Source organism: Neopelma chrysocephalum, unplaced genomic scaffold (genome assembly GCF_003984885.1).
Source record: "Neopelma chrysocephalum unplaced genomic scaffold, ASM398488v2 Primary Assembly neopelma1_23, whole genome shotgun sequence".
Taxonomy (NCBI): domain Eukaryota; kingdom Metazoa; phylum Chordata; class Aves; order Passeriformes; family Pipridae; genus Neopelma; species Neopelma chrysocephalum.
In genome coordinates this window covers 8,158,861-8,230,949 of record NW_020897691.1, presented here as the reverse complement: position 1 = coordinate 8,230,949, position 72,089 = coordinate 8,158,861, and the positions used below count along the sequence as shown (strand labels likewise).

The 72,089-nt window shown below is 38.8% G+C and overlaps 1 protein-coding gene across 3 annotated transcripts; it reads right to left on the bottom strand.

Moving 5' to 3' along the window:
• Positions 1–34,106: 34,106 nt before the first annotated feature.
• THBS2 (thrombospondin 2) lies at positions 34,107–68,138 on the bottom strand. Of its 3 annotated transcripts, none has more exons than XM_027686116.1 (22): positions 68,058–68,138; positions 66,568–66,642; positions 65,128–65,684; positions 63,559–63,643; positions 58,360–58,553; positions 57,412–57,552; positions 57,069–57,165; positions 55,694–55,864; positions 54,715–54,891; positions 53,209–53,382; positions 52,638–52,765; positions 52,380–52,532; positions 51,102–51,320; positions 48,414–48,521; positions 46,450–46,609; positions 44,928–45,046; positions 44,086–44,320; positions 41,258–41,485; positions 40,582–40,853; positions 39,625–39,722; positions 37,302–37,441; positions 34,107–36,593 (listed from the first exon to the last, which is right to left on the bottom strand). In XM_027686116.1, the coding sequence occupies exons 2-22, from the start codon at positions 66,635–66,637 to the stop codon at positions 36,586–36,588; spliced, it is 3,534 nt and encodes a 1,177-aa protein (XP_027541917.1). In that variant the 5' UTR covers positions 66,638–66,642; positions 68,058–68,138; the 3' UTR covers positions 34,107–36,585. The 3 variants fall into 3 exon arrangements, with proteins under 3 accessions (XP_027541917.1, XP_027541909.1, XP_027541924.1); XM_027686108.1 differs by lacking the exon at positions 68,058–68,138 and adding an exon at positions 67,813–67,994; XM_027686123.1 differs by lacking the exon at positions 68,058–68,138 and adding an exon at positions 67,449–67,499.
• Between the last annotated feature and the right edge of the window lie 3,951 nt (positions 68,139–72,089).

Genomic DNA, 72,089 nt, shown 5'->3' with positions numbered 1-72,089 from the left:
GACTGGACCACTGGACTTTCTTGTCACCAAACTGGCATATTTCACAAAATCTTTTGTTGATTTATCTTATCTATCTTCTTATCCTCTTAAAAAGGATGTCATAGAATAGCAACAAAAATGCCCTTTGCTGTTTGTGATGTCATGTAACCAAGTATACCTGAGCAGTGTGTTTACAGTCACCACAAAACTATAACATTATAAAATTGGCTTTCCCCAGAATGTAGTACATCTTTGAAAACAGCCAGACCTCCAAACCTAGACATGGATTAGGTGCATGTTGTGAGTCCAGAAAAAAAATTGACCATGCACTGTCTATATACATGTGTATATAAGGTGTTTGTAATTACTTTTGCATTTATATGTATATTATACACAAAAATACATAAGCCTGAAAGAGATGAAACCTAACAAAAACACTAGGGGTCCCTCTTGGCAGTGAAGCATTCAACAGTGTTGAAAAGAACAGAGCCAAATTCTGAGACAAATTTAGCTTTTACTGGAAATGCCTTCTCCTGAGAAGGGGAAAAGAATGGAAAAAAAAAGGAAAAGATAATTTATGGCTTGCTGTTCAAAACCTTCCTGGATCATCTTCACTTTTGCACTTTTTGTCACCTTCCAGCTCTGAAATAGAGTCTGGCCTGAGCAGTATTAGGGCTCATCTATCCTGTCCTGAACTTCCCTGCTGAAATTGAAGGCATCAGCACAAAAGAACCCAAATACGGCTTGAACCTGATCTCGCAGGGGGGTGGGGATCTGCCAAGACTGAACTCAGCCCTCAAGCTTCAATAGCTCTGTAAGAATGTGGTTGAGAAAGGGAAAGGAGATTCATTTCTAATGAATGCAATTTGAAATATATATTTCAAGACTTAAATGAATAGGTTTTTAGTTACAGTGTTGTGCAGAGAAGAGTAGAATTGGAACAACTGCTTACCCAGACACAAAACAGTCTCTCATTCTCTCACACTCTCTGGGTCCCTTAGGATGCAGTTGGACAGATGGATGAAAAAAAAGCCTAAGAAGACAGACAGAGAAAAGTTCTTATGTAACATAAATGTAATTAAATCCTCTAGTAATGAGGACAAGAGCTTGTAATTGCATGTATTCTGGGCATGCTATTTACACCAATTACAGGGTTACTACTTTAAAAATATTTATCAGGGGCATCTTTCCAGTTGTATTCTTCCAGGGATTAGTATTTACAACATTTCTACATAAAACGATCTGGGAGAAAAATTGTAAAGTCTTTCAATTTATTTTAAATTCATTGAATTTCATTAAGTTTGCAGCAGATAGTTTTCAATGAAAGCATTTGGTAGTAGATACTGTTGTGACTTTTTTTTCTAGTACTCTTACTATTACATTGTGTCTGTTGTATCTTGTATTTCCCATTAATATTTGTGACAAAGGAAAAAACAAACAGCTCAGAAATACAATACCGGATAGTTTTTATGGTCTTTACTTGTACCTATGCAGTGTGAAATACACAGAAGGCTATAAAAAGTTTCAAAGACAGCATTTCCAAGAACCATAGAACCATTTTCATAGAACCATGGAATCATAGAATGGGTTGGGTCAGAGGGGACCTGAAAGATCATCTAGTTCCAACCCCTCTGCCATGGGCAGGGACATCTTCCACCACACCAAGATGCTCGAAGCCCCATCCATCATGGCCTGGAACACTTCCAGGACTGTGGCAGCCACAACTTCTCTGGGCAACTTGTTCCAGTGCCTCACCAACCTCACAGTAAAGAATTTCTTCCTAATATCTAAAATAAACCTGCTCTTTTTCAGTTTAAAGCTATTCCCCCTTGTCCTATCACTTGAAGTAAGTTAGGTGCTTGTCATTTCCCACTGGATTTCAATGAGAACTGGAGACCTGGTTCCTTTCAATATTTGAGGAAATCTCATCTAAGAGATGAGTTATGAGTTCCGTTCCTGTTACACTGTATTTAATTAGGCTTCCTAATAAGCACAAAGTTAGGGAAGTACCCTATATTTTGCTGGAAGTTCATGGAGAACAACAAGCCTGTGGCCTGAGGCAGCCACTGAGTTGGTGTGTGGGTTGTAGCCTAACAGAAATGGATGCAATCTGCCTCACTCAGGCAAGAAGCAGCACTTGGGCACAACTGCTCTGACAGCAAAGGCTGACAGCAGTGTCAGGGCCTGGCAGGGGGAACAGTTGTCCTAGTGTCTGCATCAGGAGACTGAGCCTTGATCAACATGCTACACTGGAGCCCACTCTTTGTCTTGCCTAAGCAGTCTTTTCAGTTTTCTCCTATGCAGAACAGAGCAGAACCTAGCAGGATGGGACATAACTTTGTCTGGGAGTTTTTGAGGCTGCAGTCATGATCATGAGATATCATTTATCAAATGGGTCAACATCCGGAGTTATCACTTAGGCCTTGAGAAAACTTTAGCATTAAAAAGATTTATGCCAGAGAACATATGATTTGATTTACAATACATTGTTATATCTGATAAAAAGAAGTGCAGAAAAGTTGCCAAGAAAAGAGCAACAAGGAGCAAAAACAATGCAAGAAAACTGTTTTCATTTAGTTCACCTTTAAGAAATTGGCTAAATATCTAGAAATAATTCCTACATGTATTTATCCCAAGCATGTAAAATGTTCCTTTCTGATCACTACAGAGCCTTTGCAGGATTTGCCCAGGTTTTCTTAGAGTGTTTTCTCCTACAGGAAATGTCAAGGTTTCAAGTACTTTCAAACAGTTTCAAATTCCAAATTATTAACTAGAGAATGAACAAATTTCAAATCTTATTTGTGCAAGGTTAACTCAGACAAAAAATACAGTAAAATACAGTGAGATTTATAAAACAAGAGCTTTATGGGATATCACAGAGCAAAAATATCAGAATATTTTGGGAAAAAAAGGTTAAAAACCCTTTTCGATTTAGCTCAAGAGGACTTCCTAGAAAGATACAATTTATGAAGTAGAAAGTAGGTTGCATCTTCATCTAATGAAAAAATATAGCTGTTCTGTATATGTTCTGGACAAACATAACTGAATGGAGAAGCAATTCTCTCTTAGGACAAAAACGACACCCTGGTTTCAGCAGAGGACTTCCCAGCCAAGAACAGCTGAACTGAGTCTGCCTGTGCAAACCATGACTACTAGTAGTAGCAATTAGTGACTACTACAGATCATGTCAACTGCTAGCAGTGATGTTATTCAAAGTTTTTTTATAATCCCTACATGTGATATGGTCCCATGTTCTCTCAGCAGTAAGAAGAGGTTTTGTAAGCAGCCACACTGAAAAGTAAAGCTCTATTGCAATGGATCACTTTCCTTTCTTTTTGTTTCTAGTCCATTTTCTACAGTTTTATTTCACTTTATTGCACAAAATATGTCCTTCTAAAATAAAAGCATATAGAATGAGACATTTTACTCATTTGCTGTAAGTGGCATGACTACAGCTTACAAGGACAAGTGAAAGTTTGACTCTTAAATGTGTCATGACAACAAAAAAATAAGGCACTGGCATAGATGTAATCTATCTGACATATTCAAAATTTTCTGTTAAATGGGAAATGGTTTTCCACATTTGCACATCACACAGTGTATGAGACTTAAATTTATGGTTGTTGCTTTCCTAGGAAAGCATTATTTTATAGAGTTAGAACTAAGTAAAAATGTGAATCATGTCTACTAATTGACGTTCATTTTAAGATAATTTGCTAGAATTACTGATTATCAAAACCTTACATTAGAATTAGAGATCACAAGATCTCATATCATAAAATAGGAAAGTACAGTAGTCCAGTCCTGGTTTATCTCATTGTAAAGAGCCAATGAAGTTCAGATCTGGGTCTGAAATGCCATGATTATTAGGTTTCCAAATCTAGGTATCAATTTGAGTTTTTCTGTTTTTCAACATTATAACTTATCATCAGGAACTTTTCTATTATATTTTCTAAGGGATCAGAAGCCATAACTTCTCATTAACCTGGAATATGGGGATGAGGTGAAAATTCATTTCACTAAATAACTGACTAACCTGTGTTAAGATGCAGGTAATAGTAATATCAGAGCATCAGAAAAGTATCTAAGAAGCTATTGCAATATGAGTGTAAAGAGACACATGAAACACATGAATGTAACTGTCTGAAAAATGGACAGCAATGAGACAAAGGAATAAGATCAGGTTAAAATGCTTCAGAACTCCACAGAGGACAAACTTTATGGTGAATGTTATGTTTTTTGAACCACAGAGCCAACTATGAATTTTGGAAAATTGAACAGATGATGAAATTGTGCACAAAATGACACCAGTGCAAAAAAGTTGACATTTATCTAATCAATTCGCCAAATTAATAAGTGAACATGTTTTGTTTTTCTTATCACATGTTATTTAAATGATAATGATATCCTACCTGCACAATAATCAAAAAAGGAATAATGAAAGCAATTTGATTCTGTAGAATTATATTTGCTTCTAAAAATAACATTAATAAAAGTCTCCTCCCATTTTTTTGCTTCCTCCCCTCAGTTGTGATTGAACTTTTTCTCCAGGGGTTAACTGGTTCATTCTTACATGCAACAGATTTCAACTGAGCACATGGTAGCCTAAAGTATATTGTCCTTGGCAATGCCGGGGACCATGACAATATGTACAGACTTGTTGAAACTGAAATTCCCTTTAATCATATCATCTGCTCTTGTATAATCACTCTGGCCATTCTTCCACTTCCTAAATTATGTTATTACTAGGCAGTAAATGGAGAAGAGGGGCCTAACTCAGCTTCTGTACAAAGAGGTATCTGTTCAAACATGTCTACCCTTCTGTCCTTTGTTCACTTTAATGTAAGCCTGTAAATCCACTATGTAGTCAGGACTAAAAGAATTTTCTCCTATCTATTTATCAGCTGTCACTGCTTTGACACTGATACCATCTCAAAGCACTGGGAAAGGAGTAATTTATGGAGGAACTGAGTGTGCTTGCCTAGAAGTGGCTTAGCATTGGCAGGATAGAGGAGTAATAAGTACTACAGTACTTACAGTACTACAGTAAGTTCTCCTATCATTAGGAAGAGTAAACATGTTCTTCTGGAGCAGTGGAATGTATTCATAGTACAATTACAGTTACAAACATTTAGTATAATTTTGGAAATTATTTCCCCATTTACTTCTCTCTGTGTTGCTTTTTCAAAGTAGGAATTTCAATCACTGTAAGATCACCCATTTAAATCTGAAACACACCTTTACATTTTGTTTTGACTGCATCATACAATTCACCACAGACAACATTTCTCTCAGTTTAATCTTGTGTTTGATCTGTCTGGGATGGAGTTAATTTTCTTCATAACAGCATGGTAGTGTGTTCTAAATTTGTGACTAAAACAGCAATGATGACACAGCAGCATTTTGACTATTGCTGAGCAGTTCTTGCACAACATCATGGTTTTGTCTTTTTCTAACTCAGCACCTCAATGGGTAGGTTTGGGATGCACAAGAAGTTGAGAGGTGATGCAAGCAGGACAGATGACCCTAACTGACAAAAGGCATATTCCATGCCATATAACATCATGTTCAGCAATTGCTCAGTAATAAAACAAAATGGGGAGATTCTGGGATGATAGGCCATGCTTAGACACTATCTGGGCATCAATCTACTTGAAGGAGGTAATGAATGATTTGCATTTGCATTACTTGTTTTGTTTTCTTTCTTCTTCCTATTTCCTTTGCTTACTTAACTATCTACCTCTATCTCAACCTATTAGTTTTCTTAGTTTTGTTCTTCCTATAATTTCTCTGGTCCCACTGGAGAAGGAGAGAGGGAGTAGGTGGTTGAATGGTGCTTAGCTGCCTACTAGAGTTAATCTATAGCAGATCCTTAAAACATTCACCCCATCTGACTTCAGCTACCAACAGTTATGGTTCAGATAGCAAAGCTAACTGAAGCATTTCTTCTCAGCTCCCTCTGTAATCCATTGAGAGGTACAGGTAAGGACCGAATTTCCTTAGCTCAGACAGCAATTCCAAGGGCTGACTTGCTTTCTTTGTCAGTGCCTTTCCACCCACTGACTGAAGAAGGAACTTAGAAAGTACCTCAGGAGCTGACAGTAGTGAAGCCAGAGGACAAGCCTAGAGTTGGCATGGGCAAACTATTAGGTATCTGCTTCACTACACAGGCAGGTTTTGGATCCCTAGCTTTAGATTGCCCACACAGAAATATGCACACAGTAATACATATGTGCCTTAATACATGATCTGTGTTTCTTGGAGGAAAGGCTGAGGCCACAACTCCAGGGAGAACTGTCCTACCCTTCTTACCAAAATCAGCAGATTAAAAATCAAATGTTTGAAAATGTTTGAAAACAAAGCCCTCCTCTAACCAGCATATTTTCTCAACATTAATCCTTCAGCTTTGCTCTTCAGTCCAAGCACTTTCCATAACTTCCTTCATAGCCACACCTTTTGCAGAAGCTCTCCTGGGGTTATGGGTGGGCTCCCTGATGCACACTGGCATCCAGCAGCCCCAAGTAACCCTATGGGCTCTGGCAGTGCTACAGGGTTACTGCCTGCTGGAATGCTCTGGCAGCTTGGATTTTAGATATCCTCCCTCAGCTCTGTATTTGTTGTCAGAAAAGGGGCAATTGCCTCATTTGCCCAGTTAGTTATTCCTGAACCTCTGTCGCCAACATAGTCTTCTATGCTAGTCCAAGGCCATGTCATTTTAGGAAAGTATAATATGCTGTACGCAGTAAGATGTGAGTAAATAAATGAAACAGCCCATCTATGAGAATCAGACCGGCTGGGCATTTTTTCTGAGCATGAGTAATAAATTTGATGTGTACATGAGGCATTTAACTTCTGCTGCATGTGCAGCCCACATGAGAAGGGCAGGTTCAAGGGGTTCAGTCAATGCTTCCCAGAACTTGTGCAGTTGCACACGGCTGAGCTGACTGCATATGGTAATCCACTGCAGCATGCAGGAACAGCACTTCCAACCAAGGCACGCAGCAGTCTGGAATCCTGGGACATATGACTGAGAGAATGCCTAGGATCTGCAGATGAAAAGTCTAATAAAACCATCTGCCCTGCAAAGGCCACCAGTCAGCCTAGGCACATCCTATTTTTCCACTCAAAAAGAGATTCAAGGTGAGAAATAAATATGCCCAGGAAATCCCGGACACCTGGTAGGCATTCCCACATTGGCTTCTGTGGTATCACAGCTCTCTTGCTAGCATTACCTGTCAGCCTGCTGAAATCTTAGAGAGGTTTGTCTACACAAGGCTCAAACATGGTATTGACTGCAGTGTGCAGACAGTAATTTTATTAATGTTATGACTGGAACAATAGAAAGAGGTGTGTTGCCAAGCACTCTTCTGAGTTGCAAGGAAAAGCAATGGAAGCGTGAGGCAAAATATTATTTTTGGATATTGGAGAGTGCATAGTATGGAATATTTTGGAATTCATTTGTATTTGGTCAGTGGCTTGTTTGTTTGGGACAGATAACATTTGGATTTTGTTTTGTGTTTTTTCTTCTTACTACATTTTTTGGCTTTTAGACATGGAACAGTATGAGTGGAAAATTAGGAGGAAAAAATTATTTCCATACTCTGAGAGCTCTTCTTTCCCGCTTACATCTCTTTCTTTCCTCTTCAGGTTTTGCGACACATCTGTGTTAAAAACTCAGTGCTGAGCATGGAAGAAAATACAATCTCCTCAGACTGCACAAGAATGTCTCTTAGATATCACTACTGACTGTTTGGATTGAAAATGCATGAATAAGAAGAAAATAGGGGATATGCTGAACTTAAAAAAAAAAAAGGAAAAAAATCCTCACACAAAAATGACTGATGAGTAGGAAAAAAAAATTTAAAAAATTATTTGCCCTGGAGGTTCCTGCTGTGCCTTTCATGCTCATCAGTAACATTTCAGAGTGATAATCTCAAAACTATCCCTATGAGGGGTGCAAATGGAGCAGTGAGTGAGTACTATGAATTAGTAGTGATAGCTGCTTATCAGTTACTAAACTTTGAACTCAGGTCCTAAAATCAATCATCGTGGTGCACATGCAACAGAATCATCTTCCCTGCAAAAAAAAAACCAGGTTGTAAGTATGATCAGCTAATATTCTCAGAACATGTCATACTCTTTTAGATCACTTTTCTGTTTCAAATTCCCGGGAAAGTGACACCATGAACCGCTCTCTGCTTTGTTCATATACATTACATAGTTGGGCCTTTCAGATATTTTTCTTATCAGAGATCGTGCTGGTAAAATATGTGTATTAAGGTAAAATTCCTCCCCTCAGAATTACCATATCTGGTACGGTAAAGAATTTTTTTTTCTTACAACATAGATTGTGACCATATGCAGTGCAGCTCTTTTCCTCTTTTAACTGTTCCTGCTTTGTTTTCTGTCCCTCAGACAGTTCCCATACTGGAGAGCTCCTGGAAATAATTTTGGAGTCAGAAATTCTTTCAGTGTAAAAAATTTGAAACTTCCTCCGGCTGTGGGATATAAGCCAGCAGACAGGAGATTTGGACTTGCTTGCCAAGTCCTGCACAGTGCATGGCAGAAGAAAGGTCCATAATATCATCAAAGTTTGATGTGGAGGTTTTTCACTTTAAAAACAAGGTAGCAATGTGTGTTTAACACTAGAACAGAAAGAGAAATAAAAGTGTGATCTGGTTATTCAGGGCAGTTATGTATGTAGCTTTTTCACACTGATTTCCATGAAGAGGAAACAGTATCAGATGTGGCACATGGCCCACTTACTCCTCTGTCTGGCATGTCTCTTCCCTTTATTCACTCCACAGCCCGGACCTGGACCACACATAAGGGCTTATCAGATTGATGGTACCACATGAGCATCCCAAGTCCCCATTCCAGACAGAAAGGAGAACTGTTCCCAGAATGGCTCCTCCCAGAACAACCTCAGGGGGACATGGTCTGCCCTGGAGATGGGAAAATATGCCAATGGAGTCATAGGGTGTTAACACTTCTGTTTGCAAGATTGGAAAAAAGTATGAGTGAAATTTGAGCTCTAGGAAAAGTCAAGAAGAGGTTGATATTAGTTTCAGCGATGACAGGATTTAACTCTGTGTCCTTATTGTCAAATTTAAACGTTTTTTAGGTAAATGCTGTAAAAACATTATAAACATAATTCAAATCAAAATAACTTTGATTTCCCTAATAAAACTTCCATTAGCAGCCAACCATGAACTGGTAAATTGACACCAGGCTATTATTTTTTATCTGGAAATCTTAGCTGAGGTTGCTATTAGTTCAGAAGTCTCTTCATGTCCTGTCGCTTTACTCATTCTAGGTTTCCCTAAGACATGTATTTTAAATGCATTTAAAATTAATTTAAAATGTAAATACAAAACTGGACAAAGACAAGGCCAAGGGTAGTGGTATCCAAGCTCAAAAATGTATAAGGAGAAGAGTATTTATGATTAAGAGGTGCAAAAATACATGTGTAAAAGGAAATAAAATCTTTAGGTGTTGGACTGGAGTAGTAATTTATCCTTTGGCAGTTCCATCATGGACTTTTGACCATGGACCTCAAATGGGTCTGGTATCAGGGCTCTGGTAAAGCAAATGAGGACCAAACCTCAGTGGCTGGCTTGATAGGACAGGCAACTGGACCTTTTCCTTTCTTTAACGAGACCTGCTCCAGCCATACTGCACTACAGCTCGTTCTTGCTACTGCTGTGCCATGTCCCGTGCCATCTACCAGATGCCATGAGAACAAGCAGCAGAAGCAAACATAAACATTTATTCCTTGCCTCATAACAAATTCATGGTGTTTAGCTAGGGTTAAAATGCTTAGGTATATGCTTGTCATCTGTTTGTTGCTGTGGCTTTGTTTTATGCTAAATAATATTTTTATCTACCTTGAAGTTCAGAAATGGATTTAAGGGAGGGAAGGAGACTAATCTAATGTGCCTCATGAGGGACAAATTTCTCATTTCCTCAAGGAAGGAGAAAACGCAGTGAATTTTTTAAAAATGTCTTTCATTATAGAAGCCAACTACTAAGGAAAGGGTGTGCTGGGCCTCAGGAGCATGAGTGAATTGTAGTATTTAACATTTAGCCCTTACCTAAGCACTTTGCTAATACATGCTATTCAGTGCAGTGCTTTCTGAAGTGAGGTAGAGGCTAACCTAGCCATTCAGCATCCAAAGACACAGTATCAGAAAGTTTGGGTCAACAGCTGTCTAGCATCTGCTACGTCTACTTAAAGGCATCTACTGCTCCTTGCTGGTGCTCAGGTGTTATGGTCAACCGTGTTTAGTCTATACAATCGAGAAGGCTTTATTCTGCTGCCCCTACACAGGCTGCTTCATTGGAGATGTGCTGGGTGTCCAAGAGATCCACACGGGGCAGGCAAATACGTACAGGACCTGCAGGAGATCAGTGCCTTGCTAGTTAGATGGGTTCCTTGGGGCATTGAATGGCCATGTGCAAGCAGCTGTATGGATGTTGATGAAATCTGGAAAGGTATTTAGCTAACTGTTGCCAAGTATCTGCCATGGGGTCAGGTTAATTATTCCATATGGGTTCCACTGATTTTATTGACTGGACTGCCAATGAGTGCTCAGATTTTAGTTCAGGTACAAAAGCCTGAATAATGCTGGAGCTGAATCCCACCCTCACTGAGCATAGTCTGGAATGGTTTATTCAGATCTTTCTTGATCTTAACCCTGCTTTATTGCAATGGAGACATGGATTCTCCTTCCTACTTAGAAAACAGAGGCAAGATCTCAGTTTTTCAGTTCTCTATGCTTTTGATCACTGAGGTATTAAGTATCTAAGAATTTGTTTTTATCTTAGAATGTCTAGAAGCAGAGTTAGCCTTAATTCCAATTGCCATGTTTGACCTCTTTAATTTGGGAAAATTCAGATCTCTAAATAGCCACAACTTCTTTGAGCATATGTCCACACATGGGTTTCAGCCTCCATATCAGCATGCCACAGGCTGGATTCCTCTGGCCAGGATGTGCCCAGGCTGTGTGTGCAAGCTCAGCACTTCCTGGCCAAGAGAATGCCGACTGCCATGACCAAACCTCTGCTCCCTTCCCTCTTGCTGTCTGAGCTGTATCCTGACATCTCCTCGTATGTAATTAACTGTCTCAGCTACAGTGTTATCCAGCTGCAGGATTTTTACCCAATGACTCATTAACCCCCCTGCCAAAAAAGGTTTGGTTTTTTCCGTCTTTGTTTTGTTTTGCTTTGCTTTGTTTTGTTTCTGTGTAACAGACAGCCAAACATGCTAGCCTTTTTTTACAGATTCCCGTATTCTGGGCAACTGTACCAGATTCAAATCTTTCTCAAAGAAATTCTCAAGACAAAGAAGCATCAATTATACACATTTTTATCTCGTGACTAGGCAAGACCACCTTCCCAGATTTTGGTGTTCCTGGTCCATGACTATGGTCCACATTCTTCCAAAGTGTGCTTTCCTCCGCTGTGGATCACACACCTAGTTTAGACAGTTTTACACTCCCTTGCCACAGGCCATTTCTGCACCATTGTTTAAAAATCTCCCTAATGTAGACATTGATAATGCAAACAGTTGGGAATCAAATGCATAGCTTAACAGAGAAGCATCAAGATAGATAATTCGATTGGCAGAGGTGTGCAGCAGTCTCATCTTACTTAGATTTCAGGCTCTGTTTGCCTTGGATGAACTAACTGTTCCTAAATCCCCCAAAGTGACATGTATACATGAACAAAGCACTCTAAGGTACACTTTATTCTAGTTCTTTGAGAGGTGCTGATAAACACAGGTGAGCAGGCAGACAGGTAGTGACCTGAAACTTGTGATGAAATCACATTTGAATGAGGGACCTATGGCCATCATCTCCTTCATAGCATCCTTCACACAGAACAGAATCCACAGATAAAATTTGTTCAAACGCTCTGACTTCAAACTTGTGTGATACATAGTTACCGAAAGTAGAATATATTTCAGGGCAATATGTGGGTAAATATTAAACTTACTATACAAACACTTGGTATAAACACCATTTTCCAAAGAACTTTTTTTTTTAATTGAATATTTCACTAGAGAAGATACATATTCACATGTGGGTTTTTGCCAGCTACTTGCAAGATAAAACTACACGATACAAGTAACATTTAAAATCACCAGTGGCTTTAGTCATTGTCAGTGACTTGAATACATATTGCAATCCAAGACAAATAGGAAGCACAGAGAAAAAGTTATAGTGGACATGACAGAATTTTTGCAGTGCTGAAAGAACAGAATTTGTATCACAAATAGCATTTTTTTAACCTACAAAACCAAACAATTTAAAAAACCACATGATGTGTCCTTGAATGCCTCTTTTATAGAAATTGGAAACAGCAAAAGAAACTACACAGCAAAGTGTGGTGCAACTCTGAATATGGAAAATGCTGTTGTGTATCAGAAGGGGGGTACTTTCAAATATAGACTTCCTTAGTTCTTTCACATGGTTGAAAATCATGAAATTATTTTCATGAAATCTTTCTCTGTTGGATGAAATGAAGTTTTTAGCTCTGATCATTTCACATACATCAGGACAGAACATTTTTTAATATAGTTGAGATTGGAGTGTTTTTAATTGTTTTAAGGGCTGATGCAGATATTATGAAACAACAGATATATTTTCACTTTACAAGATTAAGCATAATCTATTCCTTAAAGTCAGGATTTTTTTCTCCTACAAGACAAAATATGACATAACAGACCAGGGAACACACAGAAACAATTTTGCCCTGGATGATTTAACACAGCACATAAATGAGTTTCTGGGCACTGTAACACACTTTCTTTCTACGCCGATTTGGCTGAGAAAATATTTTAATTTTTCTTCTCAATTCATATTTTACTCTGAAGTTCAGTTATGCAAAATTGACACTGTTCTACTCAAGATACCTGCTCTTTCCCTCTAACAGTTTCTGAACTTCTAAATTTAGTGATTATAAAAAACATTTTCTCTTCTCTATTCCAGGTCACACTGTATAATCTCTTCAGTATGATTTTACATAAATTGTGATTCCAGAACCTTTATTGCTAACTCTGGAACCAGAAAGAGCTCAGATAGACTTTTCAATTTTGTGATGAATTTTTCAAGATTCTTAGCCAGTTAAGACACAATCTTTTAGTCATAATCTGAGTAGATTTTATATGGAACTCCTGAAAGACAATATATACATCCACACTAAAGACACACTCAGAAAGAATATTCAAACCATTCTAAAGTTCTGCTGACATAAAATTCTTAAGCTTTCCAAAAGGACACCACTGGTCTTTCATCTTTAATATCCAGGCAGAACTTTTGTTAGAACTTAAGTTACAGGTTTTTTTGTGAAATGAATATAAAATAGGCTGAATCATGCAATGCACTTATACTTCTCTTAGTCAAAATGACACTTGTCATGTTAGGAGGCTGCAGAGTAGCTGGTACTATTCATACAATTATTTCTGTGATCTTAGCACTAGTGCAGAGAGACAGACAGAAGATGGTAAAATGTTCCTCTTTGGAATATTGGTAGTGTCTGTACAAACCTGGTCATTCAGATTATACTTTAGTATACCTAAATATTTCCAAAATTGCTAGTAAATCTCTATTAAGACCTCCCCAGGCTTGTCTTCCAACCAGTTCTAATGTTAAAGTCCAAGCTATTTTAAAAATGCCTCTATATTGTCAGTGGAATCTGATTTTTTTTTTTATTCCTTAGGGGGCCTCATTTACATGGCTTCCTTGCTACAAAATTGGTAATTCTTGATCTTAAGTGCAGAAGTGCAAAAATAGTTCTTACCGAGGAGATAATACTCTGTTGATAGATCTGTGGCAACTGAAGAAAGCAATACACTGTCCACTGTAAAGCCACTCACACAGCTTCTGATGCTTCATCCTTTCTTTAGAACAACACCAACAAACAAAAGCCAGGTGACTTGTTTTTTTTCTTGAGCGGGTCATTCACTTCTTAATCTTCCTACGGTGAACTCCGTCCTGTTGGAATGGGTTATACATCAGGTTTACATGCTGCATAGTCCTGCTTAAGTCCCACTTGTGTTTAGGAACATAAGTGACTCAGTTTTTGTACATGCCTTGTGCAGCCCACCAGAAGTAAGCAGTGGTTAGAGATCATAGATAGTGATCTCTGTCCTAATACAGGCAAAAATTCACAGAATATGTACTGAGGGGGTTTTTCCTCTCCTGAAATTCGTGGCTCCTCCTTATGTCTGACCCAAGTACATGACATTATTTCAGGCTTCAGTGAAACTCCTTCTCCTTCCTCCTCCTTCCTCATTCCACCTTGCTTACAAATTGTCCTCACTCCATATTAATGCAGTTGGGCAGGCACTGCTGGTAAAATTCATTTGGCTAATACCAACCTTGAAAGCTGAAAGCTGGAAACCTACTTTAAAATTAATAGAATTGAAATTTTCTCACAGCTGATCTGATTTGATCATGTAACTTAGCAGCACAGACTGTATAACCAAGATACAATGCACCCCTAGCGAATTTCTACTTGGTTACCCATTTTGCAAATCAACTACAGTGTGATCCAGTAAAGATATCAATTAGCTTATTTTGACAATTTTTTAAAAAGTTAAAATGACCGAATGTTTTCAGCAGCTTGACCTAAGCATAAACAGAAATTTTTCTGGCAAACTTTAAGGAGTGCACAAAAATATATCTTAGGGGTAAGATTCAATGGAAAACCAGAGCATAAATATATGCACTAGAGAAAGAAAAGAGTCCAGAAAAAAACTGCAATTGTCGAATACTTACCAGTTGAGCCCTGCTCCAAGAGTCAAGACCAAATGCTTTTGGAACAATAGGCTAGGGCTAAAACCCATTTTGTCATTGCTACTCTTTTGCTTGTAGTTGTTTGAGGTCCTTTTTTAAAATCTCCTTATGCACATAAAAGAATCACGTGACTCCTTTACTAATTTGCATATTTGTAGTGAAATAGTTTGACATATAGACTCACAGAGAAGCAGAGATATGACTGATAGAATTCTGTTTGTTTTTCACAAGTTTTTCAAAACTTATCTGGATTGTTTGGATGCTGCCTTGTATAACTGAGTAAGCTTACATTTTTTCCAGGTCATTCATAAGTTTTACCGTAAAAGAGAAAGCTAATGTTGTTGCAGTAACCAAGACAGGAGAGGAGAAAAAAAATATGCAAAATCTTGTCTCCATACAGCTTAAACTCTATAGAGGAACTTCTAAGGGGAGAATAATTAGTTTTTTTAATAAATTTCATGTCAGCTAGAATTTTGAACTGTATTCCAATGATAACTTATTCATTCATTGAAGTTTATTTAAGCTTTTGCGGTTTTTCTGATGGATGGATTTGGAAACTGCCATGACACTTTTCAGCTTCATGTTACAGCTAAACCAGAAAGATGATGTGGGCACTATTTTATCAGCTCTGCACTTTTCTGTATTTTTACTTTCATTTTCTCTAAGTATCAAACAGTTATACTGGCTTGGTGTGAGGCACACAAACATTTTAGCCAGTAGCAATTAGGAGTAACAATGGACTGTCATCTGGGCGCTTCAGACTACCTGACTCAAAACCCCAGGTGACCAGGAGTTAGCTCACAGCATGAAACTAAAGCAAGATTTGAGTTCAGCCCCAGCGGACTTTCAGAGAAACACCTCTGTTTGGAATGTTAAAGACAGCAAAAAAAATGGAAGAAGGGCAGACAGATCTGCCACTTCAGGGAGGGACACATTGCTCCATTGGTTTCAAGGATGGCAGACAGGATACTCTAGTTTTTGGCTGTCCTATGGTCTGACATCTCATTGGCAGCAGCAAGTCATGGGACTTGCTTCCAGAGTGCTGGTTTCATTTCATTCAAAAAACATCAGGTTCACATACTCCAGGATGACTCTGCAGCAAGAACCACAACATGAAGAGTGAGAGTGATCAGGAGATTTCCATCAAAAGCGCACACATATACAACACTAAAATCTATCTGAATTCATTTCCTAGGGTTTTCAATTAGACCTTGGAAAATTCCACAGATATGCTCAGAAGGGAATAAAGTGATCTGAAACAATAGTCTCTCTCTCCTTCACTCAGTGAAGCTGCACAAGGAAGGCTAATGATAGAACTAGGCGTTATTCTACTCTTCCCATCTCAAGGAGTTGCACGATAGAGAGAAAAATCTGTGTTACAACTGTACTGAGAATTGGTTCTAGCACTAAATATTTTCTCAGGGATCTTCAGGAATTGACATGGTTGTGAAAATATGCTCTCTACCTAGTTAACGTTTTCCTTCTGTTCCTGAGCAAGCTCACCTGTCTGACTGAAGAGAAAGTTCATTCCGTTCACCATCATCCCTCATGTCTTTTCTTTTTCCTTTCATACCCACCACTGCTCTAGCTTACATTTAAAATACTGTCTGAGATACAGTAAAAAAAATTATAGCAAATACACCAGTGGATAAAAGCTGGAATAACTAAAAAAAAATAATTTTGAAACAACAAATTTGCAAATCATCATGTGTCTTATGCACTTCTATCCTTTCCTGAGCCCGTTTTTTTCCACTGCAGGACCTTTCAAGAGAAGACTATCTCTTACCCTCTATTTACAGAATCAGCCCTTATGGTCACGGGAACCTCCAAGGACTACTGCATTTTAAACAATAAGCAAAACTATAATGCACAAAAGAGAAGAATGTATCTATCAGACAGAATTATTTAGTTCTTCTATCTCTATTGCATAAATTTAATCAGATATGACCAAAATTTTTCATTCAAGTTTTCATTGCCAAGAAAGCTTTGGTAGATCATTTTGACCCAGACAAAACAATTACAGAATTGTCTGAACTATAAATATTCCCGTTTCTTTCTTTAACCTTGGCTTGCATTTCCTTTTCCTCTACTTAAGCAATACTATTTCATTCTAAAAGGTTTAAGGAGAGTGAATAAAAAAATTAATAAAAAACCAAATAAAAGATAGATACATAACAGAACCCCCCCTATGGTTTATCTAACCTTCTCTAGTCATAAGAAAAGAGTTCTGAGGTCTTACAAGGGTTATACCCCTTGGGTAGATTTCCCAAGATTATGAAGATTGAGACCACAGAGTTAACATGAATTAATAGCTAGTGTTCTGCAATCCCCTCAAAATATGATGTGTTTGTGTGCTTATGAAGCAACTTGGGAGGTTAATGAGTAGAAGTACGTACTCCACATAATCATTTAAATTAATTCTATTTGCAAAAAAAAAAAAAAATTAGCACATTGTCTGCATCTTTGTTTTTGGGCATCTAATAAAATATGTAAAATGTTTCCTGATTATTATTATCCACTTATGTCTAAGTAATATCAAACACTAGGTATTCCATGACACATTTTTCTAACAGATTTTTCTGTTACCCAATTCCCTACATCCCCAATCCCCCTCCTACCTACAGAGTTCTTTGGTTACAGGTCCATAACCTGAGGCCAGGTGATTTATCTGCCAGTGCTCATATTAAGCACTTCTCTTGCCATATCAAATGGAAACTATAAATGATGTTGAGACACCTTGTTAAACCATAAGTGTCACTGATAGGTAGGAACCATCTCACAGCAATTAGGCATGGCAGAACTGTCTTAGGCCATAAGTTCATAGAATCATATATTCAGTACTTACTAACAATGTAAATATATACAGCTACAAAATTAACTGTCTTTTACAGTGGGAAAGGCTATTACAAAGACTTTTTGCACTCTTAAGAACACAGTTAGACCACTGATGTGCAGCCGCACCTAGTTGCTGTGGAGTCCTTGGTTCATACTCAACGCTTTCAGAAACTGTGCAGGGTACAGAGTGGTTCCTCCATCCATCCATCTAAACAGTACTGCTGGGCTGAGGTTTTATTTCAGAGTGTGCACCAGGAAGAGCAGAGATGAGTGCCATGAAAATGGGGAAACAATTTTTTGATAACTTTTTAAACAAAACACTGATGTTTCTCCATTACAGAACTTGAAAGAGAAAGATGAAGCCTTCTCTACCAGCACAGCCTGAATCAATATCATAACTTCTCTGAAAAAGCTTGAGGGTCATTTCCAGTGGGATGCCAGCAAAGCTGAAGCTCCATTTCAGCACAGCATCCCAGTTAATTCCCTAGTGAAGAAGCAGCAGAAATTCATGCAGTGGGATGACTGCTGTCCTGCTGGAAGGTAAAGCTTGGTATTGAAAAAGCAGAGGGAGGGGAGGGAGGAGGTGGGGAAATAGCTCTAGGGAACACATTCTGGCTCTAATTCCTATGTGGGATTAAGCATTTTGTGTTCTGGTTTTTGACAAAGAGAACATGAATGCAATTGTAACTGATCTGTATGGTTTAAAGAAACCTTTTGCACAGTCTACAGCTCTGAACCACCTGGTCTGGCAGGCAGGACTGCTTTTTTGCTTCACTAAAAGACCACCAAACCTGGTATGAACCACAAATTATCTCAAATTTTACAAAAGATGCACCCCTGCCAAGACTTTCAGACCAGAGAAATTCAGAATAACATTTGTGTGCATCTGAATATCAATTTCTCAGGGCCCTGTGTGGCCTGCCTCCTTCCTTCCCTTCCTCTGTCTCCCTCCTTCTCTCATAGAGGTTTAGCCGACTGCAGTGAGGGCTGTTGCCCACAGCAAAAGCTGCTGCAAGGGAAGAACTGGAAAATGCCCTGGCCAGGGCTGTATAACCTTTCTTTGGGGGCTGCCTCGGATGAGGCTCTGACCCTCAGTCTCACCATGTTTTCCTGCAGTCATGTCTGACACTGGTTCCCCCCACCAGGCCCATATCCTGACCCCCACCTGCCGGCCCATGTCCTGGCCCATTCTCAGCCCATCACCATCTCCAGGGAGGTGACTTGATGCCTGGTGCTGGGGCTGCCCCAGTGTTCCCAGCTGCCCTGCTCCTTGCTGGGGGATAGGATGGACCCTGGCTCCTTAGTCGTGCCCCAATGGACCCCTATGGTCAGGTCCACATCCCCCAGGGACCACAGAATCACAGAATACGCGGAGTTGGAAGGGACCCACAAGGATCATCAAGTGCAACTCCTAGCCCTGCACCCATTCCCAAATCTGTAAGCCCTGGCCCTGAGCACAGGACCCAGCCTTCTGCTCCTCACAAAGAGGAGCTTTGTTCCACAAGCATTAGGACTGCAAGATAACCATGAATTTTTTAAGATGGGACTTAGCTTTTGAAGAGTCTCACTTTTCTGAAGAAATCTAGCCTAACAGATTTTGAGGAGAGTAGCATTAAAAAAACATGTCCCTTTCATCAAGTTGCACAACACCTTAGCTACCAGTAAAAATGAAAATAATATTCTGTACACACTGACATTGGCTATGGGATTTAAAACACTAGAAGTAATCCCATTATTATAGCCCTGGCTCAGTAAACATTTGTTGTATACTAGAAAGAACCCAGACCAACTAATATCAATATGCATTCAGAAAGAACAACTACCTTAAAGCATTCTTATGGGCAAAACTGCCCCATTATTTACTTTACAAGCTTCAGGACTAGGATTTCTGAAGCTCTTTTTCAGTCCACTTTTAAAGTGAGAACACATCCCATCTTTCCTGCAGGACTTCCCTATTTTTCAAGGCCTCATCACCTTATACTTGTACATAATGGAGCTGTTTAACTGTGGCAATAGAAGGTCTAATGAAATATTACCACACCATTTCTTCAAGGACTTCTTTGGATTCTTGTGTCGTTTGTCCTTCTCTGAATCATAGTGTTTACTTTGGACTCTTTTTCTGGAACTGGTCTTCAGTGTGCCTGTTTGATTTGATGAATCACTGGTAAACCCCCAGGGGGTGGTGACACTTGAGATTTGAACCAATCTGCGCTCCTGCAAAACATAAACATACCACAAGTAGACCGGAAAAGAAAGTAGTTGTAGTTGTTGGAGAAGAAGTGGCCATGTTGTAAAGCCACGAGGAAGGGGCCCGGAGCCCCACTGGGGGTTAGGCCCCCCCAGCCCTTTGGCTGGGACTGCAGGGACTTGGAACAGTGTTAAACTGGGTTAAGTACCTGTAGTTGGAAAGTTGAAGGAGTTTTCTCCACCATGAATGGGCAGCGGCAGGAGAAGTGGCAGAACAGCACTGTCCGGAGAAAAAGCGGCAGCACAGAGCCAAGAGATAAGAGAAGTACCAAAACAAACACGCAGCAAAGCAGACAGAAAAACTTCTGCGAGCCGAGAGAGAGAAAAGCAGCAGAGAGAACCAAAGTACTACAGAGTTTGTTGGGGTAAGAACTGCAAAACTCCCCCAAACCTTCTTTGAGATCCCTCCAAAAATGGAGGGAGTGGACTCCTATTAATTGGAAGTCCTAAATGTAGTGGTCCTGAGAGCTCCGCCAGGACGAAATGTGTGACCTTGGGCCCTCCCTTGCTGCAGCTTCAGAGAAGCTAGCAGCCATCTTGAGGCAGAGCACAGAAGCTCTGCAATGGGGCTCGAATCCCCTGAAGATACCAGACCGTCGCGAAGACCCCTGTGCTTCGTGATATGACCATGGTGGAGTGACCTTTGTCTGGGTGAACGCAGCCCATGGAAGACCCTTCACCTGCGTTGAAGGGCCAAGAGAGGCTTGGAGGCCTCCCTCGTGTGTGCTGGCAGAGATCCAGCAACTGCTGCATGGAAGAGAGGAAGAGACACTGCTGCCCTAGAGAGACTTGCTGCTCAAAGAGAGAAAGGGATCTTTTCCCTTCTTCCCTCCTGGACTTTTATTTGGAAGGGAGAAGAGATTTGATCCATTGTAAATACTGTATGTCATGGTAGAGATAGTTGAAATTGTGTATGTAGTGTATTATAGTATTTATTTATTTGTACAGTGTATTGTAATATATCCCTTTCCCCCCATTTTGAGTCTCGTGTGGTGTCTGGAAAACCCATCTCACACTGGGTTGAGATGTGGGAGGGGGGCTAAGAATCAGGAATTGGATTTTGGGACTTCAAACCATGACACCCACTCAAGAAGAGAAGTGTTTCTCTGAGACTGGCAGCCTGTGCTCACTCTTGGCACTGCTCCAGGTTTCCTCTGAGGAGCAGCTCTTTGATGACACGTAGTCTGCTTGGAGGAGGCCTATTGACATCACTGGAATTGGCTTCCCTTGCACACTGGCGGTAGGAGATACAATTCAAGGAGATTTGAAAGGCACAAGAGGATGGGGGAAGGGATGGTCTTCTGCGAGTCACTGATGAAATGGCTTGTTTCTTCTCCAGAGTCAGAAACAGTCCTCTTCGAAGTGGTGCAAGGGATTTGAGGCCATTGGCCTGTGTGCAGCTGGGACTCCAGCTGAGTTGCTGTTGTCTGCTTAATAACAACAATTTTTCTCAGTTAGAAACGTCAGAAAACAGCATGTGTATGGAGAGGCGTGATGATGCTGTTGCTGTTGCAAAGCATGGGGTATCCTCATCTCCCTGCTCTGACTGCAGTGGAAGCTGAGAGCTCTCAGCGCTTTGTTGGCAGTGATCATCATCTCGTGATTAGGTCCACGGACAATTAAGGCTTTCAGATATTCCCACACAGAAGTGATGAAGAGTTGCAAACATGAGGTTCTGATTCTCACTACTGTTATGAAGTGTGACTGTTGAAATATTTATTTCCACTTCCAGTATTTGTCCATGTGTCTACTCCACTATGGGTATGAGCACACAGTGTGGGGTTGCAATTTGAAATCTTTGGCCAGTAGGATCTGCTGGGGACATTCCTATTTCTCATATGTCCACCTCCTGTGATGCCAAAAGTGTCAAGGGCAGTTCAGGTAGAACAGCAGTTTCTTCTCAGTATTCATGTTCTCCCTGGATAATCACTGGTATTATAGTCCGTAGGTGCAATAATGTTAGCTTAACAGTGCTAATTAGGTAGCTGTTCCCTGAAAGTTCTTTAATCAGATTTAGTTTGTAGTCAGAAATCAAATGAGATTCCTCCTTTGGGATAAGCTGTTCTACATTGGGATTGCTGGATTGAAACAATGCCCATCTTTTAAGACAGAATCACTTCTTGCTTGAAGAATGCAAGTTTTTACCAAGAAGGGCCTCAGAAACTGCAACAAGTATTTAAAGATGCTTTTTTCCTTTCTTTTTTTCTTTTTTTTTTAATTTTCCCACACCCTTCCCTATTCAATCCAACTAACCCCATCTGAAATCTCAGAGTTTAGAGTAACAATTCCTCCACAGTTCTGTGTTCCCAGGATTCATACTCTCTCCTCCTAGTCCAGGAGGCTCTGCTCACCCTTATCATTTTTATCCTGAAGGAAATATCACTCTTGAAGGGTGTGTTCTTAGGAAAATGGTAACTGAATATGCAATCTAGATGAAAGAGGTCTCTTCAATCAACTTTTGCTAAAGAAATCTAATTGTTTTATTCAATCTTGTCCCAAAGGGCCTCTGCGCAGAGAAGTATGGACTTCAGGAAATGCAAGAGACCTAGTCAGCATCTGTAGCCATGTCCTTACCTAATTATCCATGTGGAGACTAGAATAACTGCTAGCATTGCTTACAGAGATCAGTGGCTTTGTTAAGTTCATTAACACTATATGCTTTTGTTTCTTTAACCTATGTCTGCACTGGCCCAGAATGAAATGCACAGCACTAAGTTCACAGTGGCAAAAGACATCCAGATTTTGAAAGAACAAGCTACTCCTGCTCTCAAATGGGTTGACCATTCCTCTAGTACACATGTAACAGGGGACAGCCTGATACAGACAAGTGGAAAAGCAACCAACTGTTCAAACAGAAAGTAGATTGCACAAAATTTGGGCAGAATTGTAGAGAAAAGCACCTTACATGAGAGGAGATCTTTTGAAAAAAAATAAAAACTTCACACTGGATATTTATAAACTGGAGCGTGGTTTCGCAAGACACAGGATGCAATCCTTCTGCTCTGCTTGTAATCAGATTTGGGTCCCATGCATGTTAGAAATACAGAACACCTGAAAACAGTCCAGTGAAAAACAAGAAAAGTATTTTGAGCCCTATAATGTGTAACTTATGAGAAGAGATTGATACTGGCGTGCTTGGGAGGAAGGGATTTAGAAAAAAAATAGATTAGCTTTCATAAACCATATTTCTGACCTACCTTTTTCTTATAGGAGGAAAAATCACAGACAATGTATTAGAAGTCAAAAATCTGGGACATTATTTCACTGCCAACTATAATTACAGTAAAAGATCAGTCAGGGTAATATTAACAGAGGTATATAAAATGAGAAATTAGGAAATATGTTCAGCTCCTTTGTGCTTATTTCCTTTTGTAGAATGAAATGAATGAAGAGTCACTGTGTGCTTCAACAATTCATGCACCAGTGAGAAGTGGAAAAATTCAGCTAGGCCATTCAGGTAAAATAAGTGCTAATGTGGGACAAAAAATTTCTTATCCAACTAAATTATCTAAGTTTAAATGCATGTAAATAGTGGAATAGACACAGAGTCAAACAGGATTAGTTTCCTTAGTTCTGAATTAAAATGCTTTGTCAAGCCATGAACCAAAGTTGAATTGATCGAAATATTTGAAGGTTCTGGGGATGCAAAAATCAGTTAATAATTATGCAATTCCATATATTTATGGTTGGTTGATTCATTTGTTGGAATGTGGCGTACATGTTTTCTTCTGTATGTCAAGAAGGAAGATAAAAATACCATGATTTTTTAAGAGGCTATAAAGAGAAAAGTGGCATGAAATACATTATAAAGTCTGCCAGGGAACTACCATACTGTTTTACTATTTCAAACTATTTTTTGTTGAAATATAAGTAGTAGGTCGTTGAATGGCATGATTTTTTTCCCTAAGTCTTTCCTAGATGCATACCTGTTACTTTTATCCATTTTACCATAGACAGCAATGTGTGTCCAACAACATGGAGGAAGACAATTAGTCTAAAAGATCTTACCTGCTAGAGGACAAACTAAACTCATTTCTCTTGCCTTTTCAAATCCTGACTAAGACTTCACATTAGATGCTAATGAGAAAAAACAAAAACTGGCATTTTTGAAAATTGTGTTTTGTTCTCAGTTCCTCAATGACCTTCTGTGGAAATCTGGGGAAACCCTCTTACCAGTCTATTACACCATTCTCCATATGTCCTTCCCTCCACTTATGACTTCCATACAGGCTTGCACCCGTGTACCACACAGGCCACTTAATAGGTTTTCCAGGACAACAAAATGCATCTTAAACTGTGCTTGTGCAGTACCTAGCAAGTTATCCATGAAGCTTGACTAGAGCTTTCAGTACTGATACAGAACAAATAATGACAACTTGGTTTTGTTTGTTTCAAATTCATGTAAATGGGCCACTCATGAGAGGTCTGCAGGGACACAAGCAACTCCATGGGCACTGGAACTAGTGACTCACTTCTAGTCCATTTATGTTTTTTAGCTGAATTTTGCCCCATGAGATTTATACTTCTAATACATGAAAGAGATTAGAGATCTACTAATTATAAGAAAAGATGTCAGTGTTTTTGTGACTTACTAGTAAAAAGAGAATCCACATGGAAATCTTAATCAATCATATTGACGCAAAAAATCTCATGCACTTAATAAACTTCAAAATGTCTGTCAAATTCAACTGTGTCACGTCAATTAAAACTGGCCAACAAACGTAAAACTTCTGTTAGTCATTTACTAGAAGATGATAGACAGATGGTTGTACCAGCTTCATTTGTTTGAGAAACCAGGATTAGTAAAAACCCTACTTTGAGTACTAGTTAATTTTTCACTGTCAGTACCTTGTCTTCCTTCAGGATCTATGTAATTTGATAGTCTGCATGTGGTACCAAATACGGGTTAAATATAAGATAACTGTACAGCCTCACACATATCCCTGTTTCAAAGTCAGATCTAAATCCAACACTGAAATCCCATCCTACTTACAGATATTCTTATTCAGTCTAATTTGCTGTTGAAGCTAACAAGGAAGCACCTGAATCCAGTGCTTCTAGCGGTCTATATAAGAGTTTCTTTATTTTTCCATCATTTGCTATAAAATCATGTAGTGGTTGAAGTGGGAATGGACTGTTGGAAAACATCTAGCCCAAACCCCTTTCTCCAAGCAGAGCCAGCTGGAACAGTTGCTCAAAACTGATTTTTGGTTTAGTGATGAGGTTTCTCATATCCAAGCAATGACCTATATATCACAGCACCATTACTTAATGTTTAGGAGAGGACTTGTATCTATTCCAATATTGTTAACATCTCTAAAAGTAGCAATCTCAAGTGAATGCAGCTGCTATGATCCAAAATCACAGTCATTTGGGTCCTTCTGTCTGGTCAGAGTCTTTTTGCTTAAGCTCAGAAATAGGTCATTATTGAGTAATTCTATTTAAATGCCCCAGTGCAGCGATGTGAATAAAGCAAAGGTCACCTTGGATGAAGTCAGTCCAGCGAACACAGGTAATGAATGCTTCTGAATCAGCATGTTCAATCCAACACTTGCTCCCATTTGCCTGGATAAAACTAAGTGCACCTTGAAAAGCCTTTATGGAATGATTTTTGTTATACTCCACCAAGAGTGTGTAAGAGAAATGTTCTCACTTAAAGGCCATACCAGAAAAATATAGAATATCTATAGTGTTATATTCACTTACGAGTGAAACAGGATTGATGATTTCCTTCTGCATCCTGAAGAATAGGTTTTATAAATGCATACCGCTTTTGTCTTGGACTTGAACTTTTTGGCTTTACTTGTCTTATTTTATACATCTAAATTAAAATAAAAATTTTGTTCTAAGAAATCCTGTTTTTCTTTACTAACTGAGAAGGAAGCATAGGTGTAGATATCCTGTTAAGCCTGTTGACACCTGTTAAGCCAGGTGTAGATATCTACTCAGATGGTTAAATACCATTTCTGGTTGGGTTTGGTGGATGGTATTCTTGCCTTTTTTTTTCCTCACGTTTATTTACCATAATATCCTCTGTCTCACACATGTGGAAATGGACCTTTTCTTACAGTTATATCTGCAAATGGGGCATTTTGATACATAGACCAAATGGAATGGCCAATCCTTTATGGTCAGTATTCCTTTGGGAAATATAATTTAACAGTTACCCTCGGCTCACCATTAACAATCTCAAACAATTTCTGTTTTCATCTTGAAAAACCTTTGGTATTTCTTGGTTATAAACATGGGTCAGTGGCCTTCAATCTCTTCTGAAAATATTAAGAAAACAGAAAAAGAGAAAAATCTCCCAAGCAAAAGGAATGTAAGTGAAAAATGCCGCCTCTGTAAACTCAGCCTGAGGAAGATCTGTATTTTATGCATACATCAAACTCTTCAGCCTCCCTTTACACAAGTGAAGCAAGAATTTGGCTCTCTGGTTTTACAATTATTTAATAAAAAATACACAGCTATGAAGAAAGCCTAGCAGCTGGCTTCTGATGCACACAGTACTGCAGTTCCCCAGGGTATCCTGCCAGGCATCTTAGGTGGTTCAGATAGTGGCTGATGGTCTATGCAGACTAAACCCTACATTTCTGCAAGTACTGACTATGACTTAAGAAGAGTATTTTTCTTCCCCTGCCTATGTTTTTTGTATGGTTTGTCAGTCCCTATAAAATTTTGTGTGATTTTATTGTTGCTTTCCCTGCACTCATTTCTCTAAGCCACATCTGGAATGTTACGTGTCTCCCTCTGACAGATTTCTGCTGGTTTTTCAATAGCTTTAGTAAAGTGATATTGGCATAGATACTGTAAAAAAGTGGAGGCCCCTTTGCAGCACAAATCATCACAATATGTCTCCATCTGCCACTGAGCCTTTTAGTACTGATATTTTTGTCCAAGACTATTTTGAGTTAGCAGCTATGCTTTTGTTAACAGGAATTGTGAAAGAACTGCATTTTTCATTGTGATTTGCATTCAAAGCCCTGTGCACATGAGCATTTACTTTGCCTATATACAGGTTTGTCTATATGAAAGTGTACTTACAAATTGATACAGGTACAGGTGCATTTTGACTGACCCAGGGTGAGCAAAATTAATATCCTTGACCCAGTAACTAGCAGAAAGCCTCTATTAATAAACTATACTAATAGAGTGTCCAAAAGTTTTGTGTCTCACAGCTGAACCACACAAATTCAGATGCACTCCCCTCTCGTCCTCACCACACAATATCTCTGTCTCTTTACAAGGGTCAGATTTTTCCCTTCCTCCCCTGGCAGTATCTCTGGCACACATGAGCCTCTCTAACACTTTCTGAATAAGAAAAGAGCTCTCTTTGACAGTTGAATGGTTCTCTTTATGGTATACAAAATGTGTTTCCTTTAGTATGAAAAGAAGGAGGATTATTTTTTGCAATGTGCCCACTGAAGTGAAGTATCATCAATGGAAGAGAATGAAAACAAACTTTAGATAAATCAGGTGACAGATACATTTGGCATTCAAAGTTATGTACAAGACAAGTTTTTAAAAACAATCCCTTTGGCTTAATACACTTCAGGAAATTAATATTTAACCTGAAGAAAATTTAGAAATCCCTAAGAGCCCCCATCAGGAACTGCTATTTGATGTTGTCAGACCGGGCAAATAGCTGAACAGATTCCTCCCATTAGCCTTTTTGTCTTCATTTTTCTCTGGTTTCATTGTCAGCACCTGCTGGACTGTGATGTGACTGACTCCCACAACCTTGGCATTGCTATGTTCTTCTGAGTGCTGTGGCAGGTAAAACAGGGAGGATATTCTGCTTTTCCTATAGGTTATCCCTGGGAGAAATGGAACAACCCCTTCTGTGAGAGGGACACTACAGTGCAGAGCATAAACATGTGTCAAAGCTCCAGGCGATGAGATAGAAAATTATGGTTATATCAGGAAATTAAAATGCTCTGAGAGCGTTTCCTTTTGAATTAATAACTCTTTCCACAACTTCAGTTTTATTTGATGTTTCAAATGCAAAACACTTTCAACATAAGAAGTGTCAGGCTTTTTGCTAAAAGAAGATTTATGTACCTCTAAATTATGAACTACTGTATGAAAAACTAGTAGTCCTAATAAGGCAAATTGACAACATTAGCTTATTCCACATGGACATATCTATGCTGTGTTTAATGAGCAGTAGAAAAGGTAAAGATTTCTCAGATACTTCCATTTCTTACTTATTAATCACAGTGAAATATTTACAGTTCCTTGCAAAAATTAATCTTTCTTCTTGAGAAATACAAGTTCAGTATCTTGAATTGTTTTGGCATCACAGCCCAAAGGTTTCCCAAGCCACTTTTCAGTGTTAAAACTTTACAACAGCATTCGTTTCTTTTGAAATTATAGAAATTACTGCAGTAGTTCTTCAAGTAATCTTTTATTTCTTAAAGTACTACAAAAACTATAGTGGCTTTACTCTGTTTTGGGAATTGAACATGACCTAAGAAGTTGATATGAAGTAACAGCTGATATGAAATAGGTTGTGATTTACCAAAAGCAGTGTTAAATTGTAATATTTCATGCTCTCTTGGGAGAAACAATACAGGGAAGAAAGTATGTATGTAATTATGGAGCTAAACAATGCACACTTTTTGAGAAATAGTAGCCATCACATTATGAACTCGTTCTGCGCAGGAATGAAAATGCACAACTATCCTTCCAGTGTTACAACACTACAATGTTTTGCACTGGAGTTTTTTTAAGAACGCTTTCTAGTCATTATTTCATGCTCTAGGACATACAGAAGCATTATTAAACCCCAGTTCATAGAAGAAAAAAGCCACACTGGCTTTTTCCAGACTATTCCAGAAATAAGCAAGTAAGACTGTTTAATTTTGGTATATATGCATCATTAAGAAAAAAAATGAATCTTAAGTGCAGTATTCAGGTGTTAAATCTGGAACTACATTGTACACAGATGCATTGGCATAAGGATAGGGGAACATATTTTTAGTATAGGCAACACAGCAGCCATGGAGCCAATCTCCAAACCCCAGCATTCAGGGGCTTAGCATATATTCCCCTTCTTCTCTGTAGGTGACTGCACCGAAGGTAGCTGCATGCAGGATTTCTTACTGTGGCTATTTCTTTGGCTGTCACAACACATTGAGTGGATTCGTGTCACAGGTGTGAGGTTCTGTTTCAAGAACTCAGTTATACTATCTCTCTCACTGGAAGGCAGTCAACGCCTTCTGGAAGAGAACTGGAAGAAAACAGTTCTTCCTCTCTGCAGAAAAGTGAAATGGTTCTGAATAGAACCTTCCTTCCCAGAACATGTGATTTCCATAAAAACTTAACCAGACTTCAGGTCTTCCATGTAATTAGAATGATTGCTAATAACAAAAATCATCTTCTCATTTTTATTCACAAAAAGTTGCCATAGATGGAAACAGAAAAAAACCCTAATAGCTGAAAAGATTTTACATGAAAGACCCTTCAATCACTACAAAAAAGTGGATATTATCCACACGTATTCAAATGTAATATATTAAATATTTTCCCCCTTTGAAAATATTCCATAAATATTATTTGTCTTATTAGACTCAGATAATATATTAAATATCAGGATCATTTGTTTAAAGTAGGCATTAGTTCTGAAACATTTTTCTGTACTCAAAAGAAGATATGTTTGAAATTCTGGGCCTTCCAGTGTATAGGTCTCATTCAAGTTAGCAGAAGAGCATTCTTTTGATCTACCTCTCCAGCACAATACCCCATGGTTGGATGAATAGCTAGAACTTTCAGAGGTAAATAAGGGAATATGGAAGCATTCAAATAAGATTGCCTGTCTTAATTACTCTTAAAGGGAGACTAAATCATTTTTAGAGGAAATTCCAAACAGGAATAACAAGAGCTGATTTTTTTTCATATTGCTGCCATAATGACTTGTGCCTGTTTTAAAATGGATGGTCTTGAGATAAAGACATTGACCAAGTGTTTAGAAGCCCTCTGCTTCATTTCTCTTCAGCCACAGCTTCCCTTTCCCTCATGTTTAAGAGTGGGAGCACATTATCTTCTCACACCACAGGGATGGCTGATGCTAGACATGAAGAACAATAGGTTTCTTGATTGTCCAGTGATGACAATACATTTTCTATGCAGGGTTGAGCAATCTTCCTTCATGAATGGCTTAATTTCTTTCCATTTAATGAATAATACTGATTTTAGGTCTATTTCAAGCTCAGATATCAGTCTTTGGTGGAGACATCAAGTAAGCTGATCCAATAAAGTAATTTATCACTGTTGACCATTTTAATATTGTTGATTAAACCAAGAAAACGATAAAGTCTTCAACCAAAAGCAAGTAATTAGATCCTATAGACTCATTTGGAACTATATAAATAACAACCATTTCAGTCCCCTCCATATACAACTCTTCCTTCTCAAATAAGTGGGAGCTTTATACTGACATATTAATTGAAAATCTGAAAGAGAAGTGACTCTTTATTTCTTTCTTTTAATGACTTAAAAAGAAGACTTTCAAAGAAGAAAAAGAACAAAAAAAGAATGTGGTTTCTTGCCATTTTACTGCTTGCGTATACTCCATTTCACTGAAAATTGTGCAAATCTTAACGATGTTCTGATTTTCTTCCTGTTCCTTTACAAACATTGGAATTTTTCTCTTTAAATGGAGAACTGCTGTTCTCTAGAACAGTAATTGCCAATATCTTTGGAACTTAATCTCACTTGAGAAAGCAAATGATCTTCCAAGTGTCACTGGTTTCAGCTTGAGACACTGTTGCCATTTCTTCAGGCTGAGCTATTGCATGTAGTAAAACCCACTGGACTACATCCACAACCAGTTGGGTGGTCCTTCACTTCTGACTGCAAAATTCTAGACACAGCAGCCGAATCTTCATAAATCAGGACAGACTAATTTGCTTGGGCTTCATGCTCCAACTCTTGAGTACTCCAGTTTCACCACCAAGGAATGTCTTAACAATGTCTTTCTACTGGAGGTTGTTGCTACTTACAAGAACGCAGCAGAGCAACTCCATGAAGAAAACTAGATTGAATGATCAATCAGAAGAGTATCTGAGAGAAATCTGCCTTGCATGAAATTGAAAACATTAAGTTTCATTTCCTTCACACGTATAAAAAAGCGTTGGTTAAAAAGTATCAATTGCAGCTGCTGACAGTGCTTGCAGCTTGTCATCCTCTTCCTTCTTTTTTCTGTCAACATTATTTAAATAGAGAAAATCAGCTTACAAAGGGGGTGTCAAAACTATATCTGCTAGAAGTTACCAAAAGACTAGGTAATCTCAATGACTAAAAACAAACTGTAAATTACAAGATACCTTATTACAGCTGTTCCTAAGATTTGAAGTGTGATTTGCAATACAGTCCTCCAGCTTCCATAGACTGGTGCATTTAGCAGTGCTGAAAAGAGTCCAGGAATGTAAGCAGGTGTCTGAAAAGAAATTCACAGAATCAAAGAATATGCCGAGTTGGAAGTGACCCACAAGGATTGAGCCCAACCCCTGCGCAGGACCATCCCTAAGAGTCACATCATGTGACTGACAGAATCATCCAAACACTTCTTGAACTCTGTCAGGCTTGGTGCTGTGGCCACTTCCCTGGGGAGCCTGTTTCAACCCTCAACCACCCTCTGAGTGAAGAACCTCTTTCTAATATCCAACCTAAATATCCCCTGACACAACTGTGGGTTGTGTTCCTTGGGTTCTTTCACCGGTCACCATAGAGAAGAGATCAGTGCCTGCCTCTCGTCTTCCCTGCACAAGGAAGTTGTAGACTGTGATGATTCACTTGCTTCTAAAGGAGCAACACCAAACACATTCACATTTAGGTCTAAAAATATCAAGAAGAACAGCTAATGATCAACAACAACTGACAGGAGAAAAGGTTGTGAAAGATCTGTCCAACTCATCTGCACAAGAGCTAGACTGAGACTTGGAGAAGGCCATAAACATGGCATGTACCAGAACAGAATTTCAACAACATAGCAGCTGATCTTTTTATCAAGCAGAGTAAATTCTTCTACCTTTAATGTGCTGCATGAACCTATTGTAGACATATGCACACGAGCAGTAAAAGCAAAGTAGAATATTATTTTTCTAACATGCAGTTTTATAATGAAATATATACTATTCATTCCTTTCCAAAGTCTGTGAGAAATAAAGCCTGTCAATGAAATTAAACAGTTACAGATCTGAAATCGGTAAAAGGAAATTTGTGCTGTGTATAGTATATAATCAATCTCCAGAGTTCTCAATAGGTGGAGAAGTGAGATTAAATATCTGAGATATTTACATGAATAACAATATTTGCAGTTATATGAGTATAAAAAAGGTCACGCAGGCACAAAGGCAGAACCCATCCATTAACTGCTGGAGCTAAGAATGATGTTTCCCTTCTAGGAGTGCTCAGGTATGATTTTTAATGATAAATATTTGACACCTTCCTCTTGTGAATTTGGTACTGGTAGATTTCAAGAAGAAGGATAATGGATTAGAAGAACCTTTGTTTTCATCAGCTCCAGATTTTTTTTTCTTCAAAGTCTCCCTTCCTGATCTACAGGGGTGGTCTTCTCCACAATGGAAACAACGTGGTGCCAAGTTATTACATAGTTACATATTTTCTTCAAATGGCTTTAGAGAGCAGATGTTCCCATACAAACATTATAGCTCTTCCTCTATGGAAGTCTGCAGGACAAGCCAAACCCTGAATCTCATCCAGCTATCACTCAACTCCATAGCAAAACTCCCACTGAGTTGACCAAGATGAAGGTTTGGCCCACTGACTGTGATAGTCTGTTCAGCTCCTGCCCCCATTGTGTAGCTAGCAAGCAGCAGACACAGATGTTAGCATTCATGATGCTAATATTTGGGTTGCCTGATGCGCGAAATCACAGGTATAATACTTGGGTAGATTTTTTTCCTTCCTTTCTGGAAGAAATTATGGCAGATGCATTACTCTTATAAAGGACAAATCCTTAAATGCTGTGAGTTCAGCTCAACTTTTCAGGAGTCAGTGATTTATCCAAAGTTTATCCAAAACTCCCATGTTTTAAAAATTGTCAAGAAGTCTCATCAGAACTTAACTTCCGGGGGATTTAAGGATTTCAGTATTTCCTGGTTTTATGGCTGGCCCAGAAACAGTAAGATACGTAAAACATATCAAAAGCATTTTAAAGGGGAAGAAATTTAACACTGACCTTTGGTAGATGGGATCCTGATGCCCAGGGAAATGAAAAAAGTGAAAAAAATTTTGCCTAGTATCACTCATGAGTGAGTGGCAGAATCCACACCTGCTCTACTCAGTTTCCCCTTGTGAGAAAAAACAGCCTCTCCTCAGGGATTTCAGACCTTCTTCTTCCATATCTGTATCTCTCTGGTATCCAGAAGTGCAGACGCCACAAAATGTTTAAATATGTATTTTTCCCACATTATGCAAATACTCCCAAATATCTTCAAAAGACTTAAAAAAAGTAGTTAGAAGAACTGACATAGGTCAGAGGATGCCACTGCTATAGGGAATCTGCTCATTCACAGCATATTTTTTTTGGTCCGTCCCTCCCTGTTTTTCTGAGACACCCTGTACTAGTACTGAAGTGTTGCTGCTATATTTCCACACATTTCCAGTCATTTTATGTCCCTGTGTTTAGTTTTGTGGGGTTTTGTTTGGTTACCATCAAGAGATTTTTTCCCTTAGAATCATAACTAAGTGTTCATGCTCATAACTCTCTTGCAGATTCATACCAGAGTTTTAAAAAAACTGCTGAGAAAGTGGATAACAACTTCTTGATCACTCTGTGAATAATGTCAATCATTGGTGATTCTGCACCTCTTTACATGAATGAACATTTGTTTTGGTTTAAAGGATTCATAAAAAAATTGTACTGAAGACTACATGGCTTTCTTGTATAATGTTCCAAGTACTCATACAAGAACACAAAGCCAAGGACACCAAATAGCTTGGATATTTGTAAGGCCAAGAAAAGTTAGAACTTGTGTCCATACCTCAAAATCTGCATTTTGACAGGCTGGGCATCCTTACTTTTCCTAATTGCATTCGAATTCCCCTCCCTGCAAGCAGTTTATACGTATAGGAAAGATCTCTCGTGCTAAGAATTTTTTCTTATATTTTATTCTATTCACTTTATAACGACTCACTCATTCCTGAAAATCTCCATCAGGAAGGCAATCCCCACTCACACCAATGAATCCCAATGACTCAGATGGGACCCTCAGAAGCAGCAATTACAGAATGAGATATATTTGTTCAAACACATTGGCCAAGACACAATACAGAGAAGCAGGATCAAAATTTCTCAGTAACAATGCTATAAATAAAATTTGTGATAGTTTGCCAGATAAAGACTTCATGGGGAATGATGTCTTGTCAGAGATACTGAGAAACCTGCTGTGTACAACCTTAGAAGACAATGGTGATTTGTAAAAAAGCAACAAGATTTACTGGTTTGCTTGAAATGAACTGGCTTACAGCAAGGCAAGAGGCTTAAGTGAAGGCTTTGGAGAATGGTATATTTTCTTTAAAGAAACATTTTAACTATAAAAAAGGTAAAGAGATTTTGGGTTATAAAACCTTTTTACAGTTTATTTCCTATTATTAATTTCTTAATATATATATATAAAAATGAGGATCTGACTAAATGAATCAGGACGTTAATTGATAAAGTTCCGTCCACGTAAACAAATAAATAATTATTTACAATCTTTGGCAAAACAAAAGGAAATTTCATCAGTCTCACTCTCTCACACTCGCAAGGAAAAAAGAAATAAAAAAAATCATAAATAATTTACATAGAATAGGAAAATTATGATACAGTCCAAATATTAACATCTTCATCCCCACACTGATGTCTCTCTCTGACAAAACAAAAAACCCTACACGGCTATTACTCATTACATGTAATGAAGTCACCCTACCTTCTGCTTGGAACTTGGGGATGCCACTTGAAACACCAAAAGAAACTGAAATATTTAAAAACCTCATGAAGAAGATTTGGGGGAAAAAAGTCCAACTCGACTAAAACCAAAAATAAAATAAAAATAAATTTGATAATATGAATACTACAGAATGTGCAATAAAGCCAGCAACTGTTGATTCCTTTCTAATGAATGTAGAAAGAAAATCTATTTCAAGGGAGAAAAAGTTGATTCAACATTTAGCTCACTGTGCCCTAGAAGAAGGCAGAGGTACTGTATTCTTCCATTACTTAACCCATCTATGAATAAAATTACACCAGCGTGCATTTTTTTTTGTGAACAAAGCTTGTACAACTTAAACAAAACAAAACAAAAATGTTAAACATGTCTATACTATTGTATATCTGAGTAACTGTTGTATCTGTTTAGAATAAACACTGATATCCCTTCAGCATTATTTAAGAAGTTCTATATACAGCAGACATAGGTAACAATACAAAATATTAAAATTAGGGTAACTGGATATATATTAAGGTTCCATTTGTAAATTCCTTATTATTCACTTAACTTTAAAGTATACATGACAATAAACCATGAAACTATATTTAAGTGGAGGTCATGCTTTGACAATATCTACATACTGTGATATGCTTTCAAAAATAGCTTTAAAATATCATTATTTGTGAATGTATTACTGATGCATTATATGACATGCTTTAAAATAAATTATCAGAAAAGGTAGCTCTGTGTGATAATCATAATAAATACTAACAAAATATTTATAAATGGAACCTTAAATTCATGTTACCAAATTAAGTAATAGTGGCGTTGCCACCTTTTCAAAAACCCACATCAGGATTCAGGATGTCAAAGTGCTTTTTGCAGCAGAGGTGGAAAAGTGGTTCTGGTTCATTTTGCTCCACATAGTCATGGTATGTTCTTTATTACAAGGCAATGCAGAATATGATGAAAACAGAGCAACTGAAAGTAATTTTTTGAAAGTCAAACAATAGTGATAGCTTTGGATGTTTAAATAAATCACTCTTCCCTTTCACATGAGTTTCTAATTCAATTCCATTTGGCCTTAATTAAGCCTCTACTAGAGAATGCTCTGAGTTACAAATTTGACAATTCTACCACCTGTAATTTTAATGGATGTTATTAAGAGCATCCTCATCAGTTAAATCCCTTTTTGAATCAAGAAATGTTTAAAGTTGATCTTTACTGTAATATCCAAAGCAATTTTCACTGTTGGTGTGGCCCGCCATTACTTTGCTAAAATTAGACCCAGAGGCTTTGTGTTACTAAAGTCCAGTCCAGATCAGAGCAAGGAAGTGTCAACCATACACCCAAAAAATTCGAACACATTTTTCCTCATTTAAACACAATGACTGATAATCATCACCCCCCTCTTTTTCTCCATATATATAAATACATTAAGTAATTACATTTTTATATGTAAACGTCATTCTTTAAAAAAGACACATAAACAAACAGGTTTTGTAAGTTTTCACTCTACAAAAGTGTTCTAATGTATCAATCTGCTTTTGCTTCAGTGGTGGGTTGGACGTTCACGTTTAGGTTTCATTAGTCCTGGCTGTGAGAAGGCACTTGGGTGGAGGGATGGCTGAAGCACTCCTGGCAGCAGGGAGGTACCTGGTGAGTGGAGCATGAGGACAGAGGGCAGAAGGTACACAAATAGAAACTGGGAGTACAAGGATGTACTGAGGTGTCTAGGTTGCATAGCATCTACAGTACTTTGCTGGTAATGCAGCAACCATTGCTCAGGCATCTGAAAGAAATGGGAAAAAAAGATATTAATTGTGGTTGGGTTTTTTTTTTTTGGTTAGGAAGTCAGTCACACAAGAACAGAGCTCCACCATGGTACGCTATAGAGATGCAGCACAATATTTTCTGTTCTGAATTTTCCTACAAATGGGAGGACATTTATATAAAAATACATATATGCCTATATATATATAGAAAGAGAGACACACACACACATGTATGTGCGGCTATGTACCTAAATGTATATAAAAATAATATATAAGAAAACCTGGGAAAGCATTTTCTGAATTCCAAAACATTTCAGACAAGGCACTAGAGACAGACGTGCTCATTAAAGATATCTGTTCTCTCCTTTATGCCTCTTGAAAGAGGGGTAATCCAGAAGTAGCTCTCTGCCTGCAGAACACACTGAAATAGAATACAGAGGACAGTGCATATGCAGAGAGAATTCTAAGCACCTTTCTCTCTCAGAGATTTTTACCTCATTTTTTCCACATGGATAGTATTAAACATCTGGGTTTTACTATTCAAATTGAGTTTACTATAAGGGCAAGGGATATTCATGCCATTTCAACAAATCAAGGTTTACGCCATGCTATAATATTACAGACTGCTTTCAGTAACTGGAGGATACTTTTCATTTCCACATTTTGTGTTTGCTCCTCAAGTTATTAAAGGCTTCAGCATTTTCCAGACATTTTCTGTAACTAACCTCTGCATTCATACTTGAGGTCAGAGAAATAGACCATCTCTTGAGAGAAAACAAAAAGACCTAATCGTCCACCAGCAAAGGTTGTGTCATAGATCGGTCCAGAATCCACCATGACTTGTTTCCCTTCATACACTAAAACTCTGCAAAGAACATAATTTAAATTAGACAAGGAGGATAATGCAGTGTCTAGTGTAAGAGCTGGTAACAGTCCCTAAGAACTGAAACAGAATTAATTTTAACAAAGCACCAGAAAACCCAACTTCATTGTAGAAATCACTTCTTATCTCTCTCTCACACCCACCTGGCTGGCAGCCATAACACATTTATCAGAAAGAGTGGGGCTGTTCCAGAAGTAATTTTATGCACACCATCTGCAAAATATTTTCCAGTTCTTTATTTAGAACATTAGTGTCTCCTGGAATGAACTATGTCATGTACTAGAATTCACTGATAAGCCCCTGTCCCTGTGAACTCAGAGGTTAGCACACGGCCTTGTCACATCACTGAGCAAAGTTGTCTTTACAGTTGTGTGAATGCCTGATTTATTTATCTTTAGTGCAAGGGCCAACATCAGAAATTGGAAGAACCATTCCCTTAGAGTCAAACAACTAATTAGAGACATGCTGAATCTCCATTTCAGACATTTTAAGAGCTTAATGAAAGCTGGACTGATTTGGATACAAATAGCTAGACTAATAATAAATTGGAAAAGAAGGAGAATTTGATTTTTTTCTCTCTCTCTCTTTTTTTTGTAGCATTTCAGGCATTCTCCCTAGAGACAAAAGACCTCTAAAGACATCTCTTCATTTCCTTCTCTATCAGAGAGACTGCATTTCCTTGAACTTGGATTCTCCACTTCTCATGGGAGACCTTGAAACAGTCAAGGTTCTTAGGCTCTCAGCCTCTTGGGCCAAATGAAGTTACTCTGCAGTTTGTTAATCAGAGTAGTCTCTGGAGGGAGGGATTACGATCCTGCTTCAGTTGACAGTACATTAGTTATACAGAGCAAAATGCCTTCACATAAGGATGAAAATACTTGAGCGGCTTCTTATAACTCAGGGGTTAGGGACAGATTTCTGATTAGGCAAAAATATATTCCCAGTACTTGCTCTGTCTTGAAGTGTTTTATTTCCTGAAAGGTGCACAAAGACAAGTATGAAACTGCTCCCTGAAATCAGTATTTAAAGGACGGTAAAAAGAACAGCAAAAAGAATGATGGGTTTAATATACTTCTCAAAATATCAAGAACCCAAACAGTTTAATGGGGAGAGTTTAGTATTCATCCCGCCAAAAAAATTACATAGCTCTAATCATGTTCATATGAAATTGATATTTCTGTACAAATAAAATTCTTTCATGACCCTATTAGGGAAATCATTTCTTTTCTATAACAACACCCTGAAATTAAATGAAGGAATTTAATGCTCTGGACAACAGAATTTGTCATGCTAGATTAATCTAATGAGATATCAATTGAATCATGCTTTGTCTGACACTACATAGATTCTGCAAAGGAAATTACAGGTAACAGTAACATGAATCAAGTTTCCTTTTGACCTGTATCAGCCAATGCTTTGCACTGCAATAATTTGATGCATAAAGAAACTCTTTCCAGTAAACAGGTAGCATTCTATCCAACTTTGTCTACACTTTGTCTTTCATAGACAAATGAAAATCCCCTGCTCATAAGCACAAAGAAACCTTTAGAAGTAAGGTCTGACTGTCCCATGAAAAATGTTCTTTACAGTTCCAGTAGTTAGTAGAAGATAAAATTGACATGGACAGTTAATGCTTAATCTTTGCAACATCAGATAAACAGCTGGGCTCTAAGGAAAGTCATATGCCATAGTTCCTTGTTGTGTGCATTACAGATGTGCTCATGGCCACTTCTGCAGTGTCTTGTATAAGACACTACAGGAGACAGGATGCTGAAGTAGACAGGCTGTTGGCCTTCTTCCCTGTGGTGATGCTGATGTTTCTAATTAATTTCATTCACTGAAATTCCAGAGGCTGGAGAGCAATTTCATGTTCTAATCTTGCTTTGAGTTTTGCTCGGGAATTTTTGGTATTTTTATAGAAAAGCTATTGAGAAAGCTTTTTAATTTAAGAGTATTCAGCCGATGTAAATATTGAACAATCCAGAATAAATTAAATACATATGAAAAGTAAAATAACTTATTCTGAAGATAACAAAATGTCGCCCAAACTGTCACAAGTATCACAATTATCAGAACTAACAAAGAAACTGATAACATAGCTTTTATATCAACAGAGACAAAAGTTTTGCTACTAGAAAATACAGAGGAGCAGAAATATTTCTTACTTTATTAGTCCTGTTTTAGGCCTATGAATCAAATGCCACCTGTAAGCCGTATAATCTTTCCAGCCAATGTTCTTGGGATCATGCCACAAAGTACGCACCTACAGTAGGAATAAAAATGCCTTATTAGAAACAGACCACGCTGCAGTAGCTGTACACCCACTATAGTAACTGTACATGAAGCCAAAGCTTATTTTCTGCAGAGTGTGAAACTGAAGATAGAGTTTAATATTTGATGGTATGATCAGAAGACTTCTTTTATAGAGTGAGAGTAATGGAAAGTTCAGTCTTAAACTGGTGGTCATTTACTCATCTGCAGTTCCATAGCTAAGAGTCACTGAAGACCACTACAGCATTGAACCTGAAGCCCTTATGAAGTCCTTCAGGTTTGCAAATACACACCCATGCTGACAGACTTGATTCTATTTTTTCTATCTGTACACGTGTCTTCAATGAGGGAGAGGGACTGTATCTTGCACAGATGTTACTGCCTGTGACTCACACTCAGTCATGGTCCATGATCAATTCCTATCCATATGTGAATCCCCACTAATTTCATTTCCAAATGGTACAAGTTCCTTCCATGGTTGGACACTATTTGGAACAGCAGCAGTTTTTCTCTCTTTAATTTTTTTCTCTTTTTCTGTCACTGGTTACTGTACTCTAAACCATGTATAATTCAAACAAGCTGGAACACCAAAGAAGCATGTGCCAATACAGAAGTAACAAAGAATTTGTGGATAACTGAGACCTCTCACTCCTTTCCTTTTGATCACCTCATCTTCCTTTTATACATGCAGTATTCTTTGTTATTATTGACACTACTAATATGGGAATTGAAGAAAAGCTGATAAACATCTGCAAAAAATTGAGGTGTGAAAGGAAATTCTTTTTGAGACATCTCCCTTATTTTTGAAATATTAGTCATGCACTGTTGGCCTGAGGTTTTAAATCTCTCACCTGTCCAGGGGTGTTTCCTGTGTGCCAGAGAGCATTTCGTAAGTGTTCACCAGTACCAGTTGTTGAATTCACGACTTTGAGTGACACACCAGAATAGCCATAAGCCCTGGTGGGTTTGTCCTCCCAGTAGGTCTGAGTAACTTGCTTCCACATCAGAACGTAAAACCGACTGCTGGACTGGTAACCAAAAACAAAGCCGGCATAGTCATCATCGCGGTCTGTGTTAACATAGAATGTCCCACTGAAGTCAACAGAGCTGAACTCATCGTAGCCTGGGAGAGTACAAAAGAGACAAACCACTGAGTTACAATCCTGTATCCAGTTGTCCACACCCAAGAGTCCCAGCTACATCCTGAATTTTGGCAGGAGTTGTAAACAGCCTTTCTCAGTTTCCTTACCTATAGAAGAAGAGGTACACTTGCCCACCTATTGCAGGGAGACTTCTGGAGAGAAAGAATTTTTTCAGCTGTGTATATTATGAATGTTACAGTCAGTGATGAGATGAATGGACAATAAATGCAAACAGCATTGAGCTGTTTTTACTTTGGGCATATACACAGTCCTTGTGCTTAGTCCAAAGTTGCAAAAAGTGCATTTATCTACCTTTTTTTCCCTTTCTTTATCGTAGGATCACTGGTTACTTTTCCAAAGATGATGACTGACATCTGATACTCACCTACAGCTATTCCAGGATCAGAGTTGGCAGTCTGCACCAGTTCCTTCCCTTGGTGGCGAATAACCCAGTTGGGATCAATCTGAGCTGTTCCCTTGGGGTCCAGGGGGACCATCTGGAACTTTCTGAAATCAGTTTCACTGATGGCATTGTTTTCAGGGCATACATCATAAATATCTGGAACATTGTCATTGTCAAAGTCATCTTTGCAAATATCACCTCTGCCATCACCTGTAAGCAATGTGAATAAACAAATGCAACTTTTAGCAATTTATCCAGCCCTAGTCTGTACACCACTTTGGAATTAGGGTGGGAAAAGCTGGAAATTTGCTATGTCAATGTAGTCCACTAATGTTTGCGTTACATTTTCAGTTTGATTTGTCCCAAATGTGGATACAAAACCACATTTTAATATATGCTGTGCAAATTAATTCAAACAATAGCATTAAAATCTTTATCTTCCCACACATTACTACATCTTTATATATTGTTGATCATATTAAATTTTTTTTCAGACTCTTATCACTGTCTCAAGACTCCTTCTGCAACAAACCATCTAAGATGCTTCAGATTGCAAAAGTGTAACATTTATTTCAAAAGAAAGTGGGGAGAATGTTGCAGTAAAATATGTATAGATGCTTGGTTGCTCTTTCACTCATAGGTAAAACAATTTGACTTATAAAAAATACAATGCTTCAGAAAAATGTATGAGAAAAGCACTATATCCAATAGGACTAACCTCAGAGGAATGAAAAAAATTAAGTTTTGTTATGTGAATTGCAACAAGTTTTTTAGAGAACCAAAAAATATATCCATTCAGCTAATCTACAGTTGTGCTTCTGCTCAACGCTTTTACTACACCCAATATTTTAAAAAACCTACAAATTATTTCCTTTCTTAATTTACCCATACTATTGATGGAAACCAGGAGATGTGACTTGCCTCAAACAGCAGGCAATGAAAGAAGGCATCTATAAAAAAATATCTCATTGCCAATGCCACTGTAATTGCAAGGCATACAATAGTACAGAGACTTGAAAATAAGGCAGAAAAACTTGGCTGGACAAGGATGGAAACAAATTCGCAAATGGCTCCAACTTTTACAACAGAAACCACTGGATATCGCACTGGGTAGTAACGTATAAGCGGTACTGTCAGCTAATTTTGTTTCTATCCTCATGTAACTGAGCCTTTATTAATGCTCTAAGAACATGGGAATTAACACAATGGGAAATAGCAATGATGCAGCTCATTCCATATTGGCCTACTACTAGATCCTTCACAGAAAAATGGAAAGCTCCATTACCATGACTAACTAACACAGCATTACCCAAGTATGGAGCTTTCAGAGAGAAAGCAGAATGAGTTTTAGGTAAGAGCCAAAAAGAAAAGAGCAGTTAGAGACAGCTGAAGCATCTAATATCTCAAAGACTTTCTGCAGTTCAGATACGTGATAAAATGGTCCCATTTTCCACTCTGGATATCTGCCATGGAGAACTCCAAATCCTGACCAGCTGTGTGCTCCTCCACCTGTTTTTCTTAGCACTTATTGGAGAAAAGGGAATGAATTTCCTATTTTGTTTCCTTTGCCAAATCACAGAGGTAATTCACAGAAGAATCTAATTATTCACTGAAAGTCCAGCTGATGTTCATTTGGTAGTGAGCTGCTGCTGACAACATTGATTCCCTGTCAAGGAAAGTTATAAAGTGTTTGTTTACCCAGTCACATCCAACAGTTCTCTCCACAGTCTCATCTTCATATGCTACAGCTCACATCTTCAAGAGCATGGGAGCAATTTTTGGCTTTATTTACCCCTTTTCCAAGACTTGTTGGACCCGCCACTAATGACAGTGATGAGCTGGCTAAACCAATTAAATATATGCTTTACGTGAATCGTTAATCCATACATAAATGTAGTCTTCCTTACAAGATCCAGGTGACAGATGACTATAACAAACTATCTCAGCTTGGGGTCACCCTTATTCTGGATTTATGAAATTAAGGGGCTATTCCAGAGTCTGGCAAGTATGAAGATATTCCAGATATATATTACAGGACTGAAAGGTTAAATAATTTAAGAACTACTACTGACTAACAACGATAAACTACCTACTGCCAGCAGCTGTCTTACCAGGAAATCAGTCAGGGCTCAGTATTTTATCTTTCTAAATGTATGTAAAACCATATTGTGCAGATACTAAATTCTGCTTTCACTTTCAAGAGCGTAACCATGGAATGACTCCAGCAAGTTGTATAACTTCAAAGAGAAACTGCTCACCTGTATTTATTGCAAGGGCCATTACTTGTAAACATATTTTGTAGTTGTCAAAGGATAATAACTGTTTTCTAAATTAAATTCATGAGAGTTAAACTGTCACTGTTTCATTATTTAAATAATGCCAAGCATAGAGAAGGGCTGTTTGAGAGTAATCAGCAACATTTTACCACAGAACTGGAAAAAAGGACGATTATGTATCCATTTTTTTCACACTGACATATCCATCCATCAAGTAACTTAAAGCAACCTATGCGGGAAATTTGAGAAAAGCTGCTCAGGAGTCTTTTTTACAAAAATAGTTAAAAATTAACACGACTTTTTTAAAGGTGTTCTTCTATAATTTGTGCATATTTGATCTCCTGTCAAAGACGATTCCTAGTGCCCTGACCCTGGACCAAGCTGGCCAGTTCAGTTCCATTGAAGTCTGTGGTGTCTAAAATAGCAAAAGCAGTTCAGTTTGATCTGAAGTCTTTATCTTCACCAGATATTAGTATTCCAAGATCAAAATTGGATACTAAGAACTAAATGAAATTCATATGATCTTGTTCTTACCATCTGAGTCCTCCTGCTCAGGGTTGTATCTGAGGCGACAGTTGTCCCTGTCATCTGGGACACCATCATTGTCATCATCAGGATCACAGGCATCACCTTTACCATCTTGATCATGGTCAGCCTGGTTAGCATTGGGGATGTAAGGGCAGTTATCCTGGTTGTTCTGGTGACCATCTTCATCTATGTCCTCATTATTGTCACACTGGTCACCAACAAGGTCATTGTCTGCATCAGTCTACCCCAAAAAAATTGTAAAGAGTAATTTTATTATTTTTATTAAACACAGCCTGATACTTAACTACTCAACACTTCTCTTCAAGGACTTCTGTAGAGACAAGTGATACCACGATGACAACCATGCTTAAAGCACGAACATAACTTCAAACTAGTGTGGCTACTTAATTCTTCTAGACAAGACAAGATCTGGTCCCCAAGATATTTCCAGGGCAGGGCTTTGACAGTTTTCACTGTTGTCATTCTAGAGATGACAGGGTAGTGTCAGTATGGGCAGCACATTTTCTGATTGCTTCTGTGTATGTGATGTTACTTATCTGCACATAGATCAAAACACTCAGGCATGACAAATGCAGCCCTGAAGCTGTACTCACTTGCCACAGGGGAAGAAAACAGTTCACCGAAGTGTTGCAGATGGAATGAAGGCATCACCACTCTCCTTCCCTTTCATCTGATACTAAGAGATCTCACAGCCTGAGATGTGAAAGTGAGCAACACAGATCCACCTCTTCAGCTGTCCAGTAAACAAGGACTGATAGCAATTCCTGTGCTCTTTTCTCTGCCCTTTTTCTAACGTTACCATTAAGGAAACTGTTTTCATCATTTACCTGGTCTGGATTATGCATCAATGGACAATTATCACACTGATCACCAACTCCATCACCATCTGTATCACTCTGGTCTGTGTTATAGACGTAAGGACAATTATCTCGTTCATTAAAAATGTCTATGAAGAAAAAACAAACAACAAAAAATTAAAGAAATCAGAATTATGTAACATCCACCACAGACAGTCATAAACTGTAGGACTCACCAGTAAAGAAGTAAGGCTCTTAAGGGGTTCATAGGCTTTCTGATTGCTACATCATTACTACAACACGAAATAGTTAGGACTAGTATTATAAAGAAAAATTATGGTATTAATTCCATTTTTATTGCTATGATAAAGTCTTCTATATGTATTTTTCTAATGAATTTTGCTAGAGTAAGGGCTCATTATGTCTTAAGAATTTACTCCTTTTTTAAAGAATGACAGATAAAAATTTTAAATAATTTGGTTTGGATTTTTGGCATAGAATGCATAGCTATATCAGGTTTGAATTTCTGAAGTTTTGTACAGTAACAACTGTATTAATGTTCAGCTGCCTCAGTATTAAATAATTTAATTTTACCAGAACATGTTCATCATTTATTGTATAGCATGCCAAAGTTTCAAAAGAAACTGCTCTTCCTCAGGAAACTTTATTAAAAAACCCACAATCTCCTTCAGAATTATGATAAGATTAAAAGAAACGAACACATATTGATATATCTGTCTGGAAAAGATACAAGGACCCTTTCCTATTTTATATGGTCCCTGGATATTTGTGTAACCTTTCAGCCAATAACAATATGATTACATTTTTCTTCAAATGCAGAACTACCATCAGTACTATTATGGCCCTGATGATCAGAAGAAGAAAATGTTCAGAAGCTGAAGTCAGATAGGCATCCAAAAGTTTAAAACATTACTGAAGGAAACTCAAAACTAGATTTCTTCAACTTTTAGTATTTCTGGATTCTCATACACTTTAAATGCTGCAGGGATATGATTTTTGAGAGATATTTAAGTGTTTTTCCCCTTTTTAATTCTCATCAAATCAGGGTCATATAGGCATGTACTGGTAGATGAAATAAATATCTTTAATAATTTTGGATTCCTGTGAGCTTTGCATACATTCATAGAAAAGCAGATTATTTTCCTATGGATATTGTCTTAACCACATGAATGTTCCGATGTTCTTACCCCTCCCTCAAAGGAAAATGAAAAGTCAACAGAAGTGTTATATTAGACCCTGATTACTTTGGAACACAGATAAATGAAAGATTTTTTTTTTTTTTTAAGATTACACTGATAAAAGACTTGCTGTGATTTATTCTTCAACAATATCCTTTATAGTCATGTAGGGACTATATGGGCAAATATACTACATAGGACAGATGAACCTCAGTCTTCTCTTTTTTCCCCTGCATTTTTGAGCTGCTAGACACAATTTTATTCCATGTATAAAAGCAGGTAGCCAATCTTACTAGACATAAAGCAAAGTGCACTTTTGGAACAGTACTCAGTTCTCAAAACTGAAAGCATACCATCTCCATCAATATCCACAGCACATGAGTCACCCTCCCCATTATTATCTGTGTCAATCTGAGCAGGGTTGTGCACATAGGGGCAGTTATCACAGCGGTCACCAACTTCATCCTTGTCATAATCAAACTGACGAGGGTTGAACAGAAGAGGGCAATTGTCCTAGTAAAAAGAAAGAAGATTCCACAATATAAATCACAACTCATGAGAGAATACGATGAAGTGGTAACTCTTGTTCATCTTCAACAGAGGTCAAGAATCAGAATATTAACCCATTATTTTTTCAATAGACAAGCTGTACCTACACTGAAGATCTTGGTGGTAACAGAATGGCATGTGGACAGCCTGGCTCACTGTCTGGTTTTGTGGTTTTGTACAAAGCATGTGAATTGTGCTTCAAATCTCACAAGGAGAGCAACAGGGATTTTAAACTGGATCTGTACTCAGATACTTAAATAAAGGTGCATCACTGGTACATGTATTTAAAAAAAAATAAAAATCAGAATACGTTGCAAAATCAGGCCAAATTTAGCTGCATTTTATAATTTTTGGAACACAAAAAAGACAACTAGAACTGTTATTCTGACTTTTTTTTGGAACAAAGTAGTGTCAGTATTTTCAATTTCATATCACATCTTTTGATTTTTCCATTTAAACAAGGATTGACTGTTTTGTTGGTTGTGTTCTTCTGCACAATAATAAAATTTAAAAAGTTTTATAAAAATTAAAATTAAATACTCTCATTTACCAAAAATATTTTTTTCCCTGAGACCATTCCTTTTAATGGACTTCTGAAAATTTCCTATCAGTTTAGTCTATAATTTCAAAGTCTGCCAGAAGAAGAATGCTTATGTTTCACAAATCCCCAAATTACAGATGCTCTTTTGCACAGGTACGAGAAAGTTCTCAGTGTGAAAAGCAAAGAACAAAATCAAATCAAAGCAGTGAGAATGAGGGCTACATCAGCATCATCGAATTTGAGAGAGGTCATAAAGAATAAGTCTTTAAATTACTTTTTCTCTGCTAACACACAAAAAAAAATTACTAGGAAATATTTTTTTTAGCACAATATTTAAAATTCCCCAGGAATACATTTTATATAATCAAAGACAAGATATAGAGACAAATTAAAATTTTATACTGCTCACAGAAGAAGTTCTGGCTACAATTTAAAAAAAATACATACTAAATCATATTACTTTATCAAATTATTCTTTGGATTTTTTTTTTTAATATTCCAAATAGAGAACCCATGAGCATAACTCTAAGCTAGCTTTAACCATCTGAAACTCTAGAGCATCTAGGCTCCCTCTGAAGGGAACAAAGAGGAACAGTAAAATTCTAAAACCAATTCACTCATCCTCACTCAGAGGATGAGTCATTTTCACTCAGAAAAGTCAGAGTGAAGCCCACTCTGGAAGCGTCTCTGTCTTTTTACTGGATATACAAGAACAACAGTTTTAGATTAACTGGCTATCTTTTAGGCTCTGCAGGTAATTGAACTTTAGTCTTCTGGGAAAATCTGAAGGAAAGTATGAACCAGGCTGGGTATTTTCCTCCCATCATTCCCCCTTGATGCTGGCTGTGTTTATTTTTATTCATCATAACATGTTTCTAATACATCTCATATTTAACACTTACCAGCTTTTCAAATACAATAGATCTGTCATTCTCCCATTACAACATAAAAAATCCAATGCCACTTTCCATTAAACTGTTTTCAGGTACAAAACTGAACTGAAATCTGATACAGGGAACATAATTCATCCCCAGGTTCCCCAGGCTGCTTTGCTCTGCACAGTGCCCCTCTTCTTTGACTGAACACAGATTTACTCTGCACTACATATCTTTCAGTGCAGAATAACTCAGCTGAACCTCTGAACAATAAAGTTCACATCTATTGTAATGGTTTTCCTTAAAACCAGATGTTTAGGTCAAATGTATTCCAGATAGACACACATCTTACTTTGTCATCTTCAACACCATCGTTGTCGTCATCCTCATCACAGGCATCTCCTTTACCATCTTTATCAAAGTCTTCTTGGCCAGAGTTAGGCAGAAGGGGGCAGTTATCCTAGCCAAAATAAATAATCAATACATTATGTTTACATTATGTCAGAATAACTTGCCTGAGCAGAAGAGTAGATATGGTACACCAGAGACTATAAAACAAAAGCAATCAGTCACAAACACTTTTTAAAGTGCCTGTTTGTTTGCTGCCAGAGATAGTAGTTCATTTGCTGTTTTCATATTGTAAAGTAATTGATATGCATCTGCAAATCATTCTATTTCTCAGCTCCTATTAAAATGATGTTTCCAGTAAATTTTAGAAGAAACTAGCAGAGAACAAACACACCACATCCACAGACATGCACTCTTACATCAACTTTTTATAGATAATTCACGAAATATGATTGAAGATTACATAAAAAATGTGCAGGTTTGGTTGCCAGAAAAATAAAGATACAAGCCAGTAGAAGGTCTTCAGAAATAGCTGTTCATATGGAAAGTTACTGGAATGGAGTAGTACACAGCAATGAAGGGGAACACTGCAAGAAAGGGTTTTGAAAAAAGTGTCTTTATACTGTTCTGCAAAACAGTAACTTTGCACTCCCATGGCTTTGAAACCAAAAGGTAAATTTATCTTCTCTTTATTTTTATCAGTTTTATAAAGAATGACTATTTTAAATGAGCAAGTCTTAGGATATACTGAAAAAACTAAGAAGTAAAATAGCTTGCTCAACTTTTAAAATGCATTTCTTTTTAAAATAATGAAATCAGTTAAAATGGATTGCAATTTTACCACTTGCTATGAATAAATACATCTAGGAAAACATACCGTTAGTCTCATTTTTACTCACATTCCAGATATACCTCAGCCCAAAATTGAATCTGCCAATAAACTGCAGAAATATCTTCTTTGTAACACATACTCTAAAAAATGAACATTATAGGAAGATTGCTAGCCCTGTTTTCAATCTCAGTGGTTCTAACAGAATAGATAATTTAAGAAAAAGAGAACTGGAAAATCTGTGATAATTACCAAAACCCACAAATTTTTACCAAATATCCGTGAACAGTCTTAACTGTCCATCTCAACACTGCTTACCAGTGATAAAAAAAATTTGAAATTATGAAACAAATTAATCAAGATGGTAAGTTAATTTTCAATCTTCATCAGCTCAAGGAAAGAAGTTTTTTTAAAATCATAGTACTCAACTAGGATATTTATATATCCTTATATTTAAGGATATATAAGGACCTGAAAATATGTGGTATTTTTGGGGAGGTAGGAGGGGTCCCCTTAAATGAAGTACTTGTGTCTATGAGATCAACACACATAATATAGAAAACACAAATCAATATTTGGAAACAGGTTTTTTTCTGAATGGGTTCAGCATGCTGGATTAATAAAAGCTAATCCTTTGTGTTACATCATGGGTCAACACGTTGCAGATTCTGATGACAGGAACCGAAAAAAGGATATACGAACTGCAATAGCCAAATTGGCTGAATCCACAATAAAGAGACACCAGCTACAGGGAGGAAGATCAACATTTTGGGCTCAAATTTCCATCCATATCTGAAACTCTTCGGCTGATAAAGTTCAGATTCACAGCTTCAAGTGGATTACATGAGTAACATATTCTCTCAAATAGCCCAATTTCAAACTTTCCTAGTCTCTTGCTCTGTATTTGTTTTAACCACTTAGTGGGCTAGAACTCATTCATTTTTGCATTCTTTTCCTCATTTTTAAAGCAAAAGTTATCGTGCTAGAACTTCGTGAGGGTTTAGAGGTAGATCACTTTAACATGGAGAAAGAGGAACCAGGGAACACACCACAACGGGTACGCATTGCTAAACCTACATGCCACCATTTTTAGGCTCCCCGCTGCTTATTTTCTCCTTGCCATAGTAATATTTCATTTTTCACCACAGTTGCACAGCTGCACAACAAGATCTAGGTGTAGAGCCAATGGTGGCAGGCAGATCATTCCCTAGGGGAGGGTGAGAGTTGGGACTTCACATCTCTGAAGGGTGAAAGAGGCTGAATCTCCCATCCTCTCCCCCTGAGCTTTTGCAATAAGGAGAACTCTTCTGTCCAATTATTCATATTCATTCTTCTCTTAGGGTCCTATTGTCAAAAATTATCTCACGCTCTGAATCCAGTTTTCACAGAGTGTGGTCTGCTTAACCCTTTTAAAAGGAAGGAGTAGTTCAAGAAAGGATTTAGAAGTGTAGCCTTTACGCGGCTACGCCTTGTTAAAAGCCTTGCAGGTGGGATTTCACACCAACCTGGGCCCAGAGATTCCTGTTTGGTTTTCACTAGCTGTGTGCTCCACGCCCATGCTTTAGGCAGCTCCTGCTCAGTGTGCTAACTCTATTCACAAGCATCCCAGTCTTCCGTGTACTCTGAGTAGGAAGAAATCCAAAGCAGAGGACTCTGGATTTAATTTTGAGAATCCCTTAATAGATCTTACTGGATTAAGTGAATACACATTTCAGAGCATCTCCTAGAAAATGAGCATGCTGTAACAGTCAAAAGTCAATGAAAGCAACCACCAGCTTCATAAATTAAAAGCATTACTCACAATTGTTTAGGAAAAAGAAAATTTTGTTATCACATGGCATTTTACCAGCCTTTTTCACTTACCTTCACACAGTGGTATGTTGCATTAGCAGCACAGATCAAGTTATTATTAGGCCAGCCATCCAAATCCGAATCCTCACCACAGATGCGTCCATCGCCAGCATAACCTGTCCTACATTCACATTTGTACATTGGATCACTGAAATGGCCCAGATAGATGCACTCAGCAGACTTATGGCAGCTGTGTGTCTTGTCCTTGCATGGATTCTCAGGTTCACAGACCTATAAAAGATAGAGTATATTCACTAAATTTTGATATTCACAGCGAGCTGTGTGTGCCTCACCCTTGTCAAAATCAAGCCAGTTATTTAGAGGCCTGAAGACAGGAACTTTGTTTTAATTGTGATTAGTAAATCATACTGCTCTGTCAGTTCACAACTCCAGCAAATGTGTACAATGAAAATAATTTAAAAAAAAGCAGAGGAAAATGTGGACATTATTAAACAAGCAATTAAAGTGATTAACACTTTCAGAATTCTATCTGCCTTCTTCCAGATGTCATCAATCCCCAGAAATGAACTGCAACAGAAAGTAGACAGTTCTCACCTCTTTCCTTTAGTGTTCTGCCTGACAGTATGCAAGGACTCTTATTTTCTTAAATCAGAGAAACCCTAAGGAATTCTCATGTTCACCTCCAGTAAGTTTTTGTTACCTCTTTCCTATCACTTTGCTTATTTTCTTGACAGTATCTGTGAATCTTACACAGATGTTTCACATGTAGACTTCATACGTTGAGTGAACCACAGACCGATTCAACAGCAACAAAGAGAAGGCATCCCATCACATCCTTTTTAATGTTTTTGTTTCGTCTATCTAACTGCAGTCTTCAATGTCACTTCCTCTTCTTGCTGTCTTTCACCACTGACAGGCTTTGGCCCAATGGAATTGAGGGAGTGAGAATGTCAGACATATATGTCTGATGGCATCAACATTAACAGTGGTATATTTATGAAGACAATCCTAATTCTTTAGTTTCCAATCTTCAGAATAGGTATACACATCCCAGTGAAAGAAGTGCAAAGGAGGGAAATGTTTGCTCCTGGAATTTTAAACTCATTTGGTGAAACTGTGCAGATGTCTAGAGAAAACAAAACCCTTAAAATGTCCAACCCCAAATTCAGTGTTTTGTTACTCAAATCAAAAATACTCTGGAACAGCAGTTATCTATCTCAGGTTATTTTTGTCTGGTATCCAAGTTTATCATATGCTGTCATTAACAGATATATTCAGTTGAGAATTACTCAGTTTCAAAGCCATTAAATTCTCTTCAACATCACTTACTTGTTTCTCTGTCTTGGCAACTTCCAGCCCTACTCCATAAGGCTGACTTCCTTTATAGCGTGGAGGACACGGCAAGCAGTGGAAACCTGGATTTGTGTTAACACAGCGATGGACCTGATTCACTTTAAAGCAGACATCTGACACAGCTATACACTGCAGGTAAGGAAAGAAAGAGGAAAACAATTAGATGTCTGCGTAATTCCTAGATAATGAAAATTTCATGGTGATTTCCTAATGTTAATGGAAACAAGTCCATACCTCATCAAGATCCTGACAGACAGTACCATTGCCAAGGTATCCTGCTGGGCATGGCCCACATGACCAAGACCCATCTGGGTAACTGCTGCATTCTGCTCCAGGAAAGCAAGGATTTGACAAACACCCATCTGGTAAAGACACACAAAAGTGTAAATTAAGTAACGAGCATAAAAGGCATTTAAAACTTCATTTAAGAAACAGATATTCTCTGTTCACTAGCTTAAATGACACCTGATGAAACAGACTCTTATGAAAACCCTTAGAATTAGGGTTATTAAGTGCATTTAATATACTATTGATTTAATATGAAAAGACTACAGATTGCTACATCCAGCTGAATACACTAGAGCATATTGAATTCCTATTTCAGAAATGAATACTTGTTCAGGAAAAGTCGGTATCAAGAATATATATAAAACTCCACTAAACAGCACCCAAAATAGTTAAATATCCTTTACTGAAACAAAGGTGTAATTAGTGGATTTCTGTAGTGTCAATTCATAATTACCTGTTAAAGAAATAACAGCATCATTAACTATTCAGAATGAATAACGAATGACTAAATACCAACCAATTGGGCAATCCTTCTTATTGCACATATCATGTTGCTTGGTATCTCCCACACATGGCTTTCCTCCATATTGTGGCTCTGGACTATTACAGAGGCGAGACCTCTCCCGAATTCCTCCTCCACAGGTAACAGTGCAGGCAGACCACGGAGACCAAGGACCCCACTGGCCATTCACTAAGAGATGCAGAAGAGAAGAGCATCACAGGCAATATAGTGGGGACAACATTTGGTGCCAATGACAACAACTCTTTCTTCAGATCCCTGGAGAAACTGGAGACAGTTTCTCATTATGTACATAGACAGATGCTGGCAGAGCTTTGCACTGAGATAGCAATATTTCAGAAACAAACAAACAAATGAAAAATACCCAACTGCTTTACAGGAATTTTTTGGCCAATAAAGACAGCATGCCATGCCAACTGGCACGGTGTATTTCTATTTAAGTTGATCAGAACCAGTATGATGTCTTCAAAGCTCCCTGCTAAGTTTTCACTTTGTACAGAAAGCAAGGTGTGACCACAGGATAAAACTTCTGCCAAGCCAAATATGAGATCTATGGCTCTTTTTTTACAGCAACAGTAGGGCTTATGCTCAGTAAGGTTGTAACTATTATTCTTGTTTTGTAATACATTCGTCAGTGTATCTTCAATAGTACTTCTTGATTGAGTATAAATAATTTATTTCAATGACGCTTCTGCATGTTTTATATTAGTAAAATTCTACTGATCCTGTTGTCATCAATTCTGAATTTTCTTGAAATACAAACACCTTTGAATCAAATTGTTTGTGCTTGGTACTGAAAAAACCCCAAACATATAGACAATGGTGTGCATCCTTAACTAAATAAACTTTCACTAACTTCACATGCATAGATAGGTCAAAAAACAGATGAAGTGCTTTTAGCTATTCAAGTACTATTGGGTTAGAAGCCTGACATCAGTTTCAAGCTCATATCCTGTTAGTAGAAAGGAAAGGCTGAACAAAGGAAGGAACAAAGGTAGATGTACAAAGAGAAAAAAGTGTGGAAAAATGACATGAAAGGAAAGCGAAAGTGAGTGGAATGAATGGTCTCTAAAAAGGTTTAAAAGTGTAGATGAGTAAGAAAGAATTATAATAACAACTGAATGTGGTGACTATGTCTAAAATATGCATGCATACTTTCAAAGAAGCCTGACTACTGGGGGACTCTGTGTCTGTTCTTAACAAGTACAGTGACAGCTTCCTTTTAGACAGAAAGTGGGGTTTTTCTGGATATGCAGAGATAAATTCCTAAAATGAAAATTTCTCAAACTCTTACTATTTAAAGTCAAATTATAGCTTGGAACATTTACAAAATCTCTGACTGCATTGTTGTCTTCATTTTCAAAGCACCCTTTTGTACTATTTAACTCATAAGCCAGAATTATATTTTCTGTTACAGAAAATCACTGTAATTTAGATCTGAATAAAGAAGAAATTCAGCTGGAATATTATTGCATCATTTTTGATTCAAGACCACAGACATACCTGGACATGGAACCTTCTCACACTTCTCTGTTTCACGCCCATTTCCTACACAGTTTTTCCCACCCATCTGGGGAATAGGAGAATTGCAGAGGCGGATGCGGGTGATATTTCCTACTCCACAGGTAACTGAACAGGAAGACCAGGGAGACCAGTGACTCCAGCCACCATCTTGACGTACTGTCAGAGAAAAGTGTAAAACTCAAGGAAATAGCCCACTTGCAGCGCTACTAGAAACTCACTTGTGAAGTTAACCTTCTAATGAGCCTCCCACTACATTTGATGTATGTCCAATCTCTTCCCTGTCACTGTCATTTACAAAGCCCAGCGTGCTTTCAAGTAAAGCTTTCTTAGGAATTTCAGTGACCAACATATGACTAAAATTGATATTAGATATTTAACTTAAAAATAACTCAGTTCAATGAAACAAACACTTGTTTAAAATGCATATTTGGACATCTAGCAGCGTCAGCTGTTAGATGCTGTCAGGGGTACCATATTAGCCTCAATATAGCACATACCTGCAATAGCATCAACTACACTTCTGGAGTATGATCCCTCTAAGTGCCTTAAATATAAAAGCAATTTGATATTTTGCAAAAGTCTTCCATGATTATTGCATTCCTAAACACAACTAAGCTAATGGAATGGGCCAATAACCATGAATGAATGGCAGATCTAAATGTGGCTCCGTATATCATTTCAGTTTCTAAACTGAATTCAAACAAGAGACTCCAGTTCATTATGCTGAAGAAAGGATCACTCACTATCTTTTTGCTTAAAAGAGCTGAGTCCAAAATGAACATACCCATTAAATTGTCAGGAAAAAGGACGATTATTTGAAAGGGGGAAGATGACACAGAATCTAAACAGAGCTACTTTAACTATGCATATATGAGTGTTTAAGTATGTACTGCCCTGACTAAGCTTGGTTTTGCTTGTCCGAAGAAGCTTTTAAAAAGGGAGAAATTTTATTACTTACTTCGATGGTCACATTTCTTAAAGCTGCACATCCTTGTCTGGATGTGTGGACCTGTACATTCACTCCTGGTGACATCACATGACCTTCCTCGCATCTGAGTCCCAGAGCCACAGGTAACCGAGCACTTTGTCCAGTCTGACCACGGTGACCAGCCTTCCTCACTGTCATCAGCTGCAGAGCAAAAGGTAAGAAAAAGTGCTTAGTTTCAAAAGTTGCTCTATTATCCTATTCAGAAGATTTTCACTTCTCTTTTTCTGTAGAATATGGACTTTATCATTTAGACCTCTCCTTTTCTATTTTTGCTTTCCCAAGCTGCCACTGAAATTAGGGAATTATGATTTAATATAATGAGAGGTTAGTGCAGATAAGAATCCTGAATCTTTATGAACTTGCGTGCAGTGTGTTTGCACAAGGCACTGATCTCTAGAGGAAGAATATCTTATCTCTAGAATGGACTGAGCCAAAAACTCAAGTCCCAGCTGCCTTTGACTTCAGAAGATAGGTCAGTATGATGAGATGTGGCCCCACCTTTGAACACTAGATAACAGTGAACATGATTAAGAGCACATTGTAAGAATATGCCTTGTGCTCTGAATGGGGAAAAAACCTTCCAAGTATATTATAATGCATTTTTATTTAGAACATCTAAGCAACCATTTTCTTCTGTAACAGACCTGTCAGGCACAAAGTGAAACGTAATGAACCCACACTGAAGTCAATTAATTAGTGAAGTTCTTAAAACTACTGTCAGTCCAAAGTCTAATTCATGGTCTGTGATACTGTCACAAATGTGGAGCACACTGTCCAGCTAGTCCAGATTTATACATAAAGCAATACACCAAAAAGAGAATATATGACAGAGAAGAAATAAAACAGAGTAACAGAATGACAGTAGGGAGAAAAAATAATTTGCACTCAATAAATATTGCATCAAACTGCATAAAACTTCTGGTCTGAAACTTAAACATCCTCCATAAGGAGTTAAGAAGATATCCTAACATGTTAGTCTGTTTTAATTAGGTAGTATGGAAAAGAAACAGTAGGAGACAGTGCTATTACAAACCAACAAAAATCAGAATGTCCAGCCTTGGAAAACACAAAGGGGGAGAAGGATGCTTTTACTGTTTTGTGTCCAACCCAGTTAAGCAGATTATCAGTTTAATTCTAAGCAACCAATATAATCGCTGAAGAGAGAGCAACTCTTCCAGAAGGTAACTTCAAGAAGCCAAGTTACTTCATCTGATCTTTGTTTACGTAAATGTTTTATATTTGATCTTACCTGCCTTGGCGTCTTAGTTGTTTTGACTTTTCCAAAACACTGGTAATGATTTTAAATATTGCCAAAGACTATTTTTCTCTTTGGCTAAATACTCACAGTGAGAGCAGACTGGGCAGCATTCACCTTCAACAAAAGATGGATCAGCACAGGAGACTGCTGGGCAGGTGATTTGATGGCACACGATTTTAGAATCCTACAGGCAAAGAAATCAACTTACTGACTTATGCTCACATACTGAGGCAAATGAAGGTGGGCATCTGGGAAAGTTTCACATGTGGAAATTCTTTGATTTAACTGTCATGGATATGGAGACTACTTTTTACAAATATCAGTAAGTCCAGGACAAGACCTGAGTAAATATGACCTGACCTGCACAGCTGAGCCGGATTAAATCTGCTATCCATTTCTACAGAGAAGATGACTGTTTCCAAAACCTTACCTGGCAGGTGCACTTGGTGCAGCTATCTACAATCCAGCTTTCATTATCTGCAAAGACACGACCATCTTGCCAGCAAACTGACTGGTTCTTCAGTGTTTTGTTAGGCCCAATCAATTCCCACATAATTTGGTTCTCTTCAGACTAGAAGATGAAGTAAATGAAAACAAATTGTGTACTTTGTAAGTAAACTGTTTTAACTAAACAAATTGAGACACCACTGGATTTAATTCTTCCATTAGAAATGTATATTTTCACATATTTCTGTACATGAAGAAGATGATCTCGAGTATCGTAATACTGCATAGCAATTCCTCTAGTAATGGTACAAACACAGTCACACAATATTAAGGGAAATCTGTTCTTAGAAGTTTTGCTTTCCTCTAGTATATCTCATTTTTAGATGAGAAGCTTTTAGTCCTGAGACATATGGCACAGTAATAAAATTCCTTCAGAAATAATTAACTGATTCAGAATAAGAAGAGGGGTGGACTTCTGTAAAATGTTGCCATCATACTTCAACTATGAAAATCCCATGCATTTACTTACAGTTTAGTTAGGTACCCTGTGTAGCCACTTACTGATGTAATCATAAATGATATAAGCATGGTAACAATGCTTTAATGGTACACAGGCAAGGCTGGGATTGCTAGCTTTCAATTTCCAAACCTGCAGTAACCTTTAAGAGGATTGATTTCCCCTGTGTACGAATGCATGTGTGCGCTCTTTTAAATCCAGTCCACGAAAACCAAGCCTTCATTAAAATGCTATACTCAAGAACTGCATAACTAGTCACAATGAAAACACGACTCCTCTACATCATGTAGGTATACCAACAGGTATACACATGTAATACAGAGATCTCTATTAACTGTCTTTGGTGTAAAAACAAGAAGGAAAGAGCACTTCACAGCAGGCCTCTTTCAGTTTTTCAGACTTACAGGTACCTACCACTTTTTGGAGATTATCAGCTAAGTTGTTCACCACAATGCGCAAGCCAGTGAGCTCCGTGAACATTGATCCCAGCTCCTCACAGGAGCGGTCACAAAACTCAGCCTTTCCTGGTTTCTCACCCACATACTCCGTTGTGATCGCAGGGCTCAAGTGAAGGATTTCAGTGCTCTCATTGATGGTGTTCACTTCAGCTGGTAGCAAGAGAAGGAAAGGGAAGAGCAGCATATACAAAGTTCTTCAACAGATTATAGATTCCTGCTGAAATCACAGATTGGCACCCATGGCTAGGATTTAAATACATCTATTTTGGCACAGCTTCATGCTTATTATACCCATGAATAAAAGAGAGGGGGTTAGATGTCAGCTGGTTCCAATTATAGGCTTTCTCTTTTCAAAATTAAGAGCCAAGCTGTGTCTCACGTGGCCCTCACTTTAAAACTGTTGGCACTGCAACACATTCATTTATGAAGAAGGCTAACAAAACAACACAGTATCAAAAAAGCAAACCCATTTTATCTACTCAAGCGACATGAAAGGTTTCGGATTTTTTCATGACCTATCACATTTTCTTGATGCAGAGAAAAAGGCAGGAGAAAGTTTTCTTCCAGAAAATTATCCTTGTTCCATCCATAAACTCCATAGTGACCCAGATCAAATTTGGGCCATTATGTAATTTATACCAGACTTTGGGCTGCTCTATATTGCACTGCCTGGTGTTAAACTCAGAGAAGCTCTTATAATAATAGTTTCATTCTGAAGTGAAATGGAGATCAAGCTAAGATCAGACAGAATATTTGATCTGTCATTCCAAACACTCCTCCAACAGGCAAACTGTAATTAAAACAGGACCTTGCATGCATTATATAGGGAGAACTGGACATAATCTAATACTATTTTAAAAGACATCCCTGTCTACAGCAAATTTATGAAAAATAGTATCACAGAAAACATAATTTTTAATTAATAATAAAAGCACATAGATTACTAAATAAAACAGTCTGTGCTCTGTTGTACACTCAAATTTGGTATCAGCTATACTGAAATCCACACTGCCCCATCTCTCAGTAAAGATTTATTTACCAAATTTAGTGATGTTGGAATGGCTCAAGGCTACCAAAAAGAAAAGGCAAGCAAAGGATATAGCAATTTAAAAAGAAACAATCAGCACAGGAATGTGTGTCATAAAACACATGATTCAAAACACCCCAATACCATTCTGTGTTGACAAGTCAAAGAAGGTGGCAAGGCTTCAAAATTTTAAGGGCTTGATTTGGTGCTTTACCATGCAATGTAAAGTGTATATTTAAATACAAAAGGAAATGAAAATGGGAACAAAGTACTCTTCATTCATTTAGAAGGCTAGAAATAAAAGAACAAAGGACTAACCCATAATATGACATTAAATGATTACTTCTTAACCATAGTTAAAATCATTGGCTTGATGTGCTTTTAAACTAGCTATGAAGCATCTACCACTAGCCAAGGTCTACAAAAAATTATTTGCAGTTTTCCAAAGTTGAAATAATTGTGCAGCTTCATTTATAGGATGGGAGAAAACCACATAGTAGACCAGAATTCTGTGTCATAACAGTTTACTTCAGCTGCTTTTTGATTCCCTGGAAAGAATGCAATTTTCCTACCACACTGAAACACTAGATTTCTCAGATCCTCCCATAGCACTTCTCAGGTCATTAGTTTCATATTTTTCAAGCCAACATGGAGTGTGCCTTGACCGGAACATTCTGAGGACATTAATAAAGCTGCAATCTCAGCAGGAAACATAAACCAAAACTATGTTAGAAGAACTAAATCCACGCTTCCTACTGGTACTTGGCAGTAACTGAAATAAGATGCCTGAGGATCACTGGGAAATCAGTTCTCTGCTGCTGGCTTCCTGCTAATTTCCTAAGGACCACATGATTATCTTTAAAATGAGAAACCAGAAGAGCAAAATGTGAATCCTTTCACATATGCAAATGACATTCTGTTGATATTGCTCAAGAAGGGATTTTATTGATGTTTTTAGGCATGTTTTTATCATCTCTCCTATCCAGTGCTGCACATAAATCCTGCCTAAAGGATTTCCTGCCACCACACTACAGACATACTTTCCTACCCTCAACCCAACAGCAATCCCAAGCTACCATTTCACCATACCTCACATTCTCGTATTAGGATGAAAGATACACTGGAAAAACACAGTCCTGTCCCTTTTTTTTGTACTCGAAGCTGAGGGCACTTCATTGGTAACATCTGCCTTGCTGTTACAGGACATTCACACAAATATAGCATCTTTGTGCCCATACCTCAGCTCAACAAGTGGGCCATCAAAATGGGGAAACGTACCTTGTGGTCAGTAACATAGCACCCATGGCTTTTCACCTGTGGTAATTGTCACAAGCAGTGTCCCCCAAGGTTCAAAACTGGGCCCAGAATCATTTAACTCATTCATCAATGACTTGGATGAAGAGGTAGATGCCTCCTCACCAAGTGTGCTGATGACACAAAGCTGGGACAAGTGGCTGATCCCCCAGAGAGTTGTACAACCCTTCATAGGGACATCAATAGGTTGGAGAGATGGACAGATAAGAACTGTCCTGCCCATCTACCCAGCCATGGTGAGGCCACATCTGGAGTCCTCTGTCCAGTTCTGGGCTCCTCAGTACAAGAGAGACATGGAGCTCCTGGAGCAGTTCCAGCAGAGGGTTACAAAGAAAATTAAGGGACTCAAGCATCTCCCTTACAAGGACAGGCTGAGGGATCTGAGCCTATTGTCTTGTGAAGACATGGCTGAGAGGGATCTCATCAATGTCTATAAGTATCTAAAAGGTGGGTGTCAAGAGGATGGAGCCAGGTTCTTCTTGGCAGTGCCAAGCAATAGGACAAGAGGCAGCAGGCAGAAAAGGATGCACAAGAAGTTCCACTGGGATATGAGGAAGAACTTCTTTATGTGTGGGTGACTGTGAACTGGAATAGATTGCCCAGAGAGGTTGTGGTGTCTCCCTCACTGGAGATACTCCATGTGCTCTAGAATGACTCCGATGGAGCAAGGACATTGGACCAGAAGACCCACTGTGGTGCCTTCCAAACTTACCCATTCTTGATTCTGTAATTAAGCTGGACAGGAAATGTCAGAAAATCAGACATGCACAGAACAATTGTCTCAAGTAATTTTGATGGCCTCAAACCAGTGTGCTTTCTTTTTGTTGCTGCACAAGAAATTTCCATCTTGTAATGTTCTCTTTGTGTTGCAAAGTAAAAATAAAAATACTGTGAATTGAACTATTTGCTAAATACTTTCCAGGAAGGATAAAACAAAAAATCCAAATCTGTATGATTTATCGGACCTGAAAATTCAGTAGTTGACAGATGTGATAAAAAATACATTAAGAAAATATTATCTGTTGGTTATAGCTGCAACAGCTAAATAGTACAAGAATTCCTCCTAAGGTATGCATCAGAACTCAAATTATTCTTTTAGGCTCCCATAGGCTTCCTCTTCATAGTAGAAGTATAGTGATATCCCATTTCTGCTTAGTGATATTTCAAAACATTTGGTCACACTATTTCCCTTTGTGGTAATCAACCAATAATAATATAAAAGATTTGTAGACATTGACTTTCACTGGCTTTCCTGTTGCAATCCACCTACACCTAGGGATCCCATCCACTTGACTGAGAGTGTTCTGCCTCTGACTGCTGGATGTGTCCTCAAAGTTCTACCTTGACTTCTAGGGTTTCTGTTTCCTCTGATAAATGTCAAAGGATATCTTAACTGTATCCTTCGTGAAACCATCCTTTTATTCAGACTACAATTAGACCTAAATTTTCCCACAGTAGTTCTGCTTCTTAAGCATTTACTTCCACTAACAAAGTTGAAAACTAGTAATCAGTAGTTCCAAGTAATTTCTGAGTACAGAAAGCAGCTTGGCTGGGAAAGATGACAGCCACCAATATGAGGCCATGTCTTCTTGCCTGTGCTATCTAAGACCACTTCCATTCTAGCCCACTTGACTCATTTCTAATACACCATCACACTTGTAACTAAGATCCTGCACCAGGACACACCCCTGAAACATACGAAATAATCAAGATTCTTTATCAACATTTAAAAATTGACTAGAGAGCTCAGTTAATTTTTCTAGGCATACACACTCCTATAGATACATATATATATATACACACATACACACATTTATATACCTTCTAGAGTGTTTTTATTACAAAATCTCAACACTCTGTCTCCCTTTGAAGGAGTCAAGACCTGCTATGGATTAATTTCTGGGTTTTGCATAAACAAGGAAAAAACTTGAGCTCGTCTGCTTAACTGATTGGCTCTATGTCACACGTTTTAACAAAGTGACAAAAATCATGGTATTTCAGATGGCAGGAGTTTCAAACAAAACCCTGAAGTCCTGAGTGGCTTGTGCACCCACCACATTCCTCTGATAGAGTTAGCTCTGATTCTTGTCAGTTACAGATAATGGGAAGTAAAATAGACAGAACTTTTCAGGAGCTGGAGTACAAACCTTAGCACATACTTGACAATTAATCACAATCCTTTCATGAGGAATCCAATACACTCCTACACACAGAGTGCTCCCCTCCTGGTGAGGTCAGCATGAATGGGACTAACAAGAACACGTCAGCCTGTCATACACATGCTTTCCATATCTCTTCCTTTTATTTCTTATTTTCCTGAGGTTGTTTTGATTAACAATACTTTGGGATTCAAACCCAAAGCTTCTTCCAGTCAACGAAGTTATTGCCAAGGAATTCAGTGTCTCTAAGACTGGCAGACTAGTTCATGCACCCACCGACAGTCAGAAGCAGAATTCAGAAGCAACATTACTTGTCTTGTGCTCAAAGAATCACAGAAAACTCATCGAAGAATGTAGATATTTTTACACATATGCTTTTTTTCCTTCTATTTCTGTTAATTTCTTGCTCGACAGCTTTTCTCTCAAAAACAAGAGGCTCAAAGGTGTAAACCTAAGCAACATGAACTAAAATAGTAGGCTAGAGAGTAGAAATGGTATTTCAAGATAGCTAAAAATATGCTTCTATTACCACCACAAAGCAATTCATTCTCTTTTTTATTTCAAAGGGATCTGTTTTAGGATAATATGTCACCACTGAGATTTCTAATTTTCAGAGTCAACTGAACAGTATAATAAGACAAAAAAAAAGCCTTACTTGACTGGCTTCTCTGGCATCCTCTTTTATGCAGAACATCCTCTATTGAAGTATCAAAGATTAACTGAATATTTTGCAAAAGACCCTGTAATAACAATTTAAAAAACAATTAAAAACAGCACGATCAATTTGGAAGTAACTGATAACTGATCTGTTTCACTCCCATGCTACTGACTGGATTCAGCTATAAGTAAATATATTAAAAACAGTCTACAAAGCATTAAACCTGACATACACAGAAAAAAGTGTTTATGGTTCTGTTATACACAATTTCAGAACTAAAAGCAACAAAACTAGGTATGTTCTGAAATAAGTTCTTATAAAAGTTATTAATCTGCTATGAGCTCAAATCTCCATTTTCACAGTGAAATTCAGACTGTAGGTCTAAAAGACATTAATCATGAGGTCAGAGACAACTTTCCTTCACCACTGCACTTCCATCCTTAGCCAGTTATTCCCAGGCACCATAGTTCACTGCTTCCTCAATTGTGCTGACACTACCCGGACACAACACTATAAAACCAGACTGTATCTACTTCACTTAAAAAAAACCTCAAGAAAAAAAATAATTAAAAAACAGATTGTTTCAGCAACCAACTTAACAGTACAGCTTCAGAATCAACTCTATAAGCACAACTGATGGAGAAATTTAGTCACAGAAGCTGTGGGCAACAACTTCTGATGTCCTTGCCAGAACTGGTCACCCCATGGAACCACTCCAGCATGTCACGCTCTGGTTGAAAACTAGATGGCACAACATGATGAGAAAGAAAGCCTTTTTGACATTTTTGAAGCCATGAGTTCAAGTTTGATTTCAGCTGTCAGTGAAAAGATGTCATCCTTAAAGCACTTGGGCCAGATCACATCACTATATGAGGCAGAAGGTAACTTTCATTTGACAGGAAAACCAGAAAGTTTATAATTGCTTCATTTTAAATGCTTTCCACAAAAGGAAAAAAAAACCCTCATTCACAGGGCTGATCAAAACATTTTATTCTATTTATTTTGTCTTCTTTTTTAATTTTTTTCAATTTAAATTGAAATTAAATGTTCAAAATGGCAAACCAAGATGTTCTGTTAAGGAATGGACCAACACCACATACTTCAGCTCCATTAAAAATTCACTTTTTTCTTCTTCTTTCAAATAAGAAATAAAAATATTGATATGCTTTTATGATTGGAATAGATAGATTTCAACGGAAAAACAGTTCTTAAAAAAATTTGCAAAGAATTCTACAAATCACCACAAAAATGCAGTATGTCTAGGAGTCTTACATCTGGAAAAGAAAATGGAAGGTTGCATAGGAAAGCCCAAAAATTGGTTTTGTACACTTTTCCTGGACTTCGACTTTGCTTTACCAGTCCTTTGCTTTCAGGAACCCCAAATTCACAGAACACAGATCCCGCAATTAATGAAAACACACTCTGAAGAAAGTCTGCTTGAGAACACCTGTGACCCCACCAAATCCAAGAGGTGCTAGAAAAAACCTGCGCCTATTGCATCTTCTCAAACTACTTGCAGTTACCTTCTTACCTCACCAGAGACCTAAGCTTCTGCAGGTCACCTACCCTGAAATGATTCTCCCGAATGGATCCTTTTGCCACGTACAGTCTGCTGTTCTCTGCTTTCAGCTGTTCATAGAAAGGCTCCTCCAGGATGAAGCTGTCAATAAGGTCACAGCCAACATAGAGGTTGTAGTTCTCCCCTGTTATTTGCATGGTGAGGTTCTTCCACTGTGAGTCAGCAAGGTCCACGTCTTCCAGGGAAATCACATTCTGGAAGCCATCCACCCAATAGATAAGGTCCAGGGTGTTGGCCCGGCCATTGGAAATTATCTCAAACTGCCTCTCACTGATGCCAGGACCCTCTAAAGCAAGGATAGTGCCTCTGGATTGCCTGTCCTGCCTCAGGGTGGCTGAAAGGATAAAGCCCTCATTCTGTCGTATTAGTCTGACAATCTTTTTTAATTTCTCTGGTTTACATGGAGGTATATGGTCAAACCGAATGAAACGATACGCTGGGACAGTGGGGTCTGGACCCCGAAACACTTTTGCTCCGACTGTCTTTCGGTTTATGTTACTGACTTGAAATAAATCAAAGGTAGTCTCCTCTTCCTTGTCACCATCTGAAAAAAGTTAACAGCGTGTGACAATGTGTCTACAAAAAGTTTTACAAGAAACAACTCTGCACATTATACTCAGTAACTGCAATCATATGACAGATGAAAGGACCAGCAGAGTAAACACAGTACTTTCCTACTTCCACAAACAGAACTTTTGCTACTAGCATGCAAGTGAATCATATTTTCTTCCTGTCATTTTCATCTACATGACAATTCTCTCCAGATAAAAATACTTTTGATTATATAATAAAACGTGGCTTTATATTTTATAGCACTATATAGTACACACTTGTATATATATATATACACGCTGCATACCATGTATATGCCTACACATGGATGCCTGCAGCAATTTATTCATTAAATATTTTTAATTTATATGAATGGATATGGAAGCTGAGGCAATTTCAAATTACGGGAATCCATGTGGCTACATGACAACAGGAAGCAAGGGATTTGTTTTTTAAAGATACCAACCAAGAAGTCAGACATAAATGAAGGTCTGGCACTGTGTCAATTTTCATTCTACTTATATTTGGTCTGTAGATGTCTATTTCTCTACCTCTGTCTTTTTAAAATGTCCATCCTACTCAGTGATTCTGTTTATGTTGCTTTCACCATACATTTCCACTGCACAGAAAAGTATAACAGCAATTATTTCTGAGATTATATATATTTTGATCAATAATTTTTAAAGACAGCAATTTTTGGATATTTATTGAGGAATCTTCATTGGTAGGACACACCTACCAAAACTAATCCAGGCACTTCTAAAATAATCCTTTATGATTACTTTGCCCATTGTAGCTCAGGTAAGCCAACATTTTACACCAACTTTTAGCTTTGAAAGTTACTCTATATCTAGTTAAGAAGTGTCAGAACTTACCCTGAGCATTTGAGGAAACCCACAGGGTTATCAAGACAGCAAGCCACAACAGCCCTCTCCTCTGCAGCATTACTCCTATGAATAAACCAAAACGTAGTACATATTAGAGAAATAATATTTATCAACTTCAAATATTTTAATTTACGTCATGAAATGCCATAAACAGCAACTATACATATAAAATCATAATTTTTATCTTGTCTGATTCTTGTAATACTAATTTTGGGACTATTCTTGATGCTAGAAATAAAACAACATCAAGTGAAGGGAAGAGGAATTATGGATGATAAAGCTCCATTTTATCTAAATGCCTTTAATTAAAAAAAAAGGAAAGAAGTACAGAAATATACATTATTATTTTGTCCACAAAATTTCAGTAGCTGGCAGAGACCAGATGATACTACAGGAGATACAGTAGATTGCTAGCTATACCTTTACTTTGGAGCACAATATTCAGCTAAAAATCCTTGTAGGATAATGGGATCTCACTAGATGTTGGTTCTGAGTAATAGAAGTACTTTTCAGTACCAGCACAAAAACTTCTCTTTCTTGTGTGTGTGTATATATATAGGTATATATATAATTTATTCATTCATGCAATTCTCCATACCCACCCATCGCTGGATAAAGTGACTTTTAACGTGATGCTGGTTTTGCCGTCTGGCACTATGCAGTTATGAGCCACATAATTGCATTTCCATATGTGTCTGCACTCACAATGAATGGAGCAGAAGCATTCCCCGGAATGCGCAGGCATCCAGTCCTCCGGTACAGCCAAATCACTTCAGCACTGCCAACTCCACACATTTTTGTAAGGACTCAGGGATACCGCCACCTCTTACTGTCTGCATTCTCTTTGTCCTATGGGGAACCCTTATTACTTGTCACTCCCAGGGTACCACCGCTACACTCAACTACCGTCAGGCGCCAGGACGCCTCCCTCCCCTCTCGCACTCAGCGGTTCCCCGTCGGTCCCTGCCCGGACGGGGGGCACGGAGGCGGGCAGGGCTGCTGCGGGCAGAGGGGGTGCCGCACACCGCCCCCGGCCCCTTGCCCCGCGGCCGCTCCCTTCATCCTGCTCCCCGAACACCCACGGGGACGGCAGCGCGGGCGGCTGCCCACGGCGAGCTCCGGCCGGGCGGCGGGCGGAGCAGTCCCCGCCGCCTTCCCCGGCCACGCCGAGCGGCAGCCGCCCCCCGGGGACCTTCGCGGCGGGGCACGACACCTCCCCGCCTTGCGCCTCACCTGGCATGGAGGAGCCGACGGTGCGCTGGGGCTCTCCCGGGGTGAGGCCGCTGGGGAGTGGAGCGCGATACGATGCTACCGCTGCCGCCGTCGCAAGTCCTTCCACAGCCCCGCGCCCCGCGCCGCTGCCTTTATGGGCTGCGGGCTGGGCCCCGCTGTCAATCAGCGGCGCCGGGGCGCGCCCCAGGCTCGCCCCTCCGCGGCGGTGACATAACCCCCCACCGCCCCCTCCCCACCTCGGCTACCTGCGGGGCCATCGCGAGCCCGGGCCCGCCCTCGGCGGGCGGTGCAGGGGCGGTGCGGGAGGCCGGCAGAGCGGCCGTGGCCTCCCCCCGGGGAGCGGAGCGGCGCGGAGGGGCGGGAGCGGCGGCCGAGCGCCCGTCGGTGTGGCGGGGGCCCGAGCGCGGCCGCCCCGGCGCAGAGCAGCCCCCGGGAGGCGGCGCCAGGCCCCGGCAGCGGAGACGTGAGCGCGGCCGGGACCCGCCGTCGGAGCGTCCCGAGCCCGGTTCCCGTGGGCGGGAAGCGCATCCTCGGCCCCTCTGGCCTGGCCTGGCACCCCCTGGGGCTTAGCGGCACCCGGATGGCTGAGAGCTCGGTGCTCCTGCCGCCACCGCGACAAAAGCTGGCCTTCCCGAGGGCTCAATTCCCTATCACTTTTATCCTTTGTATTTGTAAATTGCACAGCTGCTGAAATAAACACAGCCCCATGCAGCGCTACGGGCTGGGCACAGAGTGGCTGGAGAGGTGCCAGGCAGAAAAGGACCTGGGAGTTTGGATTGACAGGAAGCTCAACATCAGCCGCCAGTGTGCCCAGGTGGCCAAGAAGGCCAATGGCATCCTGGTCTGTGTCAGGAACAGTGTGGCCAACAGATCCAGGGAAGTGATTCTTCCCCTGTACTCAGCGCCGGTGGGGCCACACCTGGAGTACTGTGTCCAGTTCTGGGCCCCTCAGTTCAGGAAGGATGTCGAGGTACTGGAGCAGGTCCAGAGAAGAGCAATGAGGCTAGTAAAGAGACTTGAACACAAGTCCTATGAGGAGAAGCTGAGGGAGCTGGGGTTGTTCAGCCTGGAGAAGAGGAGGCTCAGGGGAGACCTCATCACTCTCTCCAACTCCCTGAAAGGAGGTTGTAGCCAGGTGAGGGTTGGTCTCTTCTCCCAGGCTGCTATCAGTAAGACAAGAGGGCGTGGTCTTAAGCTGTGCCAGGGGAGGTTTAGGTTAGATATTAAGAAGAAATTCCTTGCAGAGAGGGTAATCAGACATTGGAATGGGCTGCCCAGGGAAGTGGTGGATTCTCTGGAGGTTTTTAAGATGAGACTGGATGTGGCACTTAGTGCCATGGTCTAGGAACCATGGTGGTAGTGGATCAAGGGTTGGACTTGATGATCTCAGAGGTCTTTTCCAACCTGGCTGATTCTATGATTCTATAAAAGGCGAGACTTGCCCCAGTCACCTCCCCCACTCCATTAGTAAAGTGCTCATTGGAGGTCGGTCAACAGCTCCTCAAGTGAGCCCAGCGCCTTGGTCCTGCTGTTCTCCATAAGAAGGACCATCGCCTTTGATTCCAAGGAAGGTGTTCTGGGCTTACTGAAGCATGCTCCTCTTGGAGGGAATCTTGCTTCAGGGTAATGCAAGTGGCACACAAGAAACCTTACTATTAGGCTGATCCCACTCACATTGAGAGGACTGAGAAGTATCTCCTAAAGCAAGGACTCCAGTAACAACTCTTGAATTAAATGGTCACCGTACTGAGGAGTACCAGCACAGCTGCCAGCACTATGCTCTGCATGGAACAGGAGAATGGATCCCTGTTGTGGGTCCACAGAACCTGCCCTGACACGTGGAAACATTTCAGAAGTCAAACTAGAAGACCAGGATCCCATCTGCTGAGTCCTGTACTGGGATTGCAGAATATCTATGGAAGGATCCTTCAGCCGATTCAAAGAGGCATGGATTTGGCTCATTTGCCCTCAGAATCCAATAAATGGAGCCCTGCCAAATGTATAGGTGGACAAATTTCACTAATGTTAACACAAAAAAAAAAAAGGAAGGAAGAGCGAGCATAGGAAGTCACCAACTTTGCTCATCACAATTTGAAATTCCAGTATAAAAAGTTGTTGATGTTTCAGAACTCAGAAGACTTCAAAAGTTTCAATCTGTCACTAAAGCAGAAAATGCCAACGCAAGCACTGCTCCGTTTCCTTTTGCCATGGAATCTCCTTCCAACTTGGCTGGACTTGGCCCTGCAGGAGAGCAAGAGCCAAGGAGCCTTCCCCTTTCTTACAAGGTCCAGGGGACTGAGCCAAGCTAGGAGGGAGAGGGCATTTTGTCTACCCAAGACATTTGGTTTTCAGTTTTGCAAAACCTCAAGAATTTAAAAAAATAGCTAATGATGTTCACAAAACCTCAAATTATACTGAGTTTACTCATTCTCCCTGCTATATTAAGACTTAGTCTTTATATCTATATATGTAGCTGTATGGTGTGTTTTCCACAAGACTTTGAACAGCACTGGCACAACTCTCATCAGGAAGCTGCTCTGGGATTATATTGGAGAAGAGAGTGCAGCAAAGAGAGTGTTTAAGAGACCAGGAAAGTATCTTTGAGATAGTGTGGTGCATTATTTGTACACGTATATGCGAAGCCTTTTTACATTTTTAAGTCAGTAAAATGACAATAAAGAAACATTTTATTGTGACTACTTTTAACATGCTACCTCATAGCAAAACTCGTTTCCATCTCTGTGAGTGTTACGGGAATGAGGGATTGATAGCATATTGTTTCAAGCTTAGTTATTTATGTATAGGACAATGACCTTTGAGAGGACAGATTTGGTTGTGTTCTTTCCACGACTGTGAAAATGCTCACTGCTCACTTTCCTCTGGCCACCTCAGAGGAATCTTCTTTCCAAGATTCCTGATGGAAAGTCTCAAGGAAACAAATATGCACTTTGTTTTCCTCAGCTAGCCAATGTGCACATGCAAACATTGGAATTATGTTCACATTTCTCAATCTACCTGATTTTTCAGTACAAGGTCAAAGTGAACAATGATAATTAGAGAGATTTTTATAAAGTCAGTTTTACTAACATCTAGGAACACAATTGAGGTAACAGTAGATCTCATAGTAATGTTTTTCTGTAGTGTTTTACCTTCCATTGTATTTTGCTTCAGACTGGCACATCAGGCACGAGCAGAGTTCCTTAAGTTCTCATTTCTTTACACATCTCCTTTTGCCTTTTTCATTCTACTATTTTCCTTCTGCAGCAGCCCCAGAGGCCTTCCATGTTGGATCATGTGAGCATCATGTGAGGTGACGTATCAGTATGGGGGAAAATCAGTATGGGGGATGTCATGACTCTGGTATGGCACTATCTCAGAAAGAACTGTGATTTGATGGACCTCCACCAAATATTCTGTGGTTTTGCCTAGGAATTATCACTGACATTCTGACTTAGCTTGACTTCAGGCAAGGCTTGAACTCTCCTACATTGGGAGAAATCCCAATAAAGTTGAATATGCTATACATGCTAAAAATTTTGTTTTGCTGCTTTTCTGATAAAATTGAAGCTTCATGCGTTTGGCATGATCCAAAAGACAAATTCAGTGACTTTACCTGAGGGAAATTCTTATCAATTTTTTTTCTTTTTTTCCCACAAAAGCATTCCCATTAATTGAAATGGATCTAATTGCATGAACATGATGAGGAGTCCATCAGGTTTTATCCTTCAGTCCTGGATGTTCACCTGATGCTGATAAACATTCTTTCTGAAATGCTGTCCCACAGTCCTGAAGACTTTTTCATTTTCTTCTTCCTGTGGTGAAGTTTGATTCTCATAATTCACTACAGCAGGGATCCAAAACTGAAACCTATGACTTGAGATGAGCATGTGACCCAGTCATTCAGTTTTTTGAATGAGCTAGTAGGGTCAGGGAGAGAGCTGGGTGTTTCCTCAGACATCACGTTGTAAATACTCCAGGTAAATGCAGATTTTAAGTCCTGGTATAGAATACACAAGGGAGAGTAAATTCATCTATCATAAAGGAGAAAGTTATTTTTGACAAAGCTTTATGTATGCTTTAGTTTAAGTTCTGGTGCTAGTTAAAAATGTGCATCATAAGCAGGTACTTAGTTTTCTGCTTTTTGATTCAGAGGGAGAAGTACTTTGGTTTGTTGGGTTTTTTTAAACCTTCCTAAAGTAATTTCCAGGTATAAAATATATCCAGATTCCAGGTATAAAATATATCCAAAATGCCAACACATTCTGTCAGAACAAATG

Bases quoted from the DNA above. Each gene is read 5' to 3' on its own strand.
- THBS2 (XM_027686108.1), bottom strand. The intron at 53,383-54,714 runs GTATGTCTGTGG...TGCATCTCTTAG, and splicing joins TGAGAAGGTTCCATGTCCAG to TGAATGGCCAGTGGGGTCCT. The intron at 39,723-40,581 runs GTGAGAGATTTA...TTCCTACTGTAG, and splicing joins CAGGAAACACCCCTGGACAG to GTGCGTACTTTGTGGCATGA.